This window comes from Patiria miniata, unplaced genomic scaffold, assembly GCF_015706575.1.
Source record: "Patiria miniata isolate m_02_andy unplaced genomic scaffold, ASM1570657v1 HiC_scaffold_5, whole genome shotgun sequence".
NCBI classification, from domain to species: domain Eukaryota; kingdom Metazoa; phylum Echinodermata; class Asteroidea; order Valvatida; family Asterinidae; genus Patiria; species Patiria miniata.
In genome coordinates, this window is record NW_024037072.1 from 3,385,721 (window position 1) to 3,440,251 (window position 54,531).

The 54,531-nt window shown below is 42.1% G+C and overlaps 1 protein-coding gene across 1 annotated transcript; it reads left to right on the forward strand.

Moving 5' to 3' along the window:
- The first annotated feature begins 343 nt into the window (after positions 1–343).
- On the forward strand, positions 344–48,766 carry LOC119740815 (vacuolar protein sorting-associated protein 8 homolog). Its single transcript, XM_038216252.1, has 40 exons — positions 344–448; positions 1,129–1,197; positions 1,675–1,787; positions 3,968–4,061; positions 5,072–5,159; positions 5,709–5,833; positions 6,653–6,739; positions 7,338–7,456; positions 17,167–17,266; positions 17,785–17,841; positions 19,015–19,137; positions 19,474–19,554; positions 20,183–20,353; positions 22,175–22,249; positions 23,122–23,157; positions 23,433–23,523; positions 24,241–24,287; positions 26,189–26,278; positions 27,188–27,234; positions 27,772–27,994; positions 29,152–29,293; positions 29,552–29,594; positions 29,814–29,886; positions 30,295–30,449; positions 31,065–31,146; positions 32,033–32,125; positions 33,369–33,508; positions 35,909–35,993; positions 36,220–36,318; positions 36,831–37,001; positions 37,922–38,044; positions 38,816–38,975; positions 39,295–39,392; positions 40,152–40,233; positions 41,092–41,174; positions 42,050–42,130; positions 42,886–43,052; positions 44,702–44,945; positions 45,124–45,195; positions 46,259–48,766. Exons 1-40 carry the CDS (start codon positions 344–346, stop codon positions 46,388–46,390), a joined length of 4,266 nt encoding a protein of 1,421 aa, XP_038072180.1. The 3' UTR covers positions 46,391–48,766.
- The last annotated feature ends 5,765 nt before the right edge of the window (positions 48,767–54,531 follow it).

The window sequence follows — 54,531 nt, forward strand, 5'->3', positions numbered from 1 at the left end:
TTTCTCCTACACTGTTTGGTACACTTTGTACAATTTCCGCAAAATGCTATTTTAGTACGATTTTTCTCAAGACGAGTATCACGTGATTCATAATTGCCCTAGATCTGAAACCAAAATAATTTATAGGAAGCCATGAGTCCTAAATATCTGACCATCAAGCATAATACTGACGTCCTTCATTTTCGGTACACTCCTCGATGAAATCCGCATTAAATATATAAAAATTTATCACATCAATAATGTTGGTTATTGGCCTCCGTACTTTATGAATACGCGGCTGATACACGGCTGAATACGCGGCTGTGGTATCTGGCCGAATACGCGGCCAGGTTCACTCTGGTAAATGGCCGAGACTACTGCGGACAGTAAAAACGGGTCCGATAGGACCTCGGCTTCCATGGAGAATTTCACGAACTTAGAGGTGGATTTGTCCCTCGACGACATAACGGTAATGATTCTGAGTTATACATTGTGCAATAGAGTGTAAAATACAATTTTATATACTGCTTTATATAGTAAATTTGCTTCACCTACATTGACTGCACGTGATAGCCCCACCATAGGCGTTTGTGCAGTAGCATACAGATACAGATACAGATACTCCATTAGTCATTACTTAGGAAATTTGGAGGAAAAATTCCCATTGGAGGTGACAGAGCGCCCTCAATGTAGGAAGAGGTCTTGTTAATGTTATGTTATCTAGTTTCATTTGAGTTGTAAGTAAAGATTCCCATATCTGGCCATCACTTGAGCATGTTAAGCGCTCCGTCACTTGTCACCCTGTGCACAAACCCTATGAGACTGGTCTGAAGATTTTTGGCGATCGTGAAGTGTAGGGCCCCTGTTTTGTTTTGATCAAATTTTTGAGTCAAAAAAGTTTTGTATTGCTCAAAAATCCCCTTTACAATCAAAAGCAGACTTTTCTCAATTCTAATGACACCCATTTTGCAATTTTGAACAGATTCTTGGGGTAGAAATCACGATTTTCCTGCGCGGTTTGTGCCTGCGATTCAGCACGCCGTGCGTGCTCACGCTAGCCTGTCACACTGTGTTAACAATAAGAATTAATATCCTATACATTGCCATGTTGATATTAATTATGACCTCTTGATATTTTATATTGCACAGATTGATGATGATGAGTTTGATATCCCAGAATTGGAAACAGCCCCGACGTTGGATAGCATTCTAAATGAGGTAATTTATTGCCGTTATTAATGTGAACTTCATTTTACATTTTTTGCATGTTTTCTCTAAACATTTTGTACAAAGTTCAACATACAGTGATCCTTTATATCTTCATATTTTAAACTTTGACTTTTGTGGTTATTTTTCCAAAACCATCAAAATCTCAAAATCATATGAGAAAAATAATGCCAGGATCAAAATGGAAGGTCTCACTTAATACTGTGAAAAATATGAATTTCAAGTCATTCTAATTGAAAATTAGATTGAAGAAACTTTTTTCTCTGAATGGTTAGCTTATTTTCCTTTAAATAGTTTGCATTCATGAATTGTTTTACTGATGAAACAAATGTGACTTAAACTCTTTTTCTTAAAGATTGAAAGGCTAACTTATTATATGCATATGTACACATTAGTTTCTATGACTCTTCATATGGAGTGACTTTTTTATTTAAAAAAAATGCCGTTTTTGTTCCCCCTCATGTTTAGAATGATGAGCCTTTTGATGTGGATGCTCCATCAATGAGTCTCTTCAGCCAAGCATCTGATGCCACAGCGCCTGTGTCTGAACCCAACACGCCTAGCAAATCTCCACACAAATTGTAAGAAATTGATCTTTTTGAGAAGAGACTTATATCGAGAGCGAACCAAAAAACTGATACTTGATGTTTCTGTTTCATTATCATCTGACAGGGTTTGCACAAGTAAGATTTGAGGCTTTGCATGGTGGAGAAACTAAATAATGAAAGGTTTGCGGAAACACCATGTGCGAATAATTTCTCAACTAAGGGAATGGTTCTGAAAAGAACCAGAGGTATAAACTTGATGTTCCTGTCAGTATGCTCTGACCGTCTTCAGGAGAGTGCCTAAACTCTAAGAAAGTAAACACTTAAGTAGCAAAAGGGAAATCGGTGAAGTGTGAAGTTGCATCCTGTGTGGATGCCAAGTAGCTGGGATCCTAGAGCAAGCTTGGTGTGCCCAATAAAGTGGAACAGTTGGGTTGCAGTCTCAGTAGAGGAAGGACCTAGGGTATAGGAGACCCATCAGTCTAAGGTGGTAGCTGAGGACCTAGGGTATAGGAGACCCATCAGTCTAAGATGGTAGCTGAGGGCCTAGGGTATAGGAGACCCATCAGCCTAAGGTGAAGGTTAAGGACCTAGGGTATAGGAGACCCATCAGTCTAAGGTGATAGCTGAGGACCTAGGGTATAGGAGACCCATCAGTCTGAAGGAGTGGGAGCCAGATGTCGTTGAGGTGAAACCCAATGTCTTGCGGAACTGTGTTGTGCTTGCAGATCTCGATGGCTTCCCGTATGCGTCTTGGATGCCAGAACTGGATCTGGTTCTTTTCAGAACCATGCTCTGAGTTGAGAAATTATTCGCACATGGTGTTTCCGCAAACCTTTCATTATTTAGGGTTTGCATAGTCATGGAAAAAAATTCGTTCAATATTGGAATTTCAAGCTATCATGAAAAGTCATCAGAACCATGCTCTGAGTTGAGAAATTATTCGCACATGGTGTTTCCGCAAACCTTTCATTATTTAGGGTTTGCATAGTCATGGAAAAAAATTCGTTCAATATTGGAATTTCAAGCTATCATGAAAAGTCATGGAATTTTGTTATTTTATAAGGAGTCATTAAATGTTGATATTCTAAGGAAAAAAATCATGGTTAAGTCACGGAATCCTGCAAAAGTCACATGTGATGATGCCAGTGTTGGAGCAAAGGCTTTGACCCTGAAGGCCAAGGCTTTGACCCTCAAGCCTTAAGGCTAAGGCCAAGGCTTAACCCTCAAGGCCAAGGCCCTGTTTTATAAAATGACCACTAATATAGAACTAATTATAGTCACATGACACATCATCACGAATCGCTCATTAAGAAGAACAACTTGTCTTTAATTGCAATAAAAATGTTCACATACAATATTTTATGACTGCATTGTATCTATTAAAGTATAAGTTCAGGTCTTCATGAATATGGTTTAACTAAAACAAAATAATGATTTACTTCTATATTGACGCACAATTCTCCCGAGTGTAACAAAAGGGGGATCCATGAAACTATAAAAGTGAAAGTGTGCCCAACACAAATCTATAGGGTGTTTCCCTCCTCCATGGTAAAATTTCAAACAGATTTATCTGGAAAATGCACAAATCTATGGGCCTTGAAGAGCCTTGACTCAAAATTGCAAGGCACTGATCCCTCAAGGCCAAGGCCAAGGCTTTTGTCCTCAAGCCTTGAGGCCAAGGCCAAGGCCCTAAAGTCCAGCCTTAAGGCAGCCTTAAGGTCAAAGCCCAGCATCAAGGCACTACATCACTGGATGATGCTTGGTATTTGGCTGTGGCAGTTGTCCGGTTTGCATTTCAGTTTATTACTCGTCCTCCTTATTATTGCATACCCCTCTATACTTGTTGCATGTTCAGTGCACCATTGTGATTCTTTGGTGTTGCTCAGTGGTCTTGTGTCAAATTTGAAAGCTGAAAGGTAGTGGTGTCCCTTGTCTCAGTGTGATGACTGGCCAGTGAATTGTAAAAAGGCTCCTCAGATGCCAAAAACAGCATGGAAGTTGGTCATGGAAAGCCTTAATTTTTTTCCATGGAAAAAGTCGTGGAATTTCATTGAATGATTTCTGTGGGAACCCTGATAACTATATTTTAACTTCTGCTTTTGGCATCAATGCAGCATGCGGTGGAGGGGGACAGGGTAGGGAAAGTGAGGTACATGTAGATGGTAAGGTGCTTTCGATTGATAACGTTGTTCATCAAATATTTCGTCCTGCAGGAATAGAAAGAAGAGTGTCCAGTATCCAGTCCATGGCTCTATCATCCGCCATGTCGTGCTCAAAAAGATCTCCTCTCAGCTCATGTCTGCCTCAGTAAGTCAGAAAAATAATACTCAAGATCAGTTAGCTTTTTTGGTTGAGACCAATCTGGGCATGCTACTAATTCTATCACAAACATGTAGGCCCCCTTTCATAGCAAAAGTATTGTGCTAGCTATTGTTAAAGCTATAGTCCATCATTTGCAGCTATTCAAAAAGTAACTGATATAATTATTGTTGAAAAACATACTTAGTTGAAAGATAGTAAGGAGACCAAACTCCCTGTAAAATTATTCTTTCTGGCATGCTGTCTTTTTGAAGAAATCAACGAAAGAAGGCCTTTCCAATGATGCGTCTAAAGACGCACCTTTGGAAATTTCCTTTAGTAGTTCATTTTTTATTTGGCGAAGTGCGTGCAAGCGTTGACACGACGCACACGCGCGTGCGGTTGCATTAATTCATTGGATCAGTGCATGACATTGCGTAGCTGCAATCGGCTCAGTGAGAACATGTCTCGGACGCTGAATTCAGGCCCAATTCAAAATGTGATTTGGCAACTTTTGATTTGAAATGGAGATCCTAGAATGTTGTTTTTCTCGAAATCCTGAAGCTGAGCTGAAAGTTCATCAGGTTAGTTGTTCAGCACCCTTCTTTAGATTTTGAGCACGTTTGTTGCTTCGAACGAACAAAATGCACCAATTACAAATGATGGACTGTACCTTTAAGATAATCCACCACAGGGCGATTGCTTTGTACAATAGCATGCACAATGGTTTCTCCATTGAAGGGGGCCTCGTGAATGTACAGTGATCACATGCTCGGATTCTTCAATGCTAGTTCCGGAGATTTTCAGGAATGTATATTTTCAGTCTTGCACTTTAAGCTTCACATATGCTTGACTAATTTTGCATTAGATATATCTGGATTACTGGAAAATTTTAGAGCACAGGATTGGGCTGTCTTCAGCAAATGGATTTTCTCAATTAGAACAATCACATTTGATATGGACATAATCCAACCCAAATCCCTAGTTTTTACATTATATGATTTATTTTATTTTCATAGGATCGCGTACAAGCAGGTAGCCCAACAGCCATGGCCATCTCACAGTACATTGCTGTAGGGACATCACACGGTCTTATTCTTGTTTTCGGTAAGTCAAAAAAAAATCCTTGCAAAATTCTAACTTTGTGTGGCCATTTTTGTGTATGTATGCGATTCTTGCGCGTAAGTGAGTGTATCCTGTAGCGCTGCAGTTGTGACTTTGGCAATGCGACAGTAAATCTGATCAGTAGCTGCTCCAAATCTGCAGATTAAGTTAACGATACGATGCAACTTAATCTGCAGGGTGTCATGGGGGGGTGTCATGGCCTAGCGGTTAAGAGCACCGGACTCATGTTCTGGTGTCTCAGAGGCAACAGTGACGTGGGTTCGAGCCCGGGCGCAGACACTTGTGCCCTTAAGGAGAGCACTTAACCATTCTTGCCTCGTCCTTCAGATGGGACGCAAAGCCGTAGGTCCCGTGTGTAAGGCCTAACGCACATAAAAGAGCCCAGTAACGCTTATTGCTAAGAGAAGGGATTCGCCCCGGTGTTTCTGGCAGGAAGGATGTGTATGCATCGAGTTGGTGTGATGTTTCCCCCGGGATGCTTTGCCGACTATATGATACAGATACAGAAATGTTTTCATGTCTTTCTTTCAGATCCAGAACAGGTGTTAAAATGGTGTCTTGGTAGCACGGCGTTAGGAACGCAGTACGGAGCTGTGTCTGCGTTGGGCATAAACAACGACTGCTCTAGGCTTCTGGCCGGCTTTGCAAGGGGACAGGTAAATAGTATGGTAGTGATGTATCAGATCTGTGCACATACATAGACCCTTTGCATTCATCGGCCATCTGAGAGGTATTTGTGTTAGTTTATTTCAGTGACAGTGCAAGCATTCATGTGTATCCCTTCGGAAGTAAAGCACAAATCTCAATTTATGACTAAACTGTAATGTGGTGGCAAACATGTGCACAGTCCAAGCACAGGGGTGATGCCTCCCTGGTAACCCATCCACCAACGAGACCGGTCAACCAGTTAATTGTAAGAAGATATTTTAAAGGTATAGTCCATCATTTGTAATTTGTGCATTTTGTTCGTTTGAAGCAACAACAGTGCTCAATAGCTGAAGAAGGATGCTGAACAACCAATCTGATGAAGTTTCGGCTTAGCTTCAGCTGCATTTTTTGACAAAAACAACATTCTAGGATCTCGATTTCAAATCAAAAGTTGCTGAATCATGTTTTGAATTGGGCCTGAATCCAGCGTCCCAGACACGTTGTCACTAGCCGATTGCAGCTACGCGATGGCTCGCACTGATGCGACGAATTATAGCAACCGCGCACGTGTGTGTCGTGCCAATTCTTGCACGCGCTTCGCCGAATAACAAAACGAACTACTAATTTAGCACCGTTGGAAAGGCCTTCTTTTGTTGATTTCTTCAAAATGACAGCTTGCCATAAAGAATAATTTCACAGGGAGTTTAGTCTCCTTACTTTCTTTCAGCCAAGTATGTTTTTCAGCAATAATTATGCCAGTGACTTGTTGGATTGCTGCAAATGATTGACTCTGGCTTTAAATTTATTGGTATTTTTGTGTACTTTAGATCACCATGTGGGATCTGACCAATGGTAAACTGTTACGAACCATCACAGATGCCCACCCACCAGGCTCAGCAGTGCTGCACATACAGGTAAGACTACAAATTTAAAGTTGTAGCCACCGCCCTGATATCAAGTACGCTGGTGATGGCTTATTTCTGTGAGATCTCAATGGATAGAGTTTCGGTCAACACTTTAGGATGCACAAAGAAAGGATGGGCATTTATCCTCCTATTCTAGCTGACAAAAATCGAACACATTCATCTCATTAGTCAAAATCAATCAAGAGACCGGGTTTAACAGTTAGGAATCCTATACCTCAAGATTAAAACTTCAGCAGTTTTGTTTCAGTTCTGTAATTAGCCCTCAACAGTGAGGGTGCGCTCGTGTGTCCTATCCTTCACCCTTAACCATCCCAGATACTCAATATCCAGCATCTACTCACCCTAAAAAAGGACCCGAACAACGCGAATTGTGTTGTCACACAAAGTGGTTGCACTACATACAAATTTGCAAAAGTTTAACATTGTAACTCCAGTCAATTTCGCCATGTAAGTTTTATGATGTGAACATTTGCATTAAGTACGAACCAACATTTAAAGAAATATTGCCTTTAGAGGTGTAGACCCATTCACATGTTCATTTGTTGTAATGGCTGTATTGCCTTGATCTCAACTGTTTTAATTTTAGTTCAGTGACGATCCTACCATGGCTATATGCAGCGACAGTGGCGGGTCTGTCTTTGAGATGAGTTTCAAGCGAGTCATGGGCATGAGGACCTGTGAATCCAGATGTCTCTTCTCTGGCAGGTATGAGGAAGTATGTTGGTGTGGTAGATTTCAGCCAGGTGGATTCAGATATACTCAAAGGATCACTGACATTTCATATTTTGTTTATTTCTCAGGAAAACAGCTCTGTCCCCCGACAAAGTCTGTTCAATACTTATAGGTATCATTTACTTCTAAATAGCAGGAATTCAAATGGAATACTGTATATTCACCCTGTGCTTACTGTCAGAGTTGTAGCCTAGTTTACCGCAAGTCAAGTTACAAATCAATCCCGAATCCAGTCAAATCACAAATGAGGCCAGTATATGTAAATAGTGTAACGAAATATTGCTTCGCGCACTGGGCTTCCGTAGCTGCTGAGCGCTGGTGCGCGGGCTGCGTTCCGTGCGGCAGTGCACGTCGCTGGTGCTCTGCGTGCAGTGTATTTAAGCGCGCTGCACGTGCGTCGCGGGCGTCTTTCCGCTGCTTGCTCTTGCTCCGTGCGGACGAAAGCAAGTACGCTCTGTCGTTGCTCGCTGGCTGTTGGATTGGTGGGATTAGGCTGTACCCCGTGAACCCTAGTTGCGGGGTGAGTAGCTGCGTCTTGGGCTTATCGGTCCCGATGTCTATTGTAGTATACCCGATTGGTGATTGTTTGTGATTCTTAATTATAAAGTCCCCAAGAGATAATCATCATTGGTGTACGAATCAACCCTGTAATTAGCGCCTATATAGGAACCTGTGTATTACTTTGAATAAATCAACCAGTTCAAGTATATAAGCCTGGTGTGGTGCATAATCGTTGACGTGTCTACCCTTGTGTGGTGAGCGTGTGTGCGTGGTGTGCAGACCTAGGCGCCTGGAGGTAGACTTCCCCCAAACGAGTCCGCCCCTCAGGCCTCTGCGGTTACCGCTCGTCGTGGAGGCCGAAGCCCATTAATTAGTCAGCGGCAGACGCCGCCTGGTAAAGTCCGCTACAAATTGGTGTCAGAAGTGGGATAGGCGTTGGGTTTACTTCACCTGCATAGGACACATTTTACTTCACCTGCATAGGACACAATCATTTCACCTGTATAGGACACACAATGTTACTTCACCTGCATAGGACAAATTAAATCAATCGCCTGTTAAGGACCTACATTAGACACTAGCGAGTTATGGAACAACAGCAGCAGCAGCAGAGGGCGGAAGGACCACTGACGGCGTCGCTGGATGAGAGGCGACGGGCTGAGGGGTTGGAGATTAGCCAACGGTCCCTTGAAGAGAGACGGCAGTTGGAGAAGTTGTATGCGCAGCTCCACTCAGAGTTAGACCAACTACGGGTGCAGTTAGGTGAAATAGATGTCAAGAGGCCACGAGTACCGGAAGGGACGATGGAGTTTGAATCACCACCTTCGAGAGGAAGGTATAATGATGATTATACCGGAAGGGCCTCGACGCTGGCGAACTATGGAGACACGGGGAGCAGTTCATCACCTACACCTGTGCCAAGGAGCAGGCCGACACCTAAGCCGAGAACAAGTCGTCGTGTACCTTCATTGGTGATGATGGCGCCAGTTAATTCACCAGTTTCATCATCTACAGCGATGGGCGCAGTAATTGATGTCGACGGAGTAGGCGGTGAAGACATCATGAACATTGGTTCGTCGATGGAGAGGAGTCCTTCCTTGCAGCTAACAGGAAGAACGACTGACCAATTAGAGAAGCCTTCAGTTAGAAAAGATTTGAAGCGTGAAGGGAGACACGAGGGAAATCAGGGGAAAGATGAGAGCCGTACGACTACGACAATTCGCCGCCCAAATATTGTGCCGGATAGATACAACGGGAAAACCTCATGGAGAGATTTTTTGCACCACTTTGAGGCTTGCAAACTTGCTAATCAATGGGATGACAAACAGGCGAAAGTTTTCTTAGCTGCCAGTCTGCAGGGGACAGCCGTAAAGGTGCTGAGTAACGGACCGACTGGTGAAGAAATGACGTATGAAGACATGAAAGACAGACTAGAAAGGAGATTTGGTCCGGGGCAGTTGTCCGAAAATCATCTAATGGAACTTCGTTGTAGGCGGCAAGGCCCGAGAGAAACCTTAAGGGAACTTGGTCAGGCGATAAGGGAGCTAGCTACACTAGCCTATCCGGAGATTGCAGACGAGGGGAAAGACCGCCTAGCGAGAGGCCATTTTTCCGATGCAATTGAGGACCAAGCCATACGGGAGGGGATTTTTCGGGCGAGGCCAAATACGCTCGATGAGGCAATCAGAGCGGCCATGGCGACGGAGAGTTTCTTGAAAATAGAGGAACAACGGAGTGGTCATAGACAGAAACACGCTCGAGTTCTCGGTGGGGAGACAGACACGCTGCAGCATGGACTGGAGGGGATTGCCGATGATATTTACCGGAGAACAGCTCAGGCCATACAAGAGGCGCAAGTCGAAACAAGAGCTTGGGTGACAAACCAGCTTGCAAAGGCAACATCTACGGACGGACTACGGAAGGAGAAACAAGACGAAGACAGTAACACCTATCATAGACGGCGATTTATGGCGGACATAGTGTGCTACAGGTGTGGTAGAAACGGGCACTTCGCACGAAATTGCAGAGCCACTGCGGAAGAGGGGAAGAAGTCGGGAAACGGGCTGCAGCCGACCCAGAGGCCCGAGGGAAAGCTGCCTGGAGACGAGGGCCAAAACAACAAGACGCACGACCAGTAACAGGCGAGCGCGCAGACAAAAACACAAGATTGCCAAAGGCGAGCGCAAAGGGAGGCATGTATGTTCCTGCAGTGATACGGGGGCAGCATGCGAAACTGCTGATAGACACCGGAGCCACGGACACATTCCTTTCATCCGCATTGTATTATAAAATCTCACCCGAACGAAGACCCCACCTTCAAGCAGATGGAACTCACATTAAGAATGCTGATGGTTCAGTTATAGCGACACTGGGCAGCGCCTGGATGGAGGTGCAGGTAGGAAAGACTACACACGCTGTATATGCAACATTTGGAGCCTGTCCGACCATGGATGGCATTTTGGGCATGGATTTTTTGCTACCGACGTGCGGAACACTTAACTTCAGAACACTAGAACTATCCGTCAATGGCGAGCGGGTGCAGTGTAGTGATGGAATGGGGTCAGCTTTTTGTGCAAGAATCGTCATTGGACGGACTACAAGGGTGCCTGCTGGACACGAAGCAATTTTGCAAGGGCACGTAACTGGAAAGGTGCAGGTTAACGGCATTGGAGTAATCGAACCGGCTGACCGGAATGATATTTCCGACAGGGGAATGCTTGTAGCACGGACAGTGGTGACTGCAGAACAGGGTGTTCTGCCGATCCGTGTGTTTAACCCGGGTAGGCGTGAATGCGTAGTCCGTAGAGGGACTATGGCTGGCTACCTTACGCCTGTAGAGGTGGACGAGATAGAGGAGACACAAGGTGCACATTCTCAAGCGGCTGGATCACAAGACGTTCCTGATCACCTTGCAGATTTATTTAGCAGATGCAAGCAGGGAGTGGACCAAAAATACCACAACGACATTGCTAAGTTATTGCAGAAAAACCAAGATGTGTTCTCCAGAGGCGATGAGGACATTGGTAGGACAGACTGTGTCAAGCATCACATTGAAACGGGCGATGCAGCGCCTGTGAAGCAAAGACCGAGAAGATATTCGCCAAAAGAACAAGATGAGATAACACGTCAAGTGCAGAAGTTGCTTGCTGGTGGACAGATAGAACAATCAGACAGTCCATGGGCATCCAATGTCGTGCTTGTAAACAAGAAAGACGGGACAAAGAGATTCTGTATTGACTATCGCCGCCTGAACTCATTGACAATAAAGGACGCATACCCAATACCGCGTATCGATGATACACTAGACACCTTGGCAGGGGCCAAGTGGTTTTCCACGTTGGATCTCGCTGCGGGGTATTGGCAGGTAGAGCTGGACGACGAGGCCAAGAAGAAATCAGCATTTGTGGTCCGCGGTGGTCTGTACTGCTGGCGGGTCATGCCATTCGGCCTCTGCAATGCCCCCTCCACATTTGAGAGGTTAATGGAGCGGGTTTTGGCGGGCCTCCAATGGGACATGCTCCTAGTGTATCTCGATGACGTAATCATCTTTGCCAAGACTGTAGAAGAAGAGCTAAGACGCCTTGAGGTGGTCTTTCAACGCCTTCGTGGCGCGGGTTTGAAACTTAAGCCAAAAAAGTGTGAGTTGTTCAAGCAGCAGGTGTTGTACCTAGGGCATGTCGTATCAAGCGAGGGCGTTGCTACGGATCCAGAGAAGATACGGGTAGTACGCGACTGGCCGACTCCAACAACTGTAACCGAGGTGCAAAGTTTCATAGGATTGGCGTCATATTATAGGCGTTTCGTAAAGGGATTCGCCGACATAGCCCGACCCCTGCATCGCTTGACGGAGAAAGGAAGGCAGTTTATGTGGGACGACGATTGTGAAACATCGTTTCAACGGCTCAAGGGACTGCTCCAAGCGGCACCTATATTGGCTAACCCTGAAGAAGATTACATCCTTGATACAGACGCCAGCAACGTAGGCATAGGTGCTGTTCTTTCTCAGTTGGTGGATGGACAGGAAAGAGTCATTGCCTATGGAAGCAGGGCCCTGAGCAAACCAGAGAAGAACTATTGCGTTACACGCAAAGAGCTTTTGGCAGTTGTGGTCTTTTTGAAGCAGTATAGGCCTTACATTTACGGACAGAAAATCACCATAAGAACTGACCACGGGGCACTCCGGTGGATACTCAACTTCCGTGATCCACTGGGCCAAATAGCACGTTGGCTACAAGTACTCAGCGAGTACGATATCACCATAGTTCACAGGGCAGGACGTTCCCATGGAAACGCGGATGGTCTCTCGCGCCGGCCGTGTCCACAGTGTGGTATGGATGACAGAGATATAACAGCAAAGACCTATCCAGGCGACGTGAACCAAAGAGGAGACGAGACAAAACCCGTGGAAGAACCTACAGTACGAATTGTGACAATAGAACCAACAGTAGCACACGAATCGTGGAGACGGGAACAGGAGGACGATCAAACACTTGGTTGGATCCTAAGGGCGAAGGCTGCTGCCACACCTAGACCAGAGTGGTCAGAGATTACATCAAGTTCGCCTTCAGTGAAGTCGTATTGGCTGCGGTGGGACCAGATAGAAATTAGAAAAGGACTCTTGTGTAAGAGGTGGGAGTCGGATGATGGCGGGCAGATAAGATACCAGGTTATTGTGCCAAAACCACATCGACAGGAGGTAGTGGACGAACTTCATGGGGGACTGACAGGAGGACACCTTGGTCAGAAGAAAACACTGGCAAAGGTGCGCCAAAGATTTTTTTGGTCTGGGATGAATGCCGATGTTAGGTCCTTTGTCAGGCAGTGCGACACCTGCGCCTCAAAGAAGTCGCCTACTAAACGTCGAAGAGCCCCACTGCAACAGTACGTAGTTGGTGCCCCAATGCAGCGTGTGGCACTGGACATCCTTGGACCTCTTCCAGAAACTGAACGTGGCAACAAATATGTGTTAGTCGTTGGCGACTACTTTAGCAAATGGATAGAAGCGTATCCAGTGCCTGACGAGAGAGCAGTGACTGTGGCTCAGAAGTTAGTTATGGAATTTGTGTGTAGGTTCGGAGTCCCCGTCGAGCTACATTCAGACCAGGGAAGGAACTTTGAATCCCAGGTGTTTGGAGAGATGTGCAAGGTTCTGGGGATTAAAAAGACGCGTACGACACCATACAACCCAAAATCGGATGGGATGATAGAGCGCTTCAACCGGACCTTGCTCAGTATGGTTGCTGTGATGATAGAACCCCATCGACGTCAACGCGATTGGGACGAGAAGGTGGCACTTGCAACGTTCGCCTACCGGGCAACACCACACGAATCTACGGGGGAAACACCTAACATGCTAATGTTAGGCCGAGAGGTGCTCTTGCCTCTAGACTTGACCACTAGGGTTTCCTCAGACAAGGATGAGGGAGATGTCAGAAGCGATTATGCTTACGACTTAAGGGAAGGAATGCGATTTGCGCACGAAAAGGCTAGGGAGCACCTAAAAAACAGTGCAAGGCGGCAGAAGAAATACTACGACCACAAGACAAGTTCAACGACGCTAAGGACCGGGCAGTTTGTTTGGTTACACAACCCGAGTAAGAAAAAAGGCCTGTCACCTAAGTTGCAACGGAGGTGGGAGGGACCTTACCTTATTTTGAAGAAGCTATCGGAGGTCACTTTCAGAATTCAGAGGAACCGACGGGGCAAGAAGAAAGTTGTTCATTTCGACCGACTAAAGCCCTATGAAGGTCGCCCACTCGTGTCTTGGGATGGGACAGAACCACATGGAACACCTCCTCAACTACAGAGACAAGAAGGAGAATCAGAGATAGTAGAAGAGGAAAACGCTGAGGCGTTAGAAGAAACTGTATATGAGGAAGTAGAAGCGGAAGAAGCTAGGGAGCTTAGTGAACCAGGGCAAGAAATACCAGAAACCCTAGATGTACAAGAAGAAAGCCAAAGAGAGACTCTTGAACCTGTAGCCGGGAGAAGAAATCCACTTAGGAATCGCCGTAAACCACAACGTTACTTGTAACATCACACATAGAAAGAGGGACCTACGTAGGGTTAATCCAGGGAATCACCTCCTCTGAGGCGTGGATGTGTGAGGAGAGAGTGAATGAGTTGTGAAAAGTAGACACCCTAAAGGTTTAAGATAGCAGTGAGGACTAACCGTAATTTCATTCTGTAATTTGTCGACAGAGTCATCATCATGAGAAACTCACCGCCGAAGAAGACACCAAGGGACCTTGATGAAGCAGCGACAGTGGAGTGCCCCACCTGCCATGATGTGTTTCTGCACAAGCGCAGTTTGGAGCGACACATCAAGGTGGAGCATGGCCCGCAAGAATATTATTGGTGTGGGCAATGTGAGCACAGAAACAACAGACGGGATAACCTACGGGCCCACTATCGCGACTGTCACCCATCGGCACAGAGAGAAGTAAGCCAGATTAGAGCTGAGACGTACGAATCCAGAGAGCGTGCTAGGCGCTCTAACATCGAAGAGTCAGGCCACCGCTCTCATGAGGACCACCCTACCACAGCCGAGAGGGATAATGAAGCCAGACGCAAGGCAGAGACAAAGTCAGGCTCTTCTGGACGGGGCAGTGACCACCCGGACGCCGGTAACAACGAGAGAAAGCGTAGCCGAGCGACTGATGCCGGAGACAAGCCATCAAAGAAGCGCCTTCGAGGTGAAAGTGCCCCAGCAACAGTGTCAAGAGCACCAAATGAACGCCAGGTTGAGGAGAAGCGACCGGCCACAAGGGCGCGCAGGGTGAAGGCTCCTTCCACGATCTCTCGTGCCCCCGACGACGAGGCGATGGAGCTCTCCAGCTCTGAGAAAGCAAAGGAGAAAGCTGAGTCACCTACACAGGTGGTGGTATCTGTAGCAGCAGGAAACACCTCAGGAGGTGATTTGTTGGGCACAGACGTGCCACAAGCGGCCACAGAGGTCGAGATACCCACAACTGCAGCGGATGGTGAGGATGAGAGTGTACCGGAGATAATGGTGTCTGCATCACCGAGTATGTGGGAGAATGAGGGGTCCGGGAGCCCACAGCGAGAATGGCGACCTGTCAGGCCAGGAGGAAAACCGTTAAGCATGATGAGGTTGATTCGTGGTCTGGGAGAAAATCCCGTGGAAGGCGCCGCAGAGACGGAGGGCCTGCGCATGCCATCCACACCCTTCCAGATCAACAAGCTGCTGCCTGGACAAATGGTCCGCTGGAGGGAGGTAAAGGAGACCTACCTATACAAGGGCGACGACAAGGTAATCAAAGGTGAAACGTCTCGAGAATTCGATGTTGTTTACTTACGGCCCTATGCTGATCAAGTGGAGACCAAGGGGAAAGAGCCGGGCACCGCACCACCTGGTCAGAGTCGACACCTGTGCAGGCTGGTGAGGTTGGAGGGTGACCAAGCAGGAACACCATACAAGGATAACGACCTAGTTGACGCCATGATCGGCAATGTTCGGCGAGTGGCAGAGACTGACGTACGGGAAGTCTACGTGGATGGAGAGAGAGTAACGAAGGACAAGACAAAGCGGGTCTTCGACTGCAGTTTCCAGGCGGGAGTTGCAGTGAACAGAAAACCATAGCTGTACAGGGACGTTTAAACTTTTAAGTTTGATGTTAACACCTTGAAGGACTTTTTTAGTGTTGCCGAGTTCGACCTTCTAGGTATTTTAGCGTTAGGCGTCAATGTTTCTGATAAAAGATCTCAGGTTTAAAGTCAAACCTGTAAAGGCTCTTATAAGGATAAGGTTTTATTGTTGTTTAACTTAAGTTTTATGAAGGAGTTTTTGTAAAAGACCTTAGGTTTAAAGTTAAACCTGTATAGGCTCTTGAGGATAGGGTCTTAATGTTATTTAACTAAAGTTTTATGAAAGAGATTTGTAGCCTTTTATTTTTGTATAAGAAAGCCTTACGTAGTTTTCTGAAGTTTAAAGACTTTTTAAAATTAGGTCAGTATTGTTCTTGTTTAAACAAACACCTAAGAGACTTTAGGACACCTTACTTAAGGCGCAATATTTCTTTTAAAGTTTTGCTAAGCTGAATGGTCAAGGGGACTGACCAGCCTTGAGGTGCGGCTGTGTAACGAAATATTGCTTCGCGCACTGGGCTTCCGTAGCTGCTGAGCGCTGGTGCGCGGGCTGCGTTCCGTGCGGCAGTGCACGTCGCTGGTGCTCTGCGTGCAGTGTATTTAAGCGCGCTGCACGTGCGTCGCGGGCGTCTTTCCGCTGCTTGCTCTTGCTCCGTGCGGACGAAAGCAAGTACGCTCTGTCGTTGCTCGCTGGCTGTTGGATTGGTGGGATTAGGCTGTACCCCGTGAACCCTAGTTGCGGGGTGAGTAGCTGCGTCTTGGGCTTATCGGTCCCGATGTCTATTGTAGTATACCCGATTGGTGATTGTTTGTGATTCTTAATTATAAAGTCCCCAAGAGATAATCATCATTGGTGTACGAATCAACCCTGTAATTAGCGCCTATATAGGAACCTGTGTATTACTTTGAATAAATCAACCAGTTCAAGTATATAAGCCTGGTGTGGTGCATAATCGTTGACGTGTCTACCCTTGTGTGGTGAGCGTGTGTGCGTGGTGTGCAGACCTAGGCGCCTGGAGGTAGACTTCCCCCAAACGAGTCCGCCCCTCAGGCCTCTGCGGTTACCGCTCGTCGTGGAGGCCGAAGCCCATTAATTAGTCAGCGGCAGACGCCGCCTGGTAAAGTCCGCTACAATAGCTTACAATCTGATTTGAGACTAAGTGAATTGTGACTGACCTACCATGACTTGTTTTGTATAACCCATCTTTATAGCTCAAACTTCCATATTTTGTCAGTAATTTGCCAGATAAATTTAAGTTCTAAGATGATGTAACAGTCCTGTAAGAGCTAAACATTTTTTAGTCCAATAAATTTGATTCACTCTAAGCAATGTCATGATGCTGCTAAGCACAAAATTTGCTCAACACTGCCGAGTTTGTTTAGCAGCAGGTTACCAACCAAGATATCATGGGATATAAATTTCCTGCAACTGGTTCCCAGCTATTTCGCACTAAGCTAAAAAAAGTGCCAGCAAAAGTTTCTGCTAACTAGCTCCATTAAAATTGGATCCCACTCTTCATTTGGTAAAATTCGTCTGGAGTAAAACCGACACATGTTTTTGTGATTTTGTTTAGCCGTGGTGAGATGGCTACCATAGCTCCCCTCCACATGAACACTATCATGCAGCACCCTATGAAGGACATGGCTCTACTAGCAATGGCTACCCTGTCCAAGGTAAAATAGTTAAATAAACAGACACCCGTCACAGATCCATGAGAATCCATTAGGGGGTCTTGGAAGATTTCGTAGGATTTACAAAAGTAGAGCCAAGCCGCAAATCGGGCTTGAGGTCCCTGGAAAGTTTAAGCACAGAGAATGTGTCGTTGGTTTATGTCAAAGCGCTGGATTTTGGAGGGTTCAGGAAGCTTTTTAACAAAAGTTTTGAGGAGGTGAGGGTTTCAGGATAGTGTCTTGAACTTTGAACTTTTGGAACATTGCGGGCTAATGGACTGGAATTGCTCTGTCTCACATGTAGGCCTAGGAGTCTTACAAGCGCATGCTGATGAAAAGGACACTTTTATTTTACTTCGTCAGACAAGAATTTTTTTGGTGCAAAATTAAAACAATTGTATGTATTGGTAGCGGGATTACTGGAGACAATCTAGAACTCCAAGCAAAACAATCAAATTTTGACCAGGTTTTGTCCCAAGATCAAGACCTCATATCCCTATTTTGCTTATCTTTTTTTGCAGATTTTTCTTGTCAGTGTGCGACCCAAGCTGACAGTCCTATTCACAAAACAACTCAAGGTAAAACGGTTTAGCTCTTGTAATTTTTCATCTTTTATGACTTAATAACTGCATTTTATATGTTGACAAATACCTTAATTTCTGTTAATATGTAAGTTATGTTGAATTTTGGTAACTGCAATGTAAACCCTTGAAAACCCTTCAGGTGATGGGTTGTGAAGTGTTCAAGTAACTGTGTCATACAGAGAGTTACTGCCCAAACCATTACCACAGACAACAGTGAAGTGTGACAATCCACAGAGTTGAAAACGTGTGGCGTTTCACACTTCCAAATTTTCAACCCTGCGCCAACCCTGAGATTGATTTTGCAGGGTTGAAAAAAAATAAAATATTCCACCCGGGCGGCTCTGGGTTCGCCCAGGGTTTAGTTCAACCCGGGTTGAGAGACTCTAGTGTGAAACAACCTTAAGAGCTTAACCACAGAAAAGAAATGTGGAGCGTTTAAAATGTTATCCATACTCTACTGAAGATTGCCTCAAAGGATTTCGAAGCGTGGATGTTATCTCTATGAACAAAAGTGTTTCGGCAAAACTTGAAAGGATTTGAAGTAGAAAAGCCTATGTCTGAGGATTATGTACGTAGGTATGTCCTCAGTGGTAAAGGGCCAGGCATAACTTCTGTTGAAGGACACTTGAGCTCCATTGCTGCCATTGCACACAGGCAGATCTTTTTCAGTCAAGCAAGAACACTATTTGCTTTACGTTGTGTCCATTCATTTGAACATTAGATATACATACACTACATGCTGTACTTGTGCACAACCAAGTTCACAATGGGCCTTATGCACAAGTCGGCCATAGTGAATTGAAAGTGAGGTAAAAATCTTAAATTTTGGAACTTGCGAAGGGAAATGAAAGCAAGTTATTTTCTAATTAATTCAGTCTGTTTCAATGGATAATTTAAAATTTGTAATTAAACATTCCCTAAAAGTCAAGTATAAAAAAAATTAGAGTAAAATAAGGCTGCATTATGCCTGCATAAATAGTTTGGTGCCATCCCATTCAACAGTTAATTCAAAAATGGCCAACTCGTAAATAAGGCCCATGTGTCCTTCATTTGATTTCGTGACTAAGCCTTACAGCGCCCTCTGTTGCATCCGCATGGAGTCCAATTTCACGTCTGGTTCCACTATCCCCATCATAAATTTTGGTATGCTTTTCTCCATTTTACTAGGGCGACCCGACTACTCTCCCCCTGCTGGCCTGGCAGTTTGCCATCATACAGTCGTCAGATGTCACACGTGTCGTGGACCCTGTCTTAGCATTTGCAAGAACCGACGTGATTCATTTTCATCAGGTAAAGGGGTCGATGCAAGGCCCTTGCGAATTTACCCACACAAACTAACCAATTTTCCAGTTGGAGGAAAATTTAGTCTGGTACAACCAGCAACCACACTTGCATAGTTAGGAGTCTGGGAGCTGATCTTGGGGCATTGCTTGCCAGCTACTTCCAACCATTTAAAGGGCAGTATGTCCACCACATGTGCATAATAGCTTCTTTCACTTCCCTGATGTGTTGGAATATTAACCAATGAGAAAAGGGTATTTCACTCATAAATATGTATGAGTCGTAATATAAATTATTTTGATGGATTGGTTTTTCTACATGCTTCATTTTTCGTTTTGTTTTCAGGTGCTGTACAATGATGAAGGCATGGTGAAAGTACTGCCTCTACAGTCAATTAATCTACCATACAATCTCATAGCACTGCACGTAAGTTCTCCAATTCATCAAGGAATAATTACCACTGCTACTGTGCTGTAAACCAGGTCATGTCTGATATATTATGTTGGAGACTCCCATGCCCTAATAGATGACGAAGACCTTTCAACTACATTGATGTGATTGGCAGAGACACCCAATGTGAAATTGAAGACCTTCCTTACATAATGAGGGATAAAGACACCTGGCGTGGCGTTGTGAATGAGATCTCGGGTGCGACCGCTAGATGATGATGATAATTACCAGTCGATGTAGAACATTTCAACCAAAAGAAGCTGTCTAGATATGACCTGGTGTTTCTTCCACTTAATGGACAAAGCTAACATGTACCTACATTAATTAACAAAAACTTGTTGTTGAATATGCACAAAAAGTTGTGCACACGTTGGGTACATTTGTCTAATGTAACGTACTCTTTACCATAACTTTGTGATTCTTAATGTTACAAAGACTGGAAATATCCTGCTTAGAAAAACAATCTAAAGCAAAAACAAAACACATATAAATTATGTGTTTGACAAAATCCGCTTTAAACTTGCAGTCAATTTTTTTTAAAAAGGTGATACATACACAGAGCTGAAAGTGATAACTTCTGAATGATGTGAATATTTCATTTCAGTGGTTCAACTCCAAGACCTTGGTTACCGTGGATACCACTGAGCGTCTTCACCTCGTTGATGTCCGTACAGAAGAGGAGCTTGAAGTCTTGGACCTGGTAGACATCGAACTGGTATACAGCAGCAGTCACTTCAAGTCGCTAGCCACAGGAGGGAATGTCAGTAAAGCTATGGTAAGTCAAGCGCCCCAACCCCCACCCCCTTCCCTCTCCCCACCCAGCCCCCTCCCCTTCTCCACTCCCTAACCCTAACCCCAACCCCCATCTCAACCCCCTCCTGTCACCCCCAGCCCTCCTACCCTACTCCACTCCCTAACCCTAACCCCAACCCCCATCTCAACCCCCTCCTGTCACCCCCAGCCCTCCTACCCTACTCCACTCCCTAACCCTAACCCCAACCCCCATCTCAACCCCCTCCTGTCACCCCCAGCTCCCTACCCTACTCCACTCCCTAACCCCAACCCCCATCTCAACCCCCTCCTGTCACCCCAGCCCTCCTACCCTACTCCACTCCCTAACCCCAACCCCAACCCCCATCTCAACCCCCTCCCGTCACCCCCAGCCCTCCTACCCTACTCCACTCCCTAACCCCAAACCCAACCCCCATCTCAACCCCCTCCTGTCACCCCCAGCTCCCTACCCTACTCCACTCCCTAACCCCAACCCCAACCCCCATCTCAACCCCCTCCTGTCACCCCCAGCTCCCTACCCTACTCCACTCCCTAACCCCAACCCCAACCCCCATCTCAACCCCCTCCTGTCACCCCCAGCTCCCTACCCTACTCCACTCCCTAACCCCAACCCCAACCCCCATCTCAACCCCCTCCTGACACCCCCAGCTCCCTACCCTACTCCACTCCCTAACCCCAAACCCAACCCCCATCTCAACCCCCTCCTGTCACCCCCAGCTCCCTACCCTACTCCACTCCCTAACCCCAACCCCAACCCCCATCTCAACCCCCTCCTGTCACCCCCAGCTCCCTACCCTACTCCACTCTCTAACCCCAACCCCCATCTCAACCCCCTCCTGTCACCCCCAGCTCCCTACCCTACTCCACTCCTTAACCCCAACCCCAACCCCCATCTCAACCCCCTCCTGTCACCCCCAGCCCTCCTACCCTACTCCACTCCCTAACCCCAACCCCCATCTCAACCCCCTCCTGTCACCCCCAGCTCCCTACCCTACTCCACTCCTTAACCCCAACCCCAACCCCCATCTCAACCCCCTCCTGTCACCCCCAGCCCTCCTACCCTACTCCACTCCCTAACCCCAACCCCCTCCTGTCACCCCCAGCCCTCCTACCCTTCTCCACTCCCTAACCCCAACCCCCATCCCATCCCCCTCTGCACTCTCACCCCTTGGGGGGGGGGGGGGGGGAGGGGGAGGGGGGAACACAGTGGAGAGGTCTCTTTCTGGTTTGCTCATATCCGCCACCCTATCCAAGTGGACTCGGCCCAATTTCATGTCGGTGCTAAGTGGATAATAAAGCTTAGCAAAATTGAGTGCATAACAAAAATCAGCAGGGGGCCAGCTACAAGCCATGCCTGTCCTTTTGCTGGTAACCCAGTTTTGCTTAGTAAATATTTTCTGTGCTGAGCAACTTTCTGTGCTGCACTCCATGAAATTGGTCAGATGTTGTTCAATATTTTCTAATGAAATATTATGAAGGAAATGCAAAGTATTGTGGGTAACGTGAAGGTTTTGAGTACAGAAAACTAAGACAACCCTCAAAGTAACTGAAACACACTGCTGTTTTTTTACAACATTACCAGATTTTTTTGCTGAATATTTACAAATTAGTCAGTCCTCATTTTACAATAAATCTTAGAAGTTTGCAACATTTCAAAATTTGGTTTTGCCTATTAAGATCTATAATAGTTTGATCTTTCTCTTCTTCATTTTTGGCCAAAGTAAAACTGATGCCAGTCTATGCCGGTTTGAGATTATGGCATGTCATCGGATTTTGTTCATATTTGCTATGTGATTTCTTGTAGGCTTTGGCTGGTGAGCGTGCCTGCTACCAGTCCGTCGCTTCACACAAGGGACAACTGGTCATCCTAGGAACTAAGGTATCTCCTCCGTACACATAAATCCAAAATAGACAATAACCCAAAATATTCACATGTCATGTTTGTTCCAGGCTTTCAAGTATTCCTACTTTTCCCATTTTTTTTTTCTACCTCCTACTTTTTCTACCTTTTTCTTGGAAGTTCCTACTTTTTTGTACTTTTTTGTCCCACAACTCCTAAAAATGAAATCTCATGAATATATTTCATAACAGTGTTACACACTGTCGTATGTAAATCACACAATGAAGGGCTTGGGCGCAGGAGTACTGCAACTGTACTTCAAAGAGCTTAGTTGAGGATGGAGCACAAGTGTTGTGAGTACAGAACATGCCAACTGAGGCTTATGATGCAGTGGACATGGGTGGGCATCAATGAAAACTACTCCTGAAAGCCCGCAAAATCCAACTTTTATCCTGATGTGGGCCTCCGAAGTCCTGCTTTTGTCCTGGTGGGCTTTTTGTTGTTGAAAATTTTGATTCTACTGTTCTACTTTTTCACCTGGGTCTGCTTGAAAGCCTGGTGTTTACAAAACTGTGTGTTGACTACAGGAACGTAGTCGAGTCCATCACAAGTCCAGTCACAAATTACAGTGGATGAACAAATAAAGAAATGCCGTTGTCAAGGCTCATTTTGAATAGCTTGTGAGTTGAATTTGGACTGGAGAACATGTGACACCAAATTCTGCTCAGATAAAGCTAAAAGGTCGGTTTGATCACTTTAAATTTGCGAGGGATTAAAAATGATGGCATGATGGAAACAGAAATTCAGGACGTCACAGACGATGTGTCTAGAAGTTAGGTATTTGGCCCAAGTGGTACACCTAAGACTTTTCACCTTCTGATTGCTTGTGTTTTGATCTGAATTTGTTTCAGTCGTTGCACGTCATGACCACCAGGGCCTGGAATGAGGTCAGTTGCCTTCCATTTAAATACAACTTTTCTTGTTTTCCTAATGTGTTAGACTGAGATTTAAAGTCACTCTTTACTAAATTGTGAAAGCCAGAAAAAAGTAAATGGTGTTTTGATACATTTTCCATTTTAAAGAGGAGATTTTTTCGCACAGTATCTCTGATAAGTGTGAGTTAATTTAAAAGTGATGATTTTCATAAGGGAATATCTAAGTCCAATAATAAGTCCAACCTTATAATCAGTATAATATTATTTCCTTTTTTTTCCATCGACAGAGAATAGAAATTCTGGTGAAGGACGACAAGTACAAAGCAGCCTTGGCATTGGCCCATTCTTTCTACAACGGCAAAGCAGGGGCGGTAGTCGGTGAGAAATCCTTAAAGAGAAATCCTCACCCTTTTTGAGGATATTGGCAATGTGCAAAGAAGCATTTAAGCATGGAACAATCACACATTTTGTTTTCTCATAATTTGATATCGGGTTTGAAATAGGTTAAATCATATTTTTTTTCTGTGATCCTGAAAAAGCAAGAAAGTAAGAAGTGATATAAGAATATATTGTGTGAGCTATAACAATATTGCACGAGTCGAAGACGAGCGCAAGATTGGTATAGCGATTGCAATATATTTTTGTATCCTCCAGAAAAAAAGCCATCCAATATTATTATTATTTACATCAGGCTGACTTGATCCGCAAGAAATGAATTTCAGGACACTGTCTTAATTTCTCTGAATTTCGTCGAATATTCTTCGCTTACCGAAGCAAATTTCACTCGAAGTTGCCATTGTGGTTGTTGTCAACAGTGCGTGTATACTCTTCTACTCGCCGAACTGTGAGTTTCTACGGTCTTGTTAAAATTGCCCGGATGAGGACAATATCAAAAATAACATTGTCTTCATCTGGGTACGTTTACTGACATAATATCGCAGTCATCAGGGTACTTTTTACGAAAGCATACAATACGCTGTCTATTTTAACCACTGGAAGCCTGATTTAAATAACAATAATCAAAATTGTTCTTTGGTATTTGGAAATTGTATTCAAGTGTCGGAATTCTTTTTTTTCTGTCCTTTAATACATCAGGTCTCTATGGAAACAGTGGAGAAAGACGTCAGACAGTAGCACAAAAGGTGAGACCTGTCAACTCCAACCAGGCCTTGGAGTTTACCAAATCAGGCCCCTCTTGTCTTACACATTATAGCCTCATAAAATGTGAAAAGTTTGCATCACTGTTCCCAATATACAATGAAGAGTAAGTTGATATTTCTAGGGTTAGGGGTTGGTGTCATGGCTAGGGTTAGTCACCAATGATCAAAAGATCAGGGGCTCAAATCCAGCTGATGGCCTTATAGTTGGTGTCCCTAGGCAAGCCACTTTATCCTAACTTGCCTTGCCCCATCCATGAGTACAGATGGGAAGTAGTGTTAGCTGGGGGACTATTACTCCCCAACATCTCATGCAAAGGAAAAAGGAATACTCTTAAGTCATTTCTGCCAAGAAAACAAGAGGCAAACACTGGCATGAGAATAATAATAGTGTCAAAAAAAAACCCGGAACGGCATACTTCCACTATTTTGAGATTCAAACCACCTGTACCAATTGATGGAGAATCCTTTTAGAAGAATTATGATACCAAGATCTCCCGATTCGGTCCAGTAGGTTTTGATGCAGAGCCTATTTTGTGAAGCACACTTCTTTTATGTGGGTATTATTACATAGCAATCCCTCAATCATTTACAATGGGAGTCGAATTCCCGGGCGCGGTTTAGTAATTCATCGGGATAACAATGACCCCCACATTGCTTCACAAAATAGGCTCTAGAGCAAAAACAACTGGACCGAATCAGGCGATCTTGGTTTCATTTTTCTCCTAAAAAGATTGTCCATGTATTGGTAGATGTGTTTGAGTCTCAGGGTAGTGGAAGTATGCCATTCTGGGGTTTTTTTGGACCACCCTGTATAAGCGCTTTATACCAAAGGTCTCAAAGCGCTTCACAATTACTACTAGGTAATCAGCCTGGGGGTTTGGTCAGTATCGAATCAGGGCATAAATGATTATAGTGCGCATGTGCAAGGTATACCGCCCCTAGAGTGGTAAGGCCAAAAAAAAAAATAAGTCGGTGTCTGGTCAGCGCGCGCGTCGATTTTAAGCATGCGCGTCGATCTTTTTTTTTTCCAAAATGTTCCGCGGTAGCTCCAACAGCGCCCTCTATTTCCGCACCTCCTCAATTTTTTTTACCAAAGAGCACCAAGGAATGGGAAATTGCACCAAGGCAAATGATCGAAAGCACCAAGGCAAATTATGGAGGCCACCAATGTACATGAGGACACCAAAAAAGCAAAATAGTACCCACCTTGTCTGTACAATCCAAGCTGAAGAAAGAAAAAAAAAAGGAAAAAAAAAAAAAAAAGCCGCGTGGCCGCGTCAATTCCGGAACTTTGGTCTGACCAGAGACCGAATATTTTTTTTTTTTGGCCTAACAAGCATTTTGATGGACATTTTGAAAAAAAGTGATAACACCCAAAAAGCTGCCATCGCTGCAATGCTATCACATATTTTCCAACTCTGGAGGTGTATACCTTGCCAAAAATCGCTATGACGATTATTCCCCTCATTTGATACTGGTGGCCAAAATTTTGGACCGAGGCTGATGGCCTATACCCCTGTTCATCAGGCCATGAGACCAGTTTTGCAGCAGCTCGAGATCAGCGCAATCTAGTCTCTACCTTCACAGGTACCCATTTATACTCCTGGGTGGAGAGAGGCAATTGTAGTAAAGTGTCTTGCCCAAGAACACAAGCCCAGTGATCCCTGTCAGGGTTTAAACCCATGTGCCACGGCACATGGGCCGAGCACCGTAACCATTGGACCACAGCGCTCCACATGGTTTGTAGTTCAGTAAGTTCACCTGATGAGTCATAGAGACTCAAGAAAGAATTTGCCTTCACTTTTGAAACTTTGATTGTGATGTATTTTGAAGAAAAAAAATCTTATCTTGATATGTTTTTTTATTTGTCATTGTATTGTCAGATCTTGGATTTATTGTTCACCTATGTCGATGTCTCTATGAAGCACGGTCCCATGAGGGGGGCAATCCACTTACTGGAAGAGCATTTCCAGGTAAAATGATAGACTTGCTCATTTATTCTCTGAATTTTTACTTTTAAAGCTTTTTCTTGTAAAATACCCTCATGTTTGCAATGGAATTAAACATCTTGAAATATTGCGACAGTTTTTAAAAATATTATTGAATAATAATCAGAATCAGTGCCTCTTTTTTAGCATTAAATAAGGGAATAAATGTGTGCTCCGGAGGTTTTTATCACTCTGTTTAATACCACTTAGAGTCTGGGTGCTGATAATTACCCGAGCCGGAGGCGAGGGTAATTATCATCACCCAGACTCTAAGTGGTCTTAAACAGAGTGATAAATACCGGTGGAGCACATATTTATTCCCATTCATAAATACCTTTTCGGTAAAAAAAAATCATATAATTCGTTCAAAACATCCCGATTTTGTTCAACAAATTCACTTTATGCTTTTTGAAACATCCCTCCTGCAAAATAATGGAGTGTTCAGCTGGCGAGTAAGATGTAAACAACCCTTTTATGGAGATTGACTTTATCATCCGTTTAAGACTGACCACGTGATGGGCTCTCGACCAATAGGAATGCGTAAACTGTCTTCGGTATTTATGAATGATGAATAATGTTGAATATTGAATAAAAAGCACTTTTCTTTGATTATCGTTATTTCTTTTTAATGATTTCGTGAAAGTTGTTTTTCAAATTAGGTTTTGCCCTTCACCGACGTTTAAACACTGTATACTCAGTGTGTTACCTCCCGAGTGAAAGTTGGAAAAAATCACTCGGGTGGGACTCGAACCCACGACCTCCTGCTTTCTAGTGCAGATGTCTTACCACTCGACCACCGAGCTCACGGTTGTTTTTGTTTGACATGAAGTGTTGAAGTGATGATTTGTATCTAAAGTCTTTTTAAATTTGATTTTTCCCCTTTGCTTTTTACAGAGAGTTGTGCCTGTTTGTGTGGATTATTGCCAGCTACTGGGCAGAAAGTAAGTCACTCGTTTCCTCTACTGATTTGTGAAGAATTTGGTTCTAGAAATTGCTTGAAATTTGACCTTTTTTTAAGGCAATCAAAAGAGTTTGGACTGGCAGGGATATGGTCGCCCTTCGATCCCATTTCCAGAATTGACAAAACTATCCATTTACATTTAAAAATGTCACAAGGGCGGATCACAAGGGCGGATCCAGGGGGGGGGGGGGGGCCAAAGGGGGCCATGGCCCCCCCCCAAAAAAAAACGAAACCAATTTTTTTTTTTTTTTTATGTGACATCGCAATAAAGGCAGGCAATGAGTACACCACCATCTTTTCCTCAAAAAAAACATTGGTTAAAGTGGTCAGAAATTGCCTCAGATTGCACCACAGAGCATCTAGAATCCAAAAAATTTTCGGGGCCCTTAAGCGGGCCCCAAACCCCACGCCGTAATTTTTTGACCCAATTTTTTTGGGCCCCCCCCCAAAAATTGTGTTCTGGATCTGCCCTTGACCTATCATGCCATTAATTCTGTCGTAATTTTTGTTTGTCTAGGGATATTCTTTTCGGTCCAATCTACGACCGCTTCCAACAAGACAGCATAGCTAAGGGTGTCTTCCTGGAGTGTCTAGAGCCGTACATTCTCAACGACACTCTCACGTCCATCACGCCAGCCGTCATGCAGGATTTTGTGGACCACTACAAGACGCGAATGATGATACACAACGTGGAGGCCTGTATTGTACATATGGATATAGCCAGCTTGGATATACACCAGGTGATAGGATATACAAAAATTACAATCCTCAACCTTCAACGTATACATGTAGTTGGTTACAATATGTACACCTTAGGGTTTTGCGAAACCTCCCGTTGTGTCTAGAGAAATATGAGGCCTGAATTACACCTTAGGGTTTTGCGAAACCTCCGGTTTTGTCTAGAGAAATATGAGGCCTCAATTACTCCTTGGGGTTTTGCGAAACCTCCCGTTCTGTCTAGAGAAATATGAGGCCTCAATTACACCTTAGGGTTTTGCGAAACCTCCTGTTCTGTCTAGAGAAATATGAGGCCTCATTTACACCTTAGGGTTTTGCGAAACCTCCTGTTCTGTCTAGAGAAATATGAGGCCTTAATTACACCTTAGGGTTTTGCGAAACCTCCTGTTTTGTCTAGAGAAATATGAGGCCTCAATTACACCTTAGGGTTTTGCGAAACCTCCTGTTTTGTCTAGAGAAATATGAGGCCTCAATTACACCTTAGGGTTTTGCGAAACCTCCTGTTTTGTCTAGAGAAATATGAGGCCTTAATTACACCTTAGGGTTTTGCGAAACCTCCTGTTTTGTCTAGAGAAATATGAGGCCTGAATTACACCTTAGGGTTTTGCAAAACCTCCTGTTTTGTCTAGAGAAATATGAGGCCTCAATTACACCTTAGGGTTTTGTGAAACCTCCTGTTTTGTCTAGAGAAATATGAGGCCTCAATTACACCTTAGGGTTTTGCGAAACCTCCTGTTTTGTCTAGAGAAATATGAGGTCACAATACATAGTATAATTGTCACAATATTTTACACAATAGTGTGAGGTTAATTGATTTAATTTTGAAACGGACTGACTGACACATGCTCCAGACTTCAAAAGATGCACCATTTAGTAGTCAGGAGGCATGAAAATGAGATTAGGTACTAGACGTCTTTTCTGACATGCTTAACTTGTGCAGTATTTTAGATGTATTAGACCAATGCGCCAGTCTATTTTTGTTGTTGTTTTGCATATTTTTACTATCTTATGTTTGGGACTCTCCATACATATTATCGAAAGTCCCAAATTTTGGTCTAGCTGGGATAAACAGGGTCAATAACGCTAAAAAAAAGTGGCAAATGGAAAATTGTTTATTAAAATATGCATCATTCATATGATGTTCTTGATTTTTTGGAAGGTGGTGTCTCTGTGTTGGTCCCATGGTCTGTACGATGCCATCATCTACGTGTACAATAAAGGCATGAACGACTACATCACCCCACTGGAAGATTTACTGAAGGTGCTGGGCCAGGCGGTCCGATCGGGAAAACAACTCACAGGTGGGTCGCCATGGTGACAAGATGGAACACCAATCTCAAGAAGAATCGACACAGTTATATCGTATCTCAAAGAGAATGCCATATGTTCGTTTCTATTTTGTCATACACCCAACCCTTGCAATGCGCACTTTTTGACAATAACTGTTTTGGTGTGGTATTTCCAGCATTCTTATCGGTGTAATACTTTCTTACAATTCCAAATCTCTTTAAGTATTTTGTTATTTATTTTTGTTGTTGTCTTATTTCCAATGTTTACAGATCAACAGATTAAGCTAGGTAACAAGCTGCTGGTGTATATAAGGTAAGAGTCATGATTCTTAAATACAACAAATTTTGTTTGTTATGAAACTAAAGACATGAGAGTCGCCAGACCAATTTAAAGTTGGGGGGGGGGGGTTGACAACAACAAAATAGCCAACGGTCCATTTTGTGCTAGAAGGTAGCCAGGAATTCCTTCAACTGGAGTAAGACTGTCAGAAGAAAACTCATTCTCAATATTTTTGTTGTTATTTATTTTCAGTTGTTGTCTGGCTGGACGTGCCTACCCCTTAGGTGACATCCCGTCTCATCTTGCCAAATCTGTCAAAGAAGGGGTAAGAATTTCAAAGCCATCATTGACATGTTACCACCAGAGAGTATGTTTAAACCATTCCAGTTTGCCAGGGTCTGCCAGGGCCTTTCATTCTGATATGTGCTGTGTGCGGGAACAAGAGAGGGCGCTTTTGACTACTTTCGTGAGCCCTGTGAACGGGGCTCGCCTCGTGCACGAACTGATTCACACGCGTATTGCACAAAGTGTGCACAACTTCTTTTATTCTGAATGAGCACAAAACCAAAACGTCTTCGCGTAAGCAACAGGCGTCATCGGCAATTGAATGTCTTTCCAAGTGGTGTCCCCCAACTCTCCCTGTCTTACCTAAGGGGTGCTTGTGCATGGCGCCTATAGTGGGGGGAACAGTAATGAATGAGTTTTGGTTTTGTTTTTTTGTTTGTTGTTTCAGGTCTGGAAGTGTCTTACAGCTCTTCACACCAAAGAAGCAAACGAAGAGGAGCATGTCTACCCTTCCCTACGCACCCTGCTTCACTTTGATACCAGGGAGTTTCTGAACGTTCTTGCTCTTGCCTTTGAGGAACCGGAGTTTGCATCTCAAGGAAGGTGAGTGTCAGTAGAGCCACTATTTTCCCGTTAAGGCAATTCCGTAAACTCGGACATACATGTCAGACACTTTTATGAACTGCTGTTAGTGTGACACATCACTAATAGTGTGACACATAATGAGTAGAAAACAATTACAGACCAAACTAAGGTACCGCCACCTTAACGACCTTGTACATCATGTGGTTGGACGTACATTTGTACACAGAGAATTGGATTTTATGGAAGTGCCCTTTACTAAAACCCTTAAGATATTTTTTTCTTAGAAACCCTTCTCAATCCTCCAATACCCAAAACTGTGTAGGAAACCAATGTCTCCTTCGTCTCCTTAAACCTGCAAGGGACAGCAAGTCCCACTTAAAGTACAAGTGGCTTGTATCTGCTGTCCTGCAAAATCCTTAAAGAAAAAAACCTCGTGGTGCAGTTTAAAGGATTAAGTGGGTTAAGAAAGGATGTCTGAAATTGACTGCAAATGGATTTTTTTCAAAACGCTTGGCAGAATGTTCCGGATTTTAATGTCCAAAATGAAAGAAACCAAAGAATTAATTTATCCCCTTTTAAAGTTCTTAAATTTCTTTATTTATTTATCCATCCTGAATCCTTCTCTTGTGACAGTTCCTATGCTGCTGGCTTGCAATCTAAGCAACGAATCGTAGACATCCTACTCCAAGTCATGGTGGAAAGCGTAGGCTTCTCGGTTAGTAGTTTCGATTAGATTCGTTGATAAGTAAATTAATTACTTCAAATATCAAGTGAACAATAAGTTTAACGCTTTCATCAGTGTATATCAACTACTTTATGCCTGGAAACTGTGTAAGAGGGGAAACAGAGGACGACAGGAGAAACTATTGAGGCCTGCTTTTGGCTGTTTCGGAAAACATGCCGAAACAGCCTTTGTTTTCGTTAACGCACTTTGGGGGCACTAAAATTAGTCCGATTGCTTTTATACCTGGAACACATTTAGACCGCCACTCACAGATGGGCGCCGAACATTGACGTCATCATGACGTCATCGCGAGATACGTGACATCACATTAAAAGTGCATATTTTGAATGCCTGTATCTACAGAACGACAGGTCCGATTGTGTTGAAAGTTATTATTCACCTAGACCGGGATGTATTATAGATGAAAATTGAAGTGACCTCACGATGCCTTCATCATGGGTCATGTGACGTCACGTTAAATATTAATAGATTTAATCTTTGGAAATCAATAAAAAATCAACCGTGAGAGACCTGAACTTGACGTTTGCTGAAATTGATAGAGTAATCCAGGATCTTCATTTTATCTAATGTGTGATAAATCATGTGACCCTTCCTTCCGGTCCAAACCGGAAGTGTGTAATAATTTGAAAGTGGAAAAAGATGTGAACTTGCTTTCAACGATGTCAGTCTTTGGCTAGGTTGTACTTTACAAAAAAAACAGCGTTGCCGAAACAGCCCTATGTTTGTTTCAAATTATGTTTAACAGTTATGTGCAGTTAGATAGCAGTTTATAGAAGTTGTGTTATTTTCAAATGTAGCTATTTTATGTTTCTTCGGCAGATGAAAAATATCAAAAGTTGTCTTTATTTTGTCCTAGCCTGCCCAGGTGGGATGTCTCTTCACATTTCTGGCCAGGCAGATGGCCAGGAATGACAACAACATTGTGGTCAACAGACTTCTCTTTGAACAGGTAGGGAAACGACTCAGAAACATAATAAGTGCTTACATAGCGCTTTATATTAAAGGTCTCAAAGCGCTCCACATTTATAGTACCCCTGTTCATCAGGTCATGAGACCAGTTTTTGCAGCAGCTCGAGATCAGCGCAGTCTGGTCTCTACCTTCTTAGGTACCCATTTATACTCCTGGGTGGAGAGAGGCAATTGTAGTAAGTGTCTTGCCCAAGAACACAAGCACCATGTTTCCCGTCAGGGTTCGAACCCACGTACCTTGACACGTGAGTCAAACACCGTAACCATTGGACCACAGCGCTCCATCATTTTACTTATTCAGAACTGTCGTGTGCCAAGATCACAGTAAGGAATGTGACAATATTGACGTCATTCAAATACCATCTTGCACATAATTTGGGTCTCCATGTATCCGGTAGGTATGTTTTAAGAAAATGCCAAGTTACACATCACAGCCATCAAAATTAATTGAAAGAAATCTTGCTGCACCGATGTGAGCAAAATATGAGATTGTCCTGTTTGTGACTCTGATACATTTTCTGTAGTCTGACTGGCCTTGTGCTCAAGTAAACACACATTGGGAGGCAGTACCTAGTTGTGCAGGTGTAGGTGTTAGAAATTAAGCTGACCCCGTGTAAACGGTCTTAAGGACAGTGTCACAGTGGAGGATCTCTGACTCTACAGAGTGAGTCAAAAACACAAAACCAAAATGTCGGGACCATTGTTTTAGTGAAGTTCTGCAGGTAGCACTTTCAAAATCTAGAATATGGAAGCCCAATTCATAAGCTTTCTTTTAGTACGAGAATCATTCAAATCACTTATGTACTTTTCAAGTTACGGAATTTAAACACAACCACTGTTTTAAAGTTCTGTCCACGGCTCAAACACAAAAGGTGTGCGTTCTATCAGCAAAACGAAAACCATTCACACACATCCCTACGTGATTTATTTTCGTTTTGCTGAAGGAACACTTACCTTTTTGTGATCCGTAGAACTTTAATACAGTGCTTGTGTTTAAAAGTTTGTAACTTGAACAGTACATGAGTGATTTGAATGATTCTTGTACTAAAAGAAAGCCTATGAATTGGGTTTTCATATCCTAGATTTTGAATGTGCTACATTCAGACTTCACTAAAACAATGGTTCCGACATTTGGGTTTCGTTTTTTTTTTACTCACCCTGTATATTTAAGGGAGATCTTGAGGCAGTATTTTGACTAATGTGTCACCTTTGGTCGATTGTAGGTGCTAGAGTTTCTCTCTAATCCCGACGATGAAACAAGGCATGAAGAAAGGGAGCAAGCCTTGCTGCAATTGGTGAACGCTGGAGGACTGGAACAAGTCGATCAGCAGAAACTACTCCGACTGGCCGAGGGAGCTAAATTGTAAGCAACAGTTCCACGGCCTTTTCTCAAACTTTGGCATCAACCCAGATTTGGCTTGAGCCTCAAGCCTCCAGCTTCATGATGTTATGTCCCTGAGTCTTGCGAGATTCCAACTCAATGAAGGCTTATTTTCTGCCATGGGAACTACAGATATAATAAACTAGAGCTTTGCCTGTTCGATGAACAGGACACAGGCTTTTCCGCATTTTAAAAATTTGTCAAATTTTGTATTAGAAGAAAATGAAAAAAATTGATAAATTAATAAAAAATAGGTGATGACGTCATCATGACGTCACTTCAGATTTTGCATACTTTTAACACTATCTACCTACCCACCAAGTTTCACGACAATCGGACTTACCCTTATCAGTGTTTTTAAAAATCGCATTTTTGATGACGTCATCATGACATCACATATTTTTCAAAATAAATTGTGCAGATACCTATTACATAATAAACCTAATACATACAGAATATTGGTTTTAGCATGTTTGAAGTCAATCGGATGAATAAAAGTGTTAACTTTTGTAATCAGAATACAATTGTGAATATTTTTTAAAATCGTTAAAAATCTACCGATGACGTCATCGTGATGTCATTTCAGATTTTGTGTACTAGTACTATTATCTACCCACTGACCAAGTTTCATGACGATTGGTGTTTAAATTTTTGATGACGTCATAATGACGTCGCACAATTTTTACAATTTTGTGAATATACCTGTTACCTAACAAACATAATACAAAAAGAATTTTGAATTTAGGATACTGCGTTCGTGAGATATGGCTTAAAGGTCCAAAACTTCAAAAACCGATATAAAATGACACAGTGACGTCATGATGACGTCACCTCAATTTTTACCTATAACACATCCCGGTCAACCTACATACCGAGTTTCAACCCAATCGGACTTACAGTTGTATAGATATAGGGTCTTAAAGTTTGCATGTTTAAGATGACGTCACGTGACCAGTGGCGTAGCCATGGGGGGGCGACAGCCCCCCCATGAAACCTCGTCGCCCCCCCCCAGTCGTCCCCCCCACTGAGATTTTGAGTTTCTAATCATTGATCTACATGATGCCCCCCCATGAAAACCCCCCCCCCCCCCCCCCACTGAAAAATTCCTGGCTACACCACTGCACGTGACCCATGATGACGTAATCATGACATCACTCTTCGGGACACAAGCTCACTATGGGGTTGTTATATATTGTAAGTTTCATCAGAATACGAGTTTGTTTTAGGTCAAAGGTGGCGTGGTTAATAAACCGTGTACAAAGTCTATGGGATTTGGGTTAGAACAAAAAGAAAAGGGAAGAAAAAAAAAAAAAAATCAGAACAAAAACAATGCCTTTCTGCTTTAAAGCGGAAAAGCAAAAACTATTGAAGTCTTTCAATTACGTGTGAATGAGCAAAGGTCAACAAATGGTTCGGGGCTGAGGCATTGCTGAATATGACAAAAAAGAACATGGTTTGAGGATTGGCCTGTGTAGAAGACTTGAATTCTGTCATAACAAGGCATTATGTTTCTCTTTTCCCAAGCAGTTTTGTGCAATCACAGCTAAATTCATAAAACACAAGACTGTACACAGCGTTGGCCAAACTGATCATCAGTGTACAAATGTACCACACTGGCTACAGGGCCGGATTATCCAATAGGCACAGTAGGCACTGTGCCTATTAGAAGAAATTAGGGTCTACAAAACATTTGAAGGCCTACGAAAATACCAGTGTGCCATAACATGCACATACAAACGTGTGTTCACCGTCATCGTGGACGTCCCATTGTCCCTCTTTTGTTTGTACTCTAACTTTTTAGGAAGACTCCCATAGGTTTTGTACACGACCTCAATCGCGAACGTATGCTGGGAATCATGGACGATATTGCTCTCTTTTGTTCTCTTGTATTTTTTGTCCACGGTTTGAAAAGATGAACATGTACACCCACACGCACAAATCCACCACGCAGACACAAGAACAGTTTTAGCATCTCTTGGAGATTTTTGATTTTGGGAAAGTTTCAAACTAGCTAGTACATAGCCGACCTCGAACCTCAATACATGAAATACATTCCAGTAACTGGTAGCGAACCCAATAGAAGTAATACATTACATTAGAGCTACCAGTTTGGCCTAGTTGGCTTACGTGGTACAGCTTAGCATAGCTTGGCATCAACATGAAATGTGAGGCTCCGGCGCTTACCGGAGCTGTAAAATTGGTGCCGGTGGCAGTGCAGGTGCCTAGGGCGGAGTAGGGCCTACAGAAGACTGGTGCCTATGGCCTACAGAACGCATAATCGGGCCCTAATTGGTTAAAGGGTTAAAACAACGTCTGCATGGGAAAACGCTTCTGAAAGGCTGATATAATGTGGCATTTTGCTCTTTTTTTTTCTGACTGCAGTTACCGTGTGACTGAGCTCCTGTATGAAAAAAGACGGCAGTTTGACAAGATTCTTCTGTGCTACCTCAGGGATCCATCCAGGAAGGTAGGTACCATGTCCCAGGAAAATGGCCGGCTTCAAACCCTCGTATATGTTGCTCTTAATGTTTGAAATTAATCCAGAAGTGTAGAGTATTTCGTGTAACGAGTCAGTGAAGGTCAAGTTGCTATGCAATCCGCACAAAGCGTTTGTGACCTTGCCAAGAAGTGAAGTTAATTGTTAATCTTTGAAAGATATCTGGTTTTTCTTTTATCTTTCAAATTTGTTATAGTTTGCAGTCTTCACTTACATCAATGACGTCATGATGGAGAGTAATTACACTGAACCAGAGAAAGACGCTGTACAAAACGAGGCACTGGAAAACCTACAGGTAATGTCATGCACGAATAACTAATGAAGATACACACAGAAAGCATATCTCGTCATGTGCCAAGGAAAAGGACGTTAGCAGCCCAGGCACGCAAAAACAGTTTTGGAGATAATCAAGTTTAAAGGTCTTGTGCTCCCATTTCTAAATTAGAAATCACATAAGACTGAAATTTTGACTCATGAAATTCGTTAATAATTGAAATAATAGATTGCATTTTTGATGTACTGTGTTGCACCAGGAAGAGTTAGGGTTAATAAGTGAATGCACTTTTTTTCCATGTACAACACTGTATGTCTATCTTAGAGTATTTCCTAAATTAAGTAAATCCTGTGACTTTTTTTTATAATACTTTTTGATTCCTACAAAACAACCTACATTACCCAGAGAATACATTAAAAGCCGTGTACCTGAACTCTACAATTAGAATGTTTATACTCTTCAACTTATTATCTGCAACGGCTGCTACGTTCACTACATGGTCAAGTCCACTTTTACTTATGTTGTCGTCTTAGGATTTGGTGGCAATTGACTGCAAGGAAACAGCCCAGTTGGTCCTCAAGATCTTCTCCAGCTCTTTAGAGGAAGTGATAGATCGTTTAGAGGATCGACCACGTCTGCAGTATGATTTCCTACTGGGTGTGTTTGAATATCGAGATGCAACCAGTACAGCCCTGGCACCAAAGGTGAGGCATTTCCTTCAAAATGGACCAATGTCACTGAAACATGTTGAATTAAAAAAACATAAATTTGGAAGATCTTTGATATTGTCAAACACAATCAGCCATGTGGTTGCGAAGGCCGATTTCTAAAGGTTACTTAATACTTTATTTTGAATCCTTGTCGAAATTTTCCTTGGAGATAATTTAAGGTGTAACACAAGCGTTTGCAACTACAGATTAAGCAGAAATTCGGAATATACTTAGATGATATAAGTGCTCAACTCCTCGTGAAATAACAACTTGAGGGATTCCTAGAAATTGAGATAAAAACTTAGATTTGGGGACGTTTTCAAACAATTTCTTCCCGACTTTAAGCTCAGCTTTACAAGTAACCAGTATTGACGTTTCGGCATCGATGACGGCGATTTTTTTCACGGACATGAAGTTTAGAATTTCTTCTTCAGTTATAATTCAACATTTCAATCATACTGAGCATATTTTCTGACAAACACAACTTTCAAAAAGCCATGTTTTTTGGGATGCATGAATTTCACTGCTCTGTTATAGCGTCCAAGTTCGTAATCGGATTAACTTTGTTTAACATAAACGACGCTTAGGCCTTCGCAACCACATGGCTGTAATGTAAGGATGTTTTTAGTGTACAATTCTGACTTTACAGAAATTCACAAAATACTACATTATAACTGTGCACGCATCTTTTTTGCTGTTAGGCAACTCTATGAAAAAGACCCTTTCAGCCAGTTTCACAAAACTATGTTATCTTTTGTACATGCGATGGATAGGATTTCTGCAACATTTTTCAAATAGTTCCCACACCTTTTGCTATGATTTTTGAGAAAAAAAATACTCATGTCCTACCTGTATTTTTAATTGGGGGGGGTTAACTCTCAAAATTGACATTTTAATCTGTGATTCCTTTGTAGGAATCCAAGTTTGATCCATATCTGCACGAGAAGTACATTGATCTGATGTGTCGGTTCAATCCTATATCGGTTCATCATTACATCAGGAATGTGGAGGGATATCGTCTAGAGGAAACCTTACAGGTAGGAAGTTGATGAAACTGAAAATCCTAGTTTCTAGTTCCTAGTTGTCATTTTTTTTTTTTACCTCCAAAGTTTGCCTTTTTTTTTCACTTTCCACCAAAATCGGCATTTTCTCATCACTTCCAACAACCTGTGTCTTATTATAAAGAGCTGGTTACATCGTTGTTGTCGTTCTCCATTATGCACGCTTGCTTCTACTGGGGTATTTTTTGTTTCTACGCATATCCGTACTAGACAAACTGTACTCGATTACAACCTTAAGGCTGTAAACTGGGTCCTCGACCTCCATTTCTTAGCCCAATTTCAACGAAGAGTTGAAGTTAAATCCTGTGTAAAGCCACAGTCGCACTTTTACGGTCTGGAGCTAGGAATATCAACGGTTTACCAAGAATCAGTCAATCCAGATGAACCGTCGAGATTCGCGGAAAAATCAACTTTCTAAGAATGCACTACAGTTTCGGGACGGATAGCCACGACTGTCCTACGGTTTATCTAGGAATGCACCACGGTTTGTCAAGAATATGGACCGATTGGTGAAGAATATCGACAGTATTACTAAGAATAATGACGTTAATGCAACGGTTGTCTGCGATTGGGCCACGGATGACCAAGGTTCTTCTACAAATAAAGCGTGAATATTCATAGTACAACCTTAGCAGAACCCCAGCACATCCGGGCATATCCGTAGGACATTCGTAGTGAATTCATAGAGATTTCTACCACGTATGAGGTTAGGGGTTAGGTTAAAGTATGCTGTTGTTTCTGTTTCAGATTGTCCGACGTCACAAGATAGCAGATGCCACAGCGTACCTCCTAGAGATGGCGGGAGATATCCAGGGAGCATTTAGTATCATGCTGGAAAGCTTATCCAACAACATAAGGAATCTATCGGAAAGCATGGAGGCTGATAAGGCTGCTGATAAAGCCAAAAGTAAGGCTGTGTCTGAATGATGTGGCTGTGGCTTGCAATTACACGTGTCATTGGGAGCAACAGAAGCCGCTCTCCATAGACGCATATGTAGCCAGCTGTAGCCACTGTAGTAGACATTTCTCCATCAAGATAAGGAAGAAGTCAGTCACTTCAAATGATGTGATTACATTTCTTTTACAGCAAAAACAAAGCTATGAGCAAACCTAAGAAGTAAAATAGTGACATAAATCCAACTTTTGACCCCAATTTAATGATTTCAACCTTATTCGTACTGTCTATAACAGTTTTACTTTTTTTAATATTTCACCCTGTTATCTAGATCCCAGTGTCTCCATCTGCAGTCTGCAGGCAGGTTTGATGGTCATCATTCAGTTGTGTCAGAGAAACTCAGCCAAACTGGATGAACCAGACAGGGAGGTATATAACTAACCAGCATCTCTGTAGATAAGGTCAATTTTCACCAGTTCACGTCAGAGCACGGGATAACACGCACTGGCTGTTTTTATACACAGGCACGGCTGATGGGTTAAGACATCAAGATTGCCTCGACTCGCCTCCGGGTGACGTCTAAACACGCTTATCCACATAGCCTTTTGTACACACACACACACAAAGTCTGTGAAGTCTGTGGAGGCGGACTGTGTGTTGATCTTGAATTGGCCGTTGTGCACGGCCTATTGTTCTACAATTTACGCTCCAGTGCACACCCCGGAGTATTGTAACATATGAGGTTTGGGCAAGAAATATCGTACAAATACTGTTGAAATCACTCTTGCGAATCAGTATTTGTGGCGTTTGGCTGTATATCAGAAGTTGGCTGGAAAATTTTGCCTTTTGCGAAAATTGAAATTTTCGGCTAAAATAATCCCGGCATGAAGTGGTTAAAAAAATGAGGATTGTTTGGGATTATATTCTCAGTAGTTTCATGCTACTGAAACCGGAAATAACCTGATGAGCCACATTGGCTTGCGACAGACTTTACTTATATACAGGTGAGGGGGGAAGGTTACTTTGAAATGAACTAGGTGAGTGAGACGTCTTTTTTTGTCAGACTTGATGAAATCTTTATGAAGGTTTAAGGAGTGACAATTGTCACAGTATTCTAGGGATCACACTGCGTTGTACAGACAAACATTGCTGGTCTTTCTTTCCTCCTTGTTTCGTTCTTCGCTGCAGGCTTTGTGGTTTCCTCTCCTGGATCTCATGATGGCATCACAGAGAAAGCTGAGATCCTCTCTGACTGATGACCATTTTGAAGGTTTGTCATTTGTTTTTTTACTGTCAGTTATCAGTAAATCTATACACAAGACATTTAGTAGAAGGAGCAAAACAGATAATTCAACTTCATCATATCCCAGAAATAAGAGGGCCGATGTCAATCCTTGCCAAAAACTTTCTTGTAGCCTTGTAGCTTAGATTTTTAAAAAAGTCTGCTAGGATTGTAAGTTACGCCCTGTCAGTACAGTCTTTGAAAATTGTTAAGCTCTGGCAGGAGCTACTACATGTCACTTGGTGGTCAGTCGGTCGGTCGGTCTGTCTGTCTGTCAGTCCCCTGGAAATTAACCAAATTGACCAAAAACAATTGACAAATTTACCAAATGCCATGCCGCGGTCATAAAAGGCACTCTTGACAACGGTTTTCAGATCACCGATTTTTTTTCAATTGATGCGCAAGCATGTTTGTTTTGCATATATGTCTGTCCCCGAAATAAGCCTCATAAGTTTTCCACAAAATATAACTACCAAATTGAAAAAAGAAAGAAAAACAAGTTTGCAACAATTCTGAAAGATGTTTATGAAAAGTTTGTAAATGGAGGCAAAATATGTGCAGTAATGTTATAGTCTGTAGTTTTTATCACAAATTGCTATAAATCTAGGTATACATCTGAAGTGTGGTGTTCCATATGTGCCATCAGCGTAACATTTTTCAGCTCTGGCAGGGATCATTTTGATAGATTTCATGCAATACTTTCATGCAAGACAGCCAGAGCTTAATCTGCACTCGCACTTGTTCTGCAGAATTTTATTTCTGAATCTTATCTCAGCTTTTTATTTCTGATATCAGTCATATCATGTCACTAAATACTTGGCCTATTTCTGTTGGTTCCCTCGACAGCTTTCAAAGATCTGACAAGACATGTGCTGAACAGCATGATGGGATACATTGCGTTGCCATCCGTCTTGCAGAAAATCATGCAGGTGATTGTTTCATCGTCATGACATTGGGCTGATTGCAGTGTCCATCCTAAACATGTTCAGTACTAAGAGAGAATGTAATTGTAGTTTCCGCTGCTTTATAGGATTGGAATCCGAAAGCCGCCACTGGCAAGCTCAGTAGTTGCATGTTTTGAGGGAAAGTATTTGGAATTACTGGTCCCTCAGTGTAGGTCAGCTTGACTACCTCCCAACGCGAAGCGGAGGGAGGAAGTCAGGCTGACCTACACTGAGGGGCCATGATTCCAACTATTTTCCAGAAATAAACAATGCTGTATTTGTTTCACTGCACCTCATAAATATTTAGTAGCCTCACTGCCCTTTTAGTAGCCCCACTACCTTGCCAATAAATCTAGTAACGTTACTCGTACTCGTAGACGCCATTGTTGTTTCTGAGCTGCTGAGTTCCGTGTGTCATGGCAACAGGGTTGAAATAGTCTGGTGCCAACACTCTTTAGTGTGTCTTTACTGCAGTAGTAACAAAGACTACAACAACAGACTGGTTCCGTAAAGATTACGTGCCACAGACTACATGTCTACGAGGCGGGTTCCAGAGAGAATTGTTGGTGCTACCAGAAAAAAAACACCGCACGGCAGCGAGCTGGATACTCACCGGGATAATGTTACCTGGGGGTGTATCATTTTAACTTCCGGACACGCGGGATCGGCCAATGACTTGCTCCAATTTGATCATGAATATTTATGAGGTGTAGTAATACAATGTCTTCATCAGCAAGTAAGAGTTGATGTGATTAGTCCCACCTCAGCAAGCTATTGGAAACTAATGAGCAAAAATACATTCACTTGGTTTAGGACGCAACCCACACTTTAAAAAATAATGTACTTTTCTTCCTTTTCAGGATCCAACTTACAGCACTGGCAAGTTTGGTGAAATCAAGGAGCTGATACTGGGAATGCTAGACACCTATAACTATGAAAAGGTTAAAAATATACTCTGACACCACTTACATGGACACTAAGAAAAATAGTCTCAGTAGGAAAATGACTCAATAGGAAAAGCATAAAGTAAACCTTCATTCAGTGCATTGGTAAGGTTGATTCGGAACGATCAAGGATTCAATTTGTGCAATTTGAAATAACTGAAAAGCTTGTTTATAAACAGGAAGCTTAAGACATCCCAACTTTTCAAATTATCTCTTATTTGCAATCTGTATTATGTTTTTTAAATTTAAATAAGAGAAAGGCCTCCCAAAATCTCAACTTTTTATATTTTGCGAGCTTGTTCAAGCAGCAATTGATTGTCCTTTCTTCTTGAAACAAAACCAAAAAAAATCTAACATGTGAAAAAAAATAAAAATCTGGCATTGAAGCAAGTAGAGTGGAAGAATGCAATCCAGCCAAGCAGACATGATCGTCATTGAGTCTCACCCTGGATTTCGGGGACAGACAGACTATAAACAGATAGATGATGGATGATGTGTTCAACTTGTAGGAAAATACAACCAAAGCCCGGTTCATACTTCACGCGAATGCGAATTCGAAGTGAATTTGACGTCATAAAACATTCGCTGCAAAATTCGCCCGAGTTGAAATGTGTTCAACTTTTACGAATTGGCAGCGCGAATACTTGCCACGACGTCACAAATTCGCGTTCGCTTTCACTTTCGTGCCGAGTATGAACTGGGCTTTATTCAATTTGTCACTTACAAGCAAACAACGTTGTGATGTTATTCAGACCCTGTTGCGAACCACCAACAATCTTCTGGATCACGATCTGTACTGGTCCCTTCACAACCTGACCCAAGCCGTCAATCGAGGCCTGATACCTCGCAAGGAAGCATGCTTCATCTGCAATCGCAGCTTTGCCAAGATCAGCGAGGACGAAACAGTGGTCGTCTTCAGGTCAGAAATTGGGGTTTTTTTTAAATTAAATTTCAGTTTAGCTTCTTCCTGTACCGAAACGAAAGGGTTCCCCAGGCCGCTGTAGTTTAAAAGTCTGAGGAAACCTAGAGGGAGAAGATATTTGAAGTTCTAGAGGTGGGGGAAAAACTAGGAATCACATTTCAGCGAAAACAGTGGAATGGGGTAGTGAGTAAAATCCCACCCACTCACACGTCTGGGCCAACAGCTTTTAGGAGAGGAATGGGTTGATTGTGAGCTTGCCACTGATGCCTTAGTTTACACCTCTGCAGTCATTGTTGACTGAGACCATCAGCTCAGACCCTCCTTTTGCCAAGTTGGTCTGATTTATGATGACATTAGCTGGCCAGACAATGCCCATCCCGGTGGACTGTGTTAAGCCTGGTTCATACTCGGTGCAAAAGCGAAAGCGAACGCGAATTTGTGACGTCGTGGCGAGTATTCGCGCTGCGGATTCGTAAAAGTTGAACACATTTCAACTCGGGCAAATTTCGCAGCGAATGCTTCGAGACGTCAAATTCGCTTCGCATTCGCATGAAGTATGAACAAGGCTTTAGCCTCCCCTTTCAGCACACAGTCCATAGTGACGTTGCATTGTAAGACGGTTCATCTTGCTACTCCGAATCAGTCCAATGTGGCAAAAAGTGTTTTTTACCTTCTAATTAGAAATCAGTGGTTCTAACACACACACAGAACATTGGGCTTTTTTGGGGGGTGCCTTTTATTTTGATACACCCTGTATACAGGCGTGCAATTTTTTCTCACATCAGCTGATTTCCTTGTTTTTCACATCACACTTACGCCATGAAAGTATTGAAAAACATTGTATAAAGTCTTGTAAATCTTGGAGTTTCCTGGTTTTATTTTGTTACTTCCCAGTTGCATGCCTGTGTATAGTATGGCAGATAGGTGATGGGATTGTCCGTTTGATGATAAAAGCATGGAATTTGGCACACAGTCAGAGTATGACATGAGAAAGATATTTGGCTATAGGGCCATCGCAGATTTGTCCTTTGAAAAAATGTAGAATAACAAGCAATGGCAGCCATTTTGAAAATTTTGAAAATTGCTTGTTATTCTAGGCCAAGTTCGCGCAAGGGCTATAGTTGACCAATGGTTAACTAACGTTTGCCCGAACTCTGTCTAGTCGACGGTGGTTGACTACGCTAGTCGACTATTTGGAACCAGCCTACTGATGTTGGTTGCATCGCTGGTAACCAATAGCTGCGCGCATTCAAAACGCTAGCAGGGAGCCAGGATCCAGAAGTTTTGCGATGTCATTTTAACCAGCGTTTGACTAGAGACGTTCGCACGTTGCTATTAGTGCGCAGGCGTAAGGTACGTCACAAATCAACTACTAGTAGACTAATGGTCCTTGCCCGAACTTGGCCCTAGCTATAGTTTTTCAAAGGTCAAATCTGCGATGGCCCTATAGCCAAATATCTTTCTTAAGAAATACTCTGACTGTGTGCCAAATGCCATGCTTGTGTCATCAAAGTGAATAATCCCCCCAAATATTTCCCCTATCTGCCCCACTAGTATAGTGGCATTCTAATGTACTGATTAAAGTATAGTCTGTTTCTCTTTTTTTATGGTTTATTTCATATTTTTTGTATGTACCCAATTTGTAGCTGCGGTCATACCTACCACACGTCCTGCCTCCATACGTCCGGCTGTTCCTCCATGATCGAGGGCAAGCAGCACTGGATGTGTTACCAGTGTTACAGCACGCGACGGACGGGCAAAGCCAGAATGCTCAACATGAGGAAGTCTCAGCACTTTGCCAGCGTGGCTGCGGGGAAGGGAACCACGGACAGGGCAGTGGTCAAGAAAGGAGGCGGGGCTGCCGGGGCAACCGCTGGGGCGTCTGAAAAGGTGGGTCAATTTGAAGCTGTTACATCTATGCTTAGCTGAAAACAGATTGGATTTCTTCATGATTTGTATGGTTATGGAATGTTTTGGCATCAGGTAAGCCTTCCAGCATATAAAATGTGAAAGTAAAATAACTTTTTCATATTGTCTTAAATGGAGTGTTTCATATTGATTTTGATAGGCTGTGCAGTTGGATCCAGAGCAGATTGCCTCCATGGACTTGCTCAGAAAACGACTGGAGGGGCCATCAAAGGTAGGATGGGAAACTTGATGTACAGGGGAGTAAAAAAAAAAGGAAACCCAAATGGCAGGACCTTTTACTTAATAAAGTTCTGAATGTAGCACTTTGAAAATCTAGGATATGGAAGCCCAATTAATAAGCTTTCTTTTAGTACAAGAATCATTCATATCACTCATGTACTTTTCAAGTTACGGAATTTTAAACACAACCACCGTTTTAAAGTTCTGTCCATGGATCACAAAAAAAAGTGTGTGTTCTTTCAGCAAAACGAAAACAATTCACATACATCCCTATGTGAATTGGGGTTTTTTTTCGTTTTGCTGAAAGAACACACACCTTTTATGTGATCCGCGGACAGAACTTTAAAACGGTGGTTGTGTTTAAAATTCTGTTACTTGAAAAGTACATGAGTGATATGAATGATTCTTGTACTAAAAGAAAGCTCATTAATTGAGCTTTCATATCCTAGATTTTGAAAGTGCTACATTCAGAACTTCACTGAAACAATGGTCCCGACATTTGGGTTTCGTTTTTTTTTTTACTCACCCTGTATAGCTTCAAGTTAGACTGAGAGCCTCATGCGTGTAGCATTGCCCTGAATGCTTCTGACATTTTCTTGGGTTTCCATGCGCTGTGACAATTCTACCTTCACCTTTTGCCTGATTGGCCTAGCTCCCGAGTATGTGTACAACTTGAATCCAGTGCCTATTTGTGCACATGTACATATTTTAATTAAGTTAAAATGTGTCAGAGGTCATCAGGACAATGATGCGTTGGCTGTTCTCTGACTCTATATCTGAGTAGGATATTAAGTCCGTGTTTGGTCCAGGCCATAATTTTTGTAGTAAAAAACTTTAAAATCGGCAGCTGTTAAGTGATTCATATTTTGTGCAAACATTCCAATTCATATTTAAAAAATCCGCCAAAATGAGTTAGAGTTTTGATGATGAGTGACCTTTTGACCCTAAAGGAATAAAACAAAAATTCACTAGCAATAAATTACCTTCATGGCTGTACCTTAAGGCAAAATGTATTGATTGAACAGGATTCCGTTGTTGATATTTTTCTTGCTTAGCTTGCTGTACTGTGTGAAGTTGTCCGATCTTATCGTGACAAACCAGCAACAAAAGGCGCTGTCAGATCGGATAGCTTGCTGCTATCGGATGAATTCAAGCTACGGCTTATCCCGCCCCCTTCAGACCAGTGACCAATCAGCCTCCAGGAGCACTGTCAGATCAGATAGCATGCTCCTATCAGACAAATTCAAGCTATGGCTAGCCCCGCCCCATCAGATCAGTGACCAATCAGCATCCAGGGGCTCTGTCAGATCCGACAGCAGGATCCTATCACAAGACTTCAAGCCGAGGCTAGCCCTGCCCTTATCAGATCAGTGACCAATCAGCATCCAGAAGCACTGTTACATGTTCCTATTGGATGATTTCAAGCTACGGCTGGCTCCACCTTCATCGAATCCATAACCAATCAGCATCCAGGATGAATGTCACATGCTCCTGTCCCTCCCTGAGCCCACCAGATCGGTGACCAGTCGGCATCCAGTAGCGCAACACTATCAAGTCTGATAGCATACTTCTATAAGATGACTTCAAGCTACAAGCCTCGTGTTTTACTCAGTTATCTGAGTCATTGAAAAATTCATATGCTACTTCATGTATATTTAAAGAATCAGTTGTATCTTCTTTTTTTTATATAAATCGTTGTTATTCCATGTATATCAAGCCCATTTTGTTGTATTTATACCTATTGCAATCTTGGGTATATTATGTAAATAGAGGTACGTTTTTCATGCTGCTGAAAAAAACACCCTTGTAAATTGCTGAAAAACTTGTCTGTAATGGCTTGTCAAGTATCATGTTTTTTTTTTTTTAATTTTCATCTTCAGTTTTATCCCTGGCTTGATAAATCATGTAGAGGCCTTGAACACCCAAATCAAATGGAAATGATCTCAATTTTGGACTCACATTGTAGGATTTGACATTGAAGAAGAACACACAAGTCTGGTGCCTAGAATCTCCAAAATCCCAAACGGGAGACAAGGTGAATGTTTTGAAAACCTTGTTAGACTCACCTTAGTTAACCTGTGATACGGAGAAGGTTGATTCTCAGAACTCATATTGCCTCAAATTGCCTGTGAATTAAAGAATGGTCTGCTAATGAAGTCAAATTTTTGTGGAAAAATCACCGAATAATACTCTATCTTTGGCTGCACAATTGACATAGAAATAGTGATGTACATGTACTAATTGGAATCTGCAAGTGTTTTATTACAAGTTACATGTGTATACTATACTTTAATAGTTCATACAGTTTTTTATAGAAAAAAAATGAAAACGTCTGTGAAGATTGCACTTTTCTGGGTCAAGTTTAGCCACTCAGTGTTACATGTGTAAATGTATTTTGTTTTCACAGGTATTCAGAAGTTAATGTCTAAAGGGAACAGAATTTTCAGAAATTGCCCAAGTATTGAGCAACTCTCTGTTTTATAAAATGTAATTTACATCCATCTTCAGACTAAGCAGGTGCTTGATGGAATTTTCCGTAGGGGGTTTATTCGTGTGGATTTATAAAAGTTGAATTTCATTTACTTCAAAACTGCCAAGTGATTGTGCAAATGCTGGGAGGATTTCCCCTATCCCTTCAGTTTTATATCTTATTGCTGATTTCAATTCATGCCTAAAATTTCGCAGAGATTCATTTGCTGTAACTATGTGTGACATGTATACACAGAGAATATTGAACTTCGTATGCACAATCAATTCCATAATGACTTTCTGGCCCAATGCCAACATATAGTTCTATTACAGGTCTATAAGTTTTCATATATGATGGTTTCAATATATGTACTTGTATTTATTTCTTTTTACGCAACACTGGAGTAAATCCCTGTCATCTGATTGGTGGGTCGTTGATCACATGTCGTTGAATTATTCGTCCCAACACCTGGCCCGGCCGCACCGCAAAAATAGAAGTTCTCTTCCACGATAAAATAGAAGTTCCATTGAACAGCCACACTTTTGGTGGCTCTGACTAATCAGATGACGAGGATTTATTCAGGTGTTATATAAAACAAATAGTGAATGTTTCACATGTGTGCAATGGAAAGAATAATTTCATGGGGTGACGGATGGAAAGTTCCATTTCCACTCTGCGAACGTTCCATCTGTCACCTCATGAAATTATTCCTATCATTGCAATCATAAACATTCATTGTTTGTGTAATGTATTTGTATACAATATATTGCAAATGTCCAATCAGTCTGGAATTTATTACGCATCAAGGAAATAGGATATATCTGCGAATAAGTTGAATGTTTTTAAATATGTGCAATTATTTTTTTCCAATTAGATCTTTTTATATAATTTGTTTAATTACGGTATGTGGAACATATTTCAAATAATTTTTTTTTATTTGTCAGCCTTGAATGAGTTATTTGCTAAAAGCTTGCATTCAGAAAGTCGAGGCAGGTATACACTTTTGAGAAATGGTGTCAAACAGCAGCGCATGTTAATTATGATGGAAACTGAATATGGACAAATGTTACAATAAAAAGCGAAATTTCTCCCATGAAACGCCAATGTTTGAGTTCATTGCCAAGTGTGTAGCCATTACGTTACCAGTATGCTTTTTGTAAAGGAAGTGTCCCTACATTGCATCAGTGCCAGGAACTTAAAATTTTGCAAGCTTTGATGTTGAATACTTTATGTTGTAAACTTGTAATAAAACAGACATTCTCTTCTTTTTATGAAGCAAGTGTTTAAATTCATGGCCTTTTCTCTCTTTTTTTGGCGGGGGAGGGGGAGGGGGGCTGTAAAAAAAAAGTGACCATTAGGCCTAAAAAAAAATTATTTGGTCTCTGGTCAGACCAAAGTTCCGAAATTGACGCGGGGACGCGGCTTTTTTTTTTTTCAAGCTTGGATTGTACAGACAAGGTGGGGTACTATTTTGCTTTTTTGGTGTCCTCATGTACACTGATGTTCTCCATAATTTGCCTTGGTGCTCTCGATCATTTGCCTTGGTGCAATTTCCCATTCCGTGGTGCTCTTTGGTAAAAAAAATTGAGGAGGTGCTCCTGTTGGAGCTACCACGGAACATTTTGGAAAAAAAAGATTGACGCGCATGATTAAAATCGACGCGCGCGCTGACCAGAGACCGACTTTTTTTTTTTGGCCTGTGTCAAGAAATCCCTTATTTGGTATCTTTGCAACTAATGCCACACAAAAAAAATTGGCTTCTTAATTATTGAAACTATAAATCAAAGCAAATGACTACAAAAACTGTTAGTTCGCAGAGCTTTATTTGATCTTGTTGGCATGACAACCACAGACATGGTTATTATGTCGATCTTTTTTGGGGGCGTGGGCATTTTAAGGTATCCCCAACATTGCCATTTAACCCGCACATACATTTATGTAGTACTGATATACAACGTTCACTTTTCAAGCCTAAGTTCTAGTGTATCTAATGCTGATACAAATATCACAAGACTTTTCTATTTGAAAAATAAACTTTTTTAACATTAATATCATTTCTTAACATGGAAATGTCACAATTTGCACAATGTAAGTGATTATGGAAGAACAAAAAGATAAGAGAATAGCCTTTGCAATGAATTTTGGACATTCAAGGCAAGTGAATCGGCTAGGCCAATTGAGTGGAGACTACACGTATACAGACCATGTGGTAGAGTCACAAGGGCTTTTCAACCTGTAAGTATCGTGAATAAGAAATAATTCAAAGATGACCTCCAAATTAATTTGTAAAAGGCCTAAATTTTCAAATTAAACAGGATGTCTAAAAAAAAAATGGAGTCAAACAACATTTTTTTCTGAGGAAACTAAGTCGTTTTTGTAAAACAAGTTACCATAAGATAATGATAGAGTGTTCCTTCACCCTTGACAGGATTTTCGTTCTGTGTGATTTGGACCTTTTGTTTATAAGTTATGGCAAAGCTTGTAAAGACTGTCAAAATCTGTGGGCCACTTTCTTCACCTTTGTAGTATGTGAATGCCTTTCATTAGAAGCGGAGTCGCCCAACGTGGAATTCAAGTCCTTTCATTTAATTAGCTGTATCTCTGTAGACCGGGGTGTCCAAATGAGATGGGATAAAGACCATTGTGTAGAGTATACTATTTACCACACCTTCAGACTCTATAGATACGTTTTGCAAAAAGAGAGTGCTGTTATTTTCAATATTTCTGGATTGACTGCTACATTTTTTTTAGACACCCTGTATATGTGCCTCTGGTAAAGAGGCCATCTGTTGAAGTTGTGCCTTCATAAACTCGACAATAAAATCAGTTTTCCATATACCAAATTAAACATAGCTCTATTTACAATAAATAATAGATTCTAATGGAAAGATGATTTTTTACACCAGCTTAGATATATAAAGTAGTATCATCACTTTGAATTTTTAAACCACATATGCATCAGTTTGATTTTGCAGAATATACAAAGCTGATGACCTGTTTAACTGATACAATAGTACAGTGCTATATTCATCATTTTTGCGAGTCAAATGCTGCCATGAAATATTTGTGTGAAAGCAAATTCAACCCTCTGATACCCGCCCTTCTCATGGCTGTGTGGCCAAAAAATATATATATTCCTTTGAAAAAGAAATATCACGCAAAAGGAAAGCCACTTATATGTGGCAGGCAGTTATGTTTGTAGTATTTACTTCCTAAATGATGTAGGGTCATCGGAATACAAGTAAATATCTTCTTCCATTAACAGAATACTGGAATGTACACATAAAGGCAATAGGGATTGTTAAGAATAAAATACAAACAATACTCAAAATACACTCATTAATATAGGTTTCCCGGCCACTTTCCAAAAATGTTCATTCACTTCTGAAAATCGGTCGTTCATTTTCGTCTGAATTTGAGAATTGCTCTGAACACGCGTTTCATTTTCGCTACCAGAGCATTCAATTCCATTTCGATTCAATCAATTAAGTGATTTAGCAGCACATTTCGTTTATGCTCATTCAGATTGATTTACAAGATTTCCCTTTTTTTGCTTTTAGAGGGCGATTTCAAAATTGGTCATTCTATTTCACTTTTAGTTTAATGTTATGTGATGCAATCTGCAATTTGGAATGAGAAAAATGTACTTTTGATTGCACATTCTCGAAATTGTATACCGGAACTCTGCGCAAAAAGGTATTGCTTGCGTAAATGAATGCACAAGTCGTAATTGGCCGTCTGTTTACCAAAACCGAATGCTCGGACAATGAAAACGATTGAACTTTCGTTGAACTGAACTGGAAGTAAAGACGTGCATTCAAGTTCAGACGAAAAATGAATTACCGATTCTCAGAAGTGAATGAACATTTAAGGAAATTGGCCGGGAAAACCTATACATGTACTTAACATAGACACAAGCATCTTGTCACCTGCTACAGCAGTTTGTTAATTAAATCTTACAGTTAAGTAATTTCTTTTATTGAGTGTCATCTGAGCAACTGATTCAGGAAAAAATCACATTAACCTGAAAAAAAAATCTTTTCAACATTTTTAAAATTGACAATTATAGATTAAATCCCCTCTACTACCGGGGTAAATTTAGGTTAAATTACCCAGAACACAAAATCCTTCCCTCAAACAGTATAGTGCTGATTTCAACAAAAATAAGACATCTTTTTACATGAATATTAAAAATCTATTTTCTGCATATTTAGTTCATGAATTGCGCGTTGCCAAATCATATAACCACTGACAAAAATGTCGCGACACTAACAATGACATAACACTTCATTAGGAACAACCATTTAGTAGGGATTTGGCCTTTTGAAATTACTTACTTCAGCTAACGTACGGGATTTGGAGGCATAATCACAGGTTGCCTTTTGCCACAGACAAGCCACGAACCACGCACAAGAAGCAAAGTTGTACTCCAGTTGTACAAGTCAAATCACACAGTTGTGAATTTCTATATGCCCGAGGACAATGCTTTGTGTTTCCCTTTGTCCCTGTAATACAACACTCTCCCATAGACTAAGCACATAACCGTACCATCGAGGACCATTTTCAACAAAAGACCCAACGTTCGAGGACTGAAAAGATCTTTTGTTCTCCCTTTGTGTGTCTGTCCTCTATCCGAAAGCCATACATGTACACACATGCATGTAAGATCGCAGTTGTTGTTTACCATTGCGTTTGAGGACAATGCATTGTCTTTCCCTTTGTCCCTATCATATAACACTCTCCCATAGACTAAGCACACACACACTTACGTTCGAGGACCGTTTTCAACAAAAGATGAACTCCCGAGGACAATAAAGAATCTGTTGTTCTCTCTCTGCATTTCTGTCCTTGGGAAATATGTAATACAAGCGTAGGGAAGACCTTTGTTTTCCTTCTTTGGTTTTCCTGCATGTGTTTCTATTGAAATCTTACCTGGAGGGGGCACCTAGATTTCTTAAAACTGACTGATGGAGCCTGTTGTTCCTATTCTTTGTACCTCACAAGGAACCATGTGTTTTTAACACAAGTATCAGGAGATGTACAATGGCCATGGAATAGCTTTGTCCAGTCATTTGAATAGCTTGTCACTTAACTTGAGGCTGGAGGACTTGTGACGAAAAACGCTGAAGCAAGATATGAGACAGAGACCACTCCTTTTTGTGTTGGTCGTTGTGTTCCAAGTATCTCAGGATTTTTTTTTCTTTAAGATATCTAGGGGAGGAAGGGGATGTGTTAGGTGACAATAGTCCACAGTGTGTACAGGGTCACTAGAGGTACCCTTCTGTCGTTGTGCCCGGTATAACTTAGAATGCTTGACAAGAACCATTGATGCATACAGTATACCACGATACTTACATGTACTAAGTCTAAATACAAATACTTTCGTTTAGCTTTTGGAAGCATTCCAACAATTGAAAACATTTTGGTTACATACATTAAGTCAAAATATATATATTTCATAGATTAACTCCAGGTTTTGTTTGTTATGGTTAGTTTACACAAATCTACACTTTTTCAATGCAAAAAAACGGTTTGTAGATTCGCAATTTATATTATTACACCAATATAACATAGAAGAATAAATACATCTTTTTTTTTCAATTTTGAGTTCAGTCTGAGCTGCTTTTCAGTTGATGGACTTTCAAAACATGGATTAAACAATGGTTTTCAGTGGTAAATGTAACAATTTCTACCCACGTCATGTCCATATTTACTTTTGGTATCACTGAGGCATGTATCTTAAGCCCGCCGCATCATCGGGCCATCTGACGTACAGATCGGAGAGGTGACAAATCGGACCGATCCGACCGTACACCTAGGAACCGGACGAAATCAAACATTTTTTAAATTGTTCGCATCTGATTTCACCGGATCCAATGTTAACCAATCAGATTCACAAAGGAAGTCACATGATTCAAAATTGACGGCTGCCATTTTGTCGTCATGTGACTAGTCATCATGTGACTGGTCATCATGTCACTGATTATAGAAATGAATCGGACATGTGTGCAGGTAACGTTCCGGTCTCTGCAACGGTGAACAAAAATCGGGTGAATCAGTGAAATCAGTGCAATCGGGTGAATCAGTGAAATCGGAAAGGTGTGCGGCGGACTTTATTGAAGAGATAAGTATTTTCTTTTGCAAGATAAAATTAGAAATTAGAATTCACAGTGTGCAGTCATTAAAATTTGTAAATTAAATGTTGAAGACGAATATATATTTTTGTTGTGTTTATGTAAGCTTTGACTTTTTATTTTAGTTAGACAGAGACAAACATGACTTGACAGCTAGGGGCAAGTTCGCGCAAGGACTATAGTTAACCATTGGTCGACTAACGCTTGCCCGAACTCTGTCTAGTCGACGATGGTTAACTACGCTAGTCGACTATTTGGAACCAACCTACCGGGGCTGGTTGCATCGCTGGTAACCATAGCCGCGCGCGTTCATAACATACAGCAGGGAGCCAGGATCCAGACGTTTTGCAATGACATTTTGACCAGCGTTCGACTAGAGACATTCGCACTTTGCTATTAGTGCGCAGGCGTAAGGTACGTCACAAATCAACCACTAGTCGACTAATGGTCCTTGGCCCATGATTATGATGACTTGATTTCAGTTGTCCATGCTTTTGACTAATCATACTCCTAGTAGAGGAAATAGGACAAATTACTGTTAACATGGGGGTGCGTCAGTGCCTTTTTTGCAAAGCATCAACATTTAGCTTGTGTGCAATTCTCCCACACAAAGGTTTGTGAATACTCGGTTGAAAATCAGTTACGCTTTATACTCAAATATTTGTACATGACTCACAGTGTACATGTATTGTAGGTCGTCAATTGAGCCACATGGTACCATTAC

Coding starts and splice junctions, on each gene's coding strand:
- LOC119740815 (XM_038216252.1), top strand. CDS start 344: ATGGCCGAGACTACTGCGGACAGTAAAAACGGGTCCGATAGGACCTCG. Junction 40,234..41,091: donor GACTGATGACCATTTTGAAG/GTTTGTCATTTG, acceptor TTCCCTCGACAG/CTTTCAAAGATCTGACAAGA. Junction 45,196..46,258: donor GACTGGAGGGGCCATCAAAG/GTAGGATGGGAA, acceptor TTTCTTGCTTAG/CTTGCTGTACTGTGTGAAGT.